This window comes from Chamaea fasciata, unplaced genomic scaffold (genome assembly GCF_029207755.1).
Source record: "Chamaea fasciata isolate MVZ Bird 193981 ecotype frontalis unplaced genomic scaffold, bChaFas1.0.hap1 SCAF_6, whole genome shotgun sequence".
Taxonomy (NCBI): Eukaryota; Metazoa; Chordata; class Aves; order Passeriformes; family Sylviidae; genus Chamaea; species Chamaea fasciata.
Genome location: NW_027094091.1, coordinates 40,686,572 through 40,741,224, shown reverse-complemented (window position 1 = coordinate 40,741,224; position 54,653 = coordinate 40,686,572). Strand labels below are relative to the sequence as shown.

General features: G+C 39.8%; 1 protein-coding gene across 2 annotated transcripts; it reads left to right on the top strand.

The window, feature by feature from the left end:
- The first annotated feature begins 2,930 nt into the window (after window positions 1–2,930).
- Window positions 2,931–53,501, top strand: FNIP2 (folliculin interacting protein 2). Of its 2 annotated transcripts, none has more exons than XM_066186058.1 (18): window positions 2,931–3,051; window positions 25,522–25,648; window positions 27,625–27,759; window positions 28,825–28,925; window positions 29,008–29,079; window positions 29,677–29,777; window positions 29,937–30,026; window positions 31,133–31,204; window positions 31,816–31,945; window positions 35,328–35,529; window positions 36,097–36,185; window positions 37,024–37,170; window positions 37,307–37,476; window positions 40,712–42,029; window positions 42,815–42,971; window positions 44,691–44,891; window positions 48,548–48,663; window positions 49,895–53,501. In XM_066186058.1, the coding sequence occupies exons 1-18, from the start codon at window positions 2,957–2,959 to the stop codon at window positions 49,971–49,973; spliced, it is 3,402 nt and encodes a 1,133-aa protein (XP_066042155.1). In that variant the 5' UTR covers window positions 2,931–2,956; the 3' UTR covers window positions 49,974–53,501. The 2 variants fall into 2 exon arrangements, with proteins under 2 accessions (XP_066042155.1, XP_066042154.1); XM_066186057.1 differs by lacking the exon at window positions 2,931–3,051 and adding an exon at window positions 20,142–20,455.
- The last annotated feature ends 1,152 nt before the right edge of the window (window positions 53,502–54,653 follow it).

Below are 54,653 nucleotides of genomic sequence, written 5' to 3'. Positions count from 1 at the left end.
TTTTTGGGGTGGGGGGTTTGTTTGTTGTTGTTGTTGTTTTTTCCCCCAGAAATAGCCTTCAGAACACTAGTGTCTTATTACTGTGTTGTTATCAATTTCAGCAGTGATGGTAACACATTAACAGAACACACTGAGAACTAATTTTGCACTGAGCATTGCATTCACATTGCTATTTGTGAAGAGAGTATCCCAGTTGTCTTCACTGACTTTGTGTTGCTTTGTATTTTGGAGTGGCATCCAGGCACACAAAGTGGATCATTTTCAGATGAAACTAAACCACATATTTTTTAGAAACACATTCAGTGTTCTTCAACCACTGACATGCATTCCGCTGACAGGACCGGACTGCAACCAGTCCAAAATAAATGGACTGGTAAAATGTTTGTGTAAAATGTAAAATGTTTGTGGTGTGGACACTGGGAGACAACTGGTTGTTAACCTCTGATTCTGTCCCCACAGGTCAGCACTCCTTGCTAACACTGATGGACCTCAGAGGGGCAGCCATGGTGTTTGCAACTTTTAAGTTTCTCAGGGCTGTTCCTGGAGAAATGCAGTCCAGTGATTATTTCTGGAGCTGGATGCCTAGATTCTCATTTGTGTTGATTACTGTGTCAACTATGATGTCTTTTATCTTGTCCAGCCACACCCTGCTATTCACCTTCTGTGTGCTGTCATCATTGTACCCTCTCTCTTCTGTCCTTCAGCTTTGTTCGAGTGAATTGATTCTAATGACTGGGGGCAGTAACAACATCCAGGCTGAAATATTTACATTGAGTATTCAGTCTCACAGAGGAAGTGGTTAAAGCCCTTCTGAGAACGGACCTCCATTGAGCATTACAAGATTCAGTCTGGTGTTGTCAAGGGTGCAGCTGATCAGATTATCAGGTCAGTAGGCAGTCACCTCTTATTTTAAAGAGAAATCAGCTTCTCCAGACAATGAAAGGCTGACTACGAAATATGTTCACCACCTCTTCTACCACTACTGGATGCTGAGTTTGCAGACAACTATTGTAATGATTCATTACAGCTATTATAATAACCACTATTCTCTGTGTCTCGTCTTCCAGTTTCCTAAAAAGAGCAGGAAGGTGTTGTGATTCTACTTTTCTTGGGGTTTTGGGGGGGATTTGTTTTTTTGTTCCACCATAGTTTGCAGTGACTTAGCTGGTTGAAAAGAAGCATTTGAAGTCATATTCTCTTGGTAGGTGCACTGGGGTGTCATCCTGCTGCTGGGCAAAACCACATAAACAATTCTTTCCCTCAAATTAAACAAACATAAAGCTCCAAATGATACATAAATACTGTAGCCTCATCTAATTATTTGTGAATAGAATAGTTCTGTGTGAAAATAGGAACCATTCCAGCAGACCTACCTTCCTGCAAAAATATTGCCTGGTCAAACACTAAAGGTTCAGATTCTCCAAGGGAATCGCAATACTTCTACAATCAGCTGCCAGGGATCTCTCCATTACGGATATTCTAGTCCTGACTAGGGAGAAAATCACATGAAAATTTTCCTGGACCAAACGACAGACTGGTGCATGGAGCAAAACAAGGGATCTGAGCTTACTGAAACCAAATGGATTTTTGTCAATCTGTGGGTTTGGCTGGTGCAAGAAGGGTGGGAGGGCACTTGGACACCACATTCTGCTGTCAGCCCAAGCAGGGAAACAGCCACTTCTGATGCAGGCAGTGCTTGGTTTGTTCTTGCTTCACGGCACAAGTATAGTGTTGTAAATCACAAACACATGATTTACATGTGTGTGCACACAGGGCACACATGCATATGCAAATACTGTTCTATCTGTAGAGAAATGTATTGTAAAAGACACATCCATGTGTGGATGTGGATGAAGAACTCAACATACACTGTCAATGTGTGCTTGCAGCTGAGAAAGCCAACCAAATCCTGGGCTACATCAAAAGCAGGGTGGCCAGCAGGTCGAGGGAGGTGATTTTCCTCCTCTGCTCTGCTCTGCTGAGGCCACACCTGGAGAACTGATTGCAGTTTGGTTATCCCCAACGTAAGGAATCGGCACCATTGGAGCAAGTCCAGAGGAGCCCCACAAGGTTAAGAGGACTGGAGCACCTCCCATACGGAGACAGATTGAGGGTGTTGTGGCTGTTCAGCCTGGAGAGGAGAAGCTTGTGTGGAGACCTCATTGCAACCTTCCGCTATCTGAAGGGGTCTACATGGAAGCTGGAGAGGGACTCTTTGTCAGGAACTGTAGTGACAGGACAAGAAATAATGGGTTCAAGCTGAAACAGGGGAACTTTAGGTTAGATATTAGAAGGAAATCCCTAACTGTGAGGGTGGTGAGGAGCTGGAACAGGTTGTTCAGGGAAATTGTGGATGCTCCGATCCTGGAGGTATTCAAAACCAGGTTGGATCAGTGCTCGAGCAATCTGGTCTAGCGGGAGATGTCCCTGCCCATGGGAGTGCAGTTTGTGACTGATGACCTTTGAGGCCCCTTCCAGCGGATTCTCGGGGTCAATGTTTCCGCGCACGCCGCGGGCGCGCACCCCAAACACGCGGCACAGCCCGGCCGGGCCCTGTCCCTTTAAGGCCGCCTCCGCGCCCTACCACGTGCTGGGGGCGGGGCGTGGGCGCCGCGCAGCCAATGGGGATCGCCCGAGGGGCGCGGCGCCAGCGCGGCCCCGTCCCCATCTCCGTCGGCCGGCGGCGCGGGGTGCGCTGCCCTGCTCTGCCCTACCCGGTGCGCAGCCGGCGTCGGCACCGGCGGCCGGGAGCGCTCGGCCCCTCGCTCGGGTGACGGGTGGCCGCCGGGAGCGGCGCGGCTGAGCGGGCCGGCGCTCCTTTCGCCTCTCCTCGCCTCCGCGGAATGCTGGGCGGCTCCGCAGCGGCTCCGGGGATGCTGCCGCGGCCGCCGCCGCTCGCCGCCCGTTGAGCCGCTGCGAGGGGCGCGGCGGGGCCGCCGCCGGGCGGGGCGGCGGCATGGCCCCCACCCTGCTCCAGAAGCTCTTCAACAAAAGGGGCGGCGGGGCGGCGGCCCCCCACGGCCGGGCTCCGGGGGAGGGGCCCGCCTTCAGGTGAGCCGGGGCGGGCGGTGGCGGGCCCTGGGGGCTACGCCCGCGGGGCGGGGGGCGGAGAGGCCGCCGTGGGGCCCAGGTGTGCCGCAGCCCCCGGGGGGTCCCCTGGCGCCGAGTTTCCGGGGGGAAGGGGGTGCGGCGGGAAGCACGGCCGCGCCGGAGTGGCTCTTCTCCCGCCTTTCCCTCTCGTTGGATCTCTCAGCCATTTTCTGCGCGAGTTGGCGGTGGCACGCCCGGGAGCCCGGGGCGCTCGCCCCTTGGCGGCGATGGGGGAGAGGCGCCGGGCCCCCTGTCTGGCGCCTGTGTGCGGCTGATGTGAAAACTCGTGCCCGGGTCTCATCCGCACAGGAAAATTAGGAAACGTATTTAATTAATAATTAAGAATTGTTGTGACCTAAATACACGTGCGCAGTCTGGTCACCCGCTAAGCATTAGGCACCTTTCACTGCCCCCTGCTTTTGATACCGCGCATACTGAAAGGTGAGGTTCAGTATCCATCGCTGCTTCAGGGTTTATGTGTATAACCTTTATATAATGTTGATCCTCCGTGTAATATTGAGCTGTTGGTGTTTTCTGAACCTTCGGGGACAGCATTTTGCTCAGGCTGGTGCTTTGGAGCTTTGTTCGTGTGACATCTGTGCTGCTCACAAGACCGAGCGGCCCGGTGAGCACAGTGACAATCACATGCGTGCCCGGTAACCTCTGTGCCTGTTTGTCTGTGTGGCATGAGTTGGCTGGTCTTGTGATCAGATGGTACACAGGGTTGAATTGGAATCTGGGCTTTCACCACTGGAACTGCTAAGGAAGGTGAGGAAGAGCAGTGGGCTATATATTCTGGTCCACAAAATGCCATAGTGCCAAGTATGAAGGATCACAGTCGTGGAACCATTGTAATTCAAAGATGGTCTTTGCGGGACATGGCCATTTGTGTGGCTAAAGTTGCAAGATCGTGGAGAGCAATGGTGTAAGATGAAAATTACAATCTATTTGGATTACAAGCTGATTCCTTTGAAAGTGATTGGACACAGTATTGGAGTGGCATTCATATTAGAGAACAAATCTGGTGAATTTTGTGGAGCTGCAGAGTGTATATGCTGTACTCATAACTGTAGGTTACTTTTGTGTAACAGCTACTTACTTCTTTTAGCACATATTCACCTTATGAGTTAAGTATTTCCTTTAATATGGAAGAAAACAGTTTTCCACATTGAAACTGCACTTCCAGACTAACTCTATTATTTTGCATTGTACTTGAAAATATTCTGTGTCAGAGACCAGTGCTGTTAATTCTGGATTATTGGATTGTTATTGGATTATCAAGTATCTCCATGAGGCCAGATTCCTTGCACAGTGTGTTTCCCCTTAAAACCAGTAAGACTATTCCATTTGGAGTATTTAGTGAAGTTAGGGATTGTACTTTTTCCTTCTTCCTGTTTTTTCAGTGAGATATTCCACACTTGGTTTTCAGTTTGGGTAACGTTTAAGTGATGTAACACTTCACATAAAAGCTAATGTAATGAAAATACTACTGTAGCTACCCTTCAGTCTTTTTATCCCCTGTTTTTCCTCATTCCCTTTCTGTCTGATTTTTTTTTTGACATACCTAAGGTTCATAAAATTATTTGAAGTATTTTACATGTGAATGGAGGGGGGTTTTTTGCTTGTTAATATTAAGCTTCTTCCTTACGACTTTTAAGTATGCTGTAGTGCTTTTTCTTTCTTTCCAGTGATCTGTTTATGATCTGCAAGAGCATGCTTGCAGGGTCTTAGAAGCTTTGCTTCAATGCTTTTAATAGACTTTCTGTTCAACAGTAATCTCAACAGTTTGAGTGGAGAGATGTGATCTGATCTAAGTAAAGTAGGAGATATAATCCTTTGGTAGCTTCTGTGTTAAGCGTATACTGCTGGTCAATGTTAGATGCAAAATGGCAGAATCATTTTCTAATGACATGACTGTGTTTTCAGGGATTTTTAGTTAACTTTTTTCCTTCCAGGTTTTGGTTAGTGAGGTCCCTCTACATTCAACCTGTCTTGCAGTGTTTAGCTCTGTTAAGGTGGCCTGCAAGACCAATAACAATCTGTATCCTTGGACTTTCTATTGTTGTGAAAGCCTTGAAAGCTTAAATGTATTCGCACACCCTCCTTACCCTGAACAACAGAGGAATCACCAAAAATCTGTTCAGTAGATAATGCCCCCTCAAATTAATATAATTTGACAACTTCTTTCAACTACGTTGTTGGGAAGCTTTGTGTTTTCTAGTTTTCCCAGGAATACCAGGAAAAGTTCTGTTGCAGAGGGGGATCAACCAAGCTTGCAGTTTGCCTGTAACAAGTACTACATGTGCTCATTCTGTTGCACTCTCTCCTTTAATGGGAACTAAATCTTGGCCAGAGGTTCATGCTGCTTTGTCTTTTTGGCTCTGAAGGAAACATCAAGCTTCAAGGCCCATGCTGCTTACCAGGATGAGCTGGCACAGCCTCAAAGAGCAAGAGACATGGTGCCTATAGTTGAATGTGGAGCTATAGGAAATGATTTCCTGGGTGCATGGATATTAGCATATTAATTTGGCTCAGGAGTGTTCTTTTAAAGAAAACCTCAAAATTGTCTCCACTAACTGCACTTTGGCTCACAGAGCCAAGTGACTTGAGTACATGAACTGGATTCCTGTTGGAATGAATGAAATTAGAAAGTGTGTTCAAACCACTAATGGGTATTCAGTCCCTGGAACCATACTACAGCTGGTCAAAAGTAAAACTCCAGAACACATATAGTGTGGGTGTCAGGTCTTTAGCACCAATTAGTGCACTCTGTGGAGCTAGTCTGGGCTGCACTTTGTGTTCATATGAGCCACAACCCTTACCTGCTGGGTAAGGAGAATGTAAACATGAGGTGTAGATGCTAATACAGAGCTATTGGGATAGTAGGACTTTCTACTGGCCCAGGTCTTCCTTCGAGATAATGGAAGTGTGGAGTGGTAGAAGGATAGTAGTTAGAATTATAGAATAGCTTAATTCTTTTTTCACAAAAAGAGATATTATTAACCAGCTGGAGAACAGATATGTATTAGTGAGATATTACATTTGTTTCAAGCAGTTTTGTATACGGACTTGAGCTTATCTTTTTTTACTGCTGCTTCTTGCTTCCCTCAACTGAAAATATATATATCTGTGTGTGTAATACATATGTAAAGACGTGTGTGTGTGTACACACACCCCTTTCAACAGAGGCACTTGAGTGGCTGTAATTGAATATATTTCTTTTTAGCCTCTGAGGCTCTGGGAAAATCCTAATTACTTTCTGTGCAAGCAATGTGTGTTTATGTGGAAAAATTCCCCTAAAACTTATTTCCTTATGAAATGTTACTTCCTTTACAAGATTGATTTAGCATAGTTTGTACCAATTTTTGGGGTGCTACTAGGATCATGTACTCAGCAGAATCATAGATCTGCTTGTGTTGGAAGAGACCCTAGAGATCCTCTAGTTCCAACCACCGCTGCCTTAGACAGGGACATATTCCACTAGACCAAGCTGATCAGAGCCCCATCCAACCTGGCCTTCAACATTTACCGGAATAGGACATCCACCGCTTTTCTGGGCAGACTCTTCCAGTGTCTCACTGCCCTCACAGTAAAGAATTTTTCTTAATATCTAATCTAAACCTATTCTTCTTGTTTGAAGCCATTCCTCCTTGTCCTGTCACTACATGCGTTTTAAAATAGTCTCTCTCCATATTTTTTGTAGGCTCCCTTAAGGTACTGGAAAGCAGCAATTAGGTCATCCCAAAGCTTTCTCTTTTCCAGACTGAACAGCCTCAATTCTCTCAGCCTTTCCTCATAGGAGAGATGCTGCATCCATCTAAGCATGTGTCTCTCCTCTGGGTTGCTCCAACAGGTTAATGTCCTTCCAATGCCGGGGGCCTCAGAGGTGCATGACCCCCCCACTGCAGGTGGGGTCTCACAAGGGCAGAGTAGAAGGGTAGAATAGTCTCTCCTCTCTGGCCCTGCTGGCTATGCTGTTTTTGATGTAGCCCAGGACATGTTTGGCTTCCTGGGCTGCAAGTGCACATTGATGGCTCGTGTCCAGCCTCTCACCCACCAACATCCCCAAATCCTTCTGGGCAGGGCTGCTCTGAATCTGTTCAACCCCAGCCTGTGCTGATACCAGAGGTTGCACTGACCCAGGTGTAGCACCTCGCACTTGGTCTTGTTAAACCTCGTGAGATTCCCATGGGCCTACTTCTTGACCTTGTCCAGGTCCTTTGGGCTGGCATCCCATCCTTAGGTGTGCAGACAAGCACAGCTTGGTGTCCTCTGCATATTTGCTGAGGGTGCATGCAATTCCATCATTGATACTCCCCAAGGGACACTACTTGTCACTGATGTCCATCAGGACTCTGAGCCATTGACCACTGCTCTCTGAATGTGGCCATCCAACCAATTCCTTACCTATTGAACAGTCCATTAAGTTTTAGGGATTACACAGAGTATATAAGCACATAGTATCTCAAGGCTAGAATGTCTCAAGTGCTAAGCATATATTTGAGTAAGGTATTGGGGGTGGCCTTAGGGAAATTGATACGGGTTGCAGATAATTTGATTTTACTTTAATTGAGAGCAGTTTTTCTGTAATTGTATTTACCTGATTCTAGAAGAAATTTTACCTCACTGCTTTTCTATACTTTTCAACATGAAGTCTGAGGTTATCCTTAAGCTGCAGGTTCAGACTTCACCGTAATTTCAGTCTCTGATAGTTTGATTTGGTTTGGGGTTTTTTTAATGAAAATAAATGTCTTGGAGTTTTTGGAAGACTGCTTTCACTGCTGAATGTATAATTTCTGCATTGCAACCTGTGATTAAGTTTCTTTGATATTGGTATGTGTAGTGAAGGACTGTTGTAAAGTAGAGAATAACTTCATTTATGTGGGGTAGGTTTTTTTTAAGATTGTATTATTTCAGCTGTGTCTGAAACTTGCATGCAGTCTATTTCTTCGGCTTTAAGTATCAGCTGCTCCTTCTGGTGTCTATAATGGAACGGATGTCATGTTGTAGCTGCAGGATATCTATCTGGTAACAGTTTGTTAGCTTTGGTATATGAGATCATTTGTTTGGCAGCTGGTACTAGTGATTCCGTTGGTCATAGTGCTGAAATGCTTGGTGAGATCCTACTTGCTAAGCATTATTTCACAGCGTTTATTACCAGCCTGGCAACGCTCCACCTTCTGAAAAAGGAAAGAAAGCAGTGGTGAGCTTGGAGTCTGCTTGTATGTCAGTTTGTGCAAATGAAACACTCCTCGGAATGTTCTTGTGACCTAATTGGGATTTATCTTGAGCTTCTTGCAGTTTTGTAGAGATCCACACAGCAATAACCCTACTGAGCACACATATACATCTTCATTCATGGAAATATCCATTAACATCTGGCTGTAAACACTTTGAAAAATATTTGAAAGAAAATTACTGTTTTATATGCTGTAAAAGGGAAGTCCAGCCCAGGGCCAGATCTGAGCATGGGGGCAGGAAAGGTTAAAGAGCAGATCTAAACCGTATACCATTTCATAGACAGCTGGAGGTGAGCCTTAGGCTGCAGTATTACACCTTTGCACCAGAGTTAGTCTTTCTTTCATCATTAAATTGAGCTAAAGAATAAGTTCTGCAGAAAGAGGTTTATTACAGGCTCACTCAAAAATACAGCTTAGAGAGGAAGTAATTGAAAGTGTGGTCTTTTGACTTGGAAACCACACTTCCAGCCTGGGGCTTTTTTTGAAGGTAAACAAGCCCTAAGTCCTCTGGTTTTTAACTTTGCGGGAACTAAGTCCATTCTTCTTCTTTAGTTGTTTGGATCTCCCCTCCCCTAAATGCTGTTGTCACTGAACAATCTCTTGGTTTCCCCTGGCTTTGCTCTGAGTCTAGTTCCATCCCTTAAAGTTGCAAGAAGACACCCTGGTTTTTGTTTTGTTTTTTGTTTTTTTTTTTTTTTTTTCCTTTGCCACAAATAACAAAAAAAAGTGTGGAAATGCACTAGCAACTGACATTCTGAGTGGGATGGATATACCTTGGTTATTTAATTCCATGAAAAGATGCATTATTGCCTGACAGTCAAATGGTTTTGCCTGTAAGTTATCTTATTTCTGATTTACAGGTAACTTATCCATGGAGTTCCATGCATTGATTCTTAAATTGGTGTGCAGTTGGATAGTAGGTGCTTGATTCCTTATTCTTAGGGCACTCTTGCTATTGACGTGTCCAAAACTGGGTGAGTAATATGCCATATAATTATGCTCAAAAGTGATATGGAAAGTGATTTGGGGAATAGTAGCAGCAGAAAGCCTTGGAGGTATCTTTCCTTGTTGATGGCACAACTTGAAGCAGGAAACACTGCAATTTAACACAGTGATGCTAATGCTGTAAGGGAATACCTGTTGGCATAAATGGCTTGATGTGAATGAGAAAATAAGGCTGCTTCGGGCTGAGAAACGTGGACAAGCATTCATAAAAGTTGAATTTGTAGGGAAACATTTTAAAAGCTGATGCAGTGCTTTGTTGCCAGTAGAGGCTGGCTTCATGTAAACTTACATAAACTTTGTAACTTTTGTTATGTAAACTAAGTTAAAGTTACAAAATAGCTTTATTAAATTTAGGGGAAAGGAAAGTGGAAGAGTTTTGACAAAAATGTTGCAGTCATTAGTCATCATGTCATCCCACTTTGACGTTGTGGGATGTAGGTGTTTCCAATGATGGTAAGTGGCCTTCAGCTGTTGCTTTGGTTTGAGCAGTGAATAACAGCAGACCAAATGCCCTGAGACAGTAGAAGTGATAAAGTAGCTGGGGTCGGGGGGCAGAAAATGGAGTAATTTTTCTCATATAGATAATTCCTTATTCTGACATTTCAGTATTATTGAAGTTGCTGAGGATTTCCTTTGCAAAGAAAATTCTTTGGATTAATGCTCACTATATGCGCTTCAAACCTTTGTGATGTACCCGTTCCCTAAAGAATTCCTTCTGACACTAACAATCGTGTACTTTCATCATGTACTTTGCACCTTAGTGATGGTCATGGATAGCTTCTGAAGAGTAAGTTCAGATTCGGAGTCATGTGTTTTGTTTTATATTTGTCAAGAGTTCTAAGTGCACCCTTGATGAGGAGCACGCTGTTGTCTTGTATGCAGTTTAGATGAAGCATTATGAGAAAAATGTTCTTAGGCTGTCCTAATTACCAGTATTTGCTGTGTGGAGGTTTCCATGGGTACACTTCTTAGGGAAAAGATGAGGAATGCAGTTCTGTAGGGTGGTGGTTAACAGGCTTGCTAGAGAGAATATGCGGGAAAAGGAGGACTTTGAATGGGATACTCATGTGAAGACAGCAAACATCTGTCTGCACTTTTTCCGTGTGCTTCCTGTGATAGTGTCAGGTTACTGCTGATCTGACCAACAGGCATGGACATGGCAGTCCACCTTTGCCTGTCATGAATCAGCTCCTCTGTGTGTGCTCTGCCTATGCTGCTTCTTAATCTTCGTGCTCAGGTTCTTCTCTGTTTGCTCTCTCCCCACCTTAACAGTGCCTTTCTCAAGTCACTCCATTTACCCTGTTTATCTGGGTTTGTCACTTGAATACCTTAGTAATGTAATGTTTTAATGTGCAAGGCTGAGGTCACAAAACAAGCTCCTGTGCAGGCTACAAGGCAAAATGTTCTGAGGCACTGGGAGGATGAGCTTAGGAGTTCTGGCAACAGTGAGTGCTTGTGCCTTCCCCACAGTGACTAGGGCGAGTGCAGGTGTCTTTACCTGACCAGCAGCTAAAATGTCTTTAGTCAGTCAGCACACTTCTGGATATTGGTGAGATTCTTAGAATTGTACTGATAAACCAGCATGAGGGCTTTACATCACACTTGCTACTGTTAAAACTGAGTCATGATTCTGCTTCCATGGTCTGTGCTGAAGTGAAACTTGAGCTGCGTGTGATGTAATTACTGAATCGGTATGGAGCTTTCTCTGCAGGATGCTCTCGCTTCACTGCAATACAGCTCAACTTTTCTCCTCCAAGGTGCTCAGTGAAATTTTAGATGTGCTAATGAAATCAGCTGTATTAAGTAAACAATTGACAATATTTATTTATTTTTCTAATGGAGGTGCTAGCAGTCTGAATTTGGTATTAGCACTTTCAAATTAGAACTCTGAACACAGTAATACTAAATTTTTTTATAATGGAATTGGGAAGCTTCTTACCATAACAACTCAGCTTTTGTTTCCGCTGAATTTACTGACTTCTATGAAAGCCAGAGGCTTGAATGAACTCAGTGCTCTGAATTTCTGTGCAGAGTATTTGTGCTAAATTCTGAATCTGGATGTTATCCAACACCTGAAATTGCTCAGCTCTTGGAGTTGGGTTTGTAAATGCGCAGCTCCAGGAGTACAGAAAATCTGAGCAGAATACATTAGATAAAGTTTTTGAAGGAAACCCCAGAGAGAAGGCTGTACAAACTGTTGAATACATAATTCTGAGCAAGTTATTCTTAAATTATTATTATTTCACTGAATGTGGATAATTTTACAGAATGTAATATAATGTTATAATGTTAAAACCCTCTGTGGTCTGGAAAAGACAGTTATTGGAACTTTTTGAAATCTGCAATTCACAGAAATTAGTTTACATTCAGACAAATTTTTATTGTATCCTCTGTTCTTCTATGGGGACGCATGAGTTGGCCCAACTATTGCTGAACCAGTTGAGTGCTTGTTTCTGTCACTTTTGCTTGCCTTTCCTTTCACATTTCCCCAAAATGACCTTTTAAAATCTTCACATTTAACAGTCTGCTCTCTAACTTGCACTCTAAAATGGGTTATACCTTTTAGGACAAAGTGTACTGTGGGAAAGGTCATGAGCCTTTTGTTTCTGAAGTGTCCTCTTGTTTAACAGCTTGGGTTGAACAAGGTGGGCAGAGACGTATGGAGGGCGCTGCAAAGCGAGGTATGGGCACAAGGAAGAAGAAATTTGGTGCAGAAATCATTTTGTTTGGCTGTGGAGCAGCAGGGTTAGTCCATGCACGTGAAGGTTTGGTTTTGGTGAATGGCTCCAATGTTACAAGATGCTGCTGCATTCTCCTGTTCTGTGCTGGAATTGGGTATTGGCTGGACATTTGTCACTTCCACAGCAGTGTTGATAGAACAGTGTTGAATTCCTTTCTGTTGTGTCTGTGTAAAGGTCAGTGATAGAACCAGCTCTTCTTGCATTGGTCTGTGTTAAGCTGTCACAACATGCAGGCATGGTTGTGGAGGGCTAATCCTCAGCTGTGTTGAGAAGGCTGGAATAAAGAACAGAGATTTGGTGGCCACTTCATTTCACTTAGCAGACAACCACAGTAACATGTATCTTAGCTCCTACTTGATCTTGGCTTTTGGCCTGGAGGAAGGTTGCTCTCCTGTGTTAGCCACTTGAAACAGCTTCGGGAGTGCAACCTCTGCCCTCCCAACTGTTAAAAGCATTTCTAGAACACATCAAGTTAAAGAGTTGGAAAAAGTAACCCTCTCTCCTTATAAAGGTATTTATGAGATTTGCCTGTGCATGCATATAAATCATGCTTACAAAGCACTAAAATTATTTCAGACACAATTCTAATTTAGGGAGTGGGAGAGTAATACCTAATGACTTTGGTATTTGGGGACTTGGGGATATATGCCTGTCACCTCCTGTGGACTAGATCACAGTACAGTTGACTTCAAAAAAGTTCACGTACTAAATTTCTTGTGTTCAGAAGTTCCTGTAAGCAGTCTTACATACAGGGATATATTTGGGAATGCTTTTGAATGCAACTGGGGAGATAACGTATGTTTGGAAAGAACTATTTCTGTCTGTCACTTTATGGTAGCACTTGGTGGAAATGCTGTAAAGTGCTTATGTATAACTGGACTGGATAATGGGTGCAGGGATAGGTGTGCAAAGAAGATGAAAATGCAAACAGAACAATGTATTTTGTAGTGAATGTGGGTTTTTTGAAACAATCAGTTGACTCAATGACCCCATGTGCACTTTGATAATGCATCTGCCCAATTTCTTTGTTTTTAGCTAAAACATGGCTGTGTGGAGTGCCAAAGATGACTTGAGCCTCTGAATGAAACTTTGTTTACTTAAGGAAATAATTCTGTATTTGTATTGAAATGTGTTAGCATGTGAACTAGAAATTTGATTCGATTTTGGCTTTTTGTTTGCGTTACTGAAGCACTAAAAGTTGACTTAGTCTTCATTAGAGTTGTATCCTTGGTCCCTATTTTAACAGAAAGTGAAAAGAAGGTTTTGTTTGTAATTAAATGAAGTTATCCTGAATCTGTAGTTGTTAGGATGTCTTCTAGCGAGTCTGCTCTGGTAGACTTCATCTCAGAAGTAAATCAGGTCTGTTATAAAGGACTTTCTTGTACGCTTGTTTTTCTGGGAGCTTGACCAATTTTTGCCTTCTCTTGAGGAGAAAGCTTTCTAATTTCGCCAAATAATTGCTACATGAGCTTGCTGACTGAAATTTGTTTGCGTCTATCAATGTACACATCATTCGTATTGCAGGACAAGGGTGCAACCGGATTTTCTGTGTGATTTTTATTTTTTTTCTCAAATATTTCAGGATTGATGGACTGATACTTGGCATTCAAATGTTAGCATGCTACTGGGTGTAGTCAGCCGTAATTATGTACAAACCTGACTGGATAAACTCCTGAGTCTACTATAATATCAGTGTTTTTGAGAAAATGTTTGGGATCCTATGTGAGTAGTTTAGAGTGGTTGGCCTGCTTTATGTACGGGAGACTGTTTCATAACTTAATGACTATTTATACATTCAAAGTCCTACGCAATTGGTGGTAAACAGAACGTAAGTCTTTAGCATAGTGGCTTGCAGCAAGGGTAGGTTTGCCCATGCCAGTCAGCTGCAGGACTGTGGTTTGTTTGGTTGGTTTTGTGTGTAGTCTTTTTCATTGAGAAGGTATATGGCATGAGTGATTTAATTACCATGATCTTATGCACATGGTCCCAACACATGATTCCTCCTTCCCTTTCCAGTGAAACTTGAAAACAAATCTGTCTAAGCCTTCAAAATTCAGTTCTAGTTACTAGAAAACTACTTTCTGTGCTGTCTACAAGAGAGAGTTAAGGAAAGTGTTTTGGATGGAACAGACAAATTATCATAACAACAAGAGGAGCAAAACATATTTTTGGCTATAACTAGTGAAAAATGCCGGAGCTGACGTTATATCCGTCCATGTTATCACTTCATTCAATCTAAGTCAGGATTTCCTGGCATTCATCTAGACCAAAGCAATGGACTTAGCTGTTCATGCTATAGCAACTTTTGGGTTATCAAGCGTGGCTCCTTGTGTATGTGTTCTTTCCCATATTCTTGCCAGTTGGGTAAATCAGTACTGTCTCATAAATATTCAGCTTAGTTTTTCTTTCTTCCCTTCCTGGTTATTACAGACTAACTTTTCAGTTGCAATCTCTGTTTTAGAAGGATCAAAACACATCTTGTTCTTACAACAGTTTAACATAACCATTTACAGAGATCTTACCACTATCGTGTTAGCTGGTCGAAAAAACTGGGCTGCTTCAGTTCTCAGCACTGTTAGAGAGCCAAATCTGATACCTTTTCATAGAATAGGAATTCATGAGGTAAATTTTAATTTCTTTTTAAGTCAAGTGATACTGCTGAGTTTGTGCTTTTGGGTTAGATGAAACTGACCCCTTCTGAAGCAGTTTTCCTTTGGAAGAGGAACATGTGTACTTGCCTCTAGCCCTCCTTGAGAGTGTTCTTTTGTACTGTGGGAGTGCGTGTTCAGAACAATGATGAGAAATGGGGATTTGCAATCTTTCTATGCCTCTGGAGGGAGTACCCTAAACTTCTGTCTGTAAGGCTTGAGAAAGTGCCATATTCTCTGCAGTTCACAAAGCCCTCTTGTGAATGTAGCCTTTTCATAGTAGAAGTGGAGGAAATTTGTGAAGAAATGGTTGCTGTTCACATGCGGGTGTTTTTAGCTACGTTGAGTGAAGGTGTTTGTGTGTGTTATAGCAGACAAAATATTTTTCATTTAGCTAGAAAAAAATGGGGACGGGGGGGGATGTTAAACACCAGGAATTGTTCACCTCTCTGTATCTATGTATTAACTTATGTCCAATAAATAACCTTTTTTTTCTTAGTAATTTTTTTCACATTCTAAAATTAATCCTTTGAACAGAGGTTTGAAAGCTGTATGCAAACTCTTTCTGAAATAAAAAGAATAAAATGTAGAATATAGGGCTTTATAGAGGAGGGAGAAGGAACAGGAAAGAGCAGGCAACCAAACCCATGCCTCAGGATACCAGCCCTAAGGTGTGGTGATGTCTGTCTTCGCCTGCTCCCTTATGTAGGAGATACTAAGGTCTGAGATCTGTCAGTACTTTTATACAGCATTGCAACGGAGTAAGAGCTTGTACGGTGTTATAAATACCAGATTCTGCCTTGCATTGTTGCTCAGAATTCTCCTTCAGATGTACAATGTGTAGTTCTTCCTTGTGTTCAGGAGAAGGTGGGGAAAGGCAGAGGCAGGATAAAAGATTTCTCTTAATCTCATTTTCTGGCAGAGGCAGTTCCCAGACGTGTCTTGGCAGTGTCTGTATTTAGTAGCTGTGTTCCTGGCTGCTGGCCCAGTCACATGGCGCCGCTGGAACAAGTGACACGGGAATGATGCATTAGCCGAGACCCAGCGCTGCGTGCCGGAGGAGGTGGGGTGGCCTGGCTGGCCCGGCCGCCTGGGCCCGGCCACGCAGCAGAGATGCCGGACCCAGCACTGCTTGCTCCCGGATGGCCACTGCCATTTGGCTCCGGCTGTTTGGCTGCAGTGAAAGCTGGAAGCTGCTTATTGCAGGTGCCTTGGAAAAATAAACAGGCAAAGAAGCAGAGTCAAATCCTCGAGAGTGTTAAATTACAAGCAAGTTCTTTGAAATGATGAAGATCATCACTATGAAACAGCTTCTGCAAAATACTTGACTTTGGGTCAGCTGAGCTCTCCTGACTGTTAGAAGCTATGGAGATGATGGCAGAAAGTGGGACGGAAAGGGGAAAGTTGTTTGAGACTAGGCATGGCTTTCTGTATGGAGGAAAGAACTAGATGGTGGACCTAGGGTGCTAACCTTACTGCAGACTTCACTTTCCTTTGTTTAAAGACCTAGCTTAACAAAAACCACACTTTTCTTAATGGTAAAGAACAATGAAATCCATGCCACTTTTCATGCGATTACAAGCCTTTAGCTCTTCTCTTTGCTAATGAGGAATTCCACTTCTGGAGGTAGCAACTGAGAGCACTGTGCTCTTTGTGGGCCTGCTTCAAACAATGTATTTGCTGGGTGTTTTCTTTGATTAGGGTTTTGTTTTATTGTGGGTTTTATTTTTTTTATTTCTACATTATTACTGAGATACTCTATGACACCTAGCTCCCAGACTTCAGACTTGCAGATAAGCAAGTGGACAGTGATTCCTGATAACTTAGAGAAGCTGAGTTGTGACGCACTGGTTTAATAGGCTGCTCTTTATGTTTGTGGAGGGCTGATGTGTGCACTTCATGGTGACTCCCAACTTGCGTAGATCTGTTTAACCTCTGTCAGCAGTGTGTGTGCGTGTCTTGTAATTTCTTTTACATGCCTGTGATGATGTTGCTTTGTAGCAACAAAGATGATGGGAAAAATGCTTCCAGCCTTACAAAAATCCAGTATATTGTCCTTTCCTAAGCAGGAAATCTGTGGATTTCTAGCTTTTCAATGAACAAATATATCCAATATGTTTTGGACTTCACAGAGGAACACAGAGCATTATCCTGAAAAAAAGGTTACCCTTCTATACAGTGTTTTGATACTTTTTCTCCACCTGAACTCTTTCTTCAGGAAAATCTGTCCTGAGAGAGGGAGCAGTGCTCCAAGTAATCCCTTCCTTCACTTGTTGCGTGACTAATCTGCAATGTATCCCGCCTAACTTGTGTGAAACTAGTAACTATGGATCATGCTTGAACAAGGTAGTTCATCTGAGGTTAATAGAGCTTTGCCATATTAGGACTACTTTAAGTCATTGTGGAAAAGGAATGTGGTGTGGCTTCAGCACAGTCCTTCCATATCTGAGGTTTTAGAAAGAGAAGAAACAATGCAGGGTAAATGATTCAAATTAGGAGGGAGGATGGGAACCTGTCTTCCACATAAGCTGTTCAATGGAATAAAAGAGGGAAAATCATCATTAAGCAATCCAAAAGAGATTCCACTTCATCTTTAAACATGCGTTTTGGCAGTAATCCTGAATGTCTGGGTCTAGGCATTTTTTGTGTATCAATTGTGCTAAAAGTATGTTCTGCAAAAACAAATGCTCACTGAAACAGCAGGTATGATTCAAACTTTTTTTCCTAAGCTTCTCTAGCCACTTCTAAAAGCTGTTTAGAAAATAAAACCTTGCAGAGGTCTCTGAAAATATTCTCTTAGATTTGAAAACAGTGCTTAAGTTTTAGTGGACATCTGTAACTGTAACAGTGCTTAAGTTTTAGTGGACAGCTTAAGTTTCAGTGGACAGCTGTAACAAGTGGATAGCTGTAACAGAAAATTATTCTTAACTACATCACATATGTTTATTTCCCCTTTCCCCCACCCTGAATTTTCTTGCTAAAGTGTTACCTTGAGTTCAAATCATTTAGGCAATTGTCTAAAAGTGAAGATGAAGGACAGGAAATGACCTACAAGCAGAGCAGGTGACATGCTGTCACATAGCCTAGAAAAAGAGTAATTAAACTCTGCTTCACAGAGGATTATGTCTGCAGAGCAGGACATTTTCTTCCCTTTTCTGTGTTGTCTACTTTATGGACTCTGTGTGTTTTCCATGTGTGGATTTATGTATTATTTTGTTGTTGTTTAGAGACTGTTCTGTGGAATTGCAATGTTAATTCCCCAGGTACTTTAGGATTTATATTATTTTACAGATGATTGCATTTACAGATGAGGTAGTGTTGTAAAGCGCATCTATTTAGTGAACTTACAGGAGTTCCTTGTCTTAATATCTGATGTGAATTTGATAGTTTGATGAATGTTCCAGAATTTTAGCTTGTTTGGGGAAAAGGTAGTACAGAAGTGAAGGCTATGATTTCCTTATCTTAGTTGAAGTGCAGTATTTCACTTGTTTCATTTGCACTTCAAAGATGTCTGGTGACAGTGGTGTTTAAAGTAGTCTTCCTCAATGAGGTGAGGGCTAAAGTTGTCCTCTCCTAGGTCATTTAAATCTTACGAGAACAGGCCAAAGATTTCACTTGTTCGCTGCACTTAGGAAGAGGAGTGATTGTGATCCGGAACTTGTCACTTCTCTGGGGATTGAAGTGGAGCTAGTTCTTATTGCTATAGGTTTCCCTCAGCAGCAGAGCAAGTTGTTCAGCCTAACCTTGCTCTAGTTTTTTTCCTTCACTTCTGTTCAGTTTTTAGAGGTTGAGATTGACTGTGATTACAAAACCATTTTAAGGGTGCTGTGCTTAGCAGGTAGCACGTAGCACTGGATTTTGAAATCTTGCTTCTAACTCTACTGCTGTTCTGGTTGACCATTAACAAAGTTATTTTCCCTTTTTAACCTGGAAGGGAAATTGCAGTAGGGCTGTTATCTTATAAAATGTCTAAAATTTTCCTGATGGGGAGAAAGCCCAAAATAATTCATGAGTGATGTGAATTATGAGCAGATATATCTGGGTAACTTTTTTTCAAGCAATGATGGGGAAGAGAGCTTTGTTCTGCAGTAGAATTACCAGAGCCTAAGAGAACATCCTGTGTGCAGCTTTGGTCAGTGCAATACTAGAAAGATACTTAAGCTATCAGAGAGTGCCCAAAGGAGGGCAACATGGAGGGTGAAGGGCCTTGGGGAGAAGCCATATGAGGAGTGGCTGAGGCCACTCAGTTTGTTGAGCCTGGAGAGGAGGAAACTGAGGGAAGACCTCATTGCAGTTACACCTTCCTCATGAGGGGAAGAGCAAGGGCAGGCACTGATCTCTTCTCTGTGGTGACCAGTGTCAGGACTTTTAAGGGAATGGCCTGAACCTGTGCCAAGGAGGTATAGGTTGCATATTAGAAAAAAGTTACTCACCTAGAGGGTGTTTGGGCACTAGAACAGGTTCCCCAGGGAAGTGGTCACAGCACCAGTCCTGACAGAGTTCAAGAAGCTTTTGGACAATGCTTTGGGGCATAAGTGTGACTTTTGGGGACACTCCTGTGCAGGCCCAGGAGTTTGACTTGGTATTCTGTCATCTGTGATCTGATTCCTTTGTTCTGTTCAAAATTTTATATGTATTTGGTCAGGAGTATTTTATTAGATACTTTTGTCATCAGTATTGCCATTGAATTGTTTTAAAAGGCACATGACTATAAATTCTCATCAAGCAACTCGAAGTCTGCAACAAGCCTTTTCTCATTGTTTTTCTTCATACTTTTTTTAAAAAGCTTTTCAAAGTACTAGTGTCAAGTTCTTGTCCAAGTATAAGTAGTATTTGTCCTTAGAAATAAAAGCATTACAGTGTAGAATATTTAGGATGTTTCTTGGTGTTTGTAGTTTGGTTTTTTAAACTGATCGCCATATGGCAATGATGACAGATTCTTACTTGCTCCTAAGCTATATGAGGTTGCTAGGGGTTGTCAGATGACACTTGCTCACATGAGAGCCATTAACAGGGTGTTGTAGCCAGTGTTAGAACAACCTTGCAACTAAGGGCGAGTCACTGCAAAAGCAACTATGCTTTTTTTTTTTAAGAGGCCATATGGTTCAGTCTTGTGACTACATAATTGCCAGGTACCTAAATCACATACCAGGAAACAAACATAGCTAAAGTCAATATTAGCTGTTGTATCTGCTACAGCTTTGCACCAGGCTTAGTAGGAGAACCTCTGACAGCAGCAAGAGCAAGTCCACCATGGCTTCTGAAACCTGAAAGTCATGTCTGTTCTGTCTGGAATAATTGCAGGAGTACATTAGCTACAGCTGTCTTTTTGTATTAATGGCTTATAGAATATATGAAGATTACTTTGCCTTTTTTCCTCCCAACTGGAAATTCAGCAGACTGTGTTCCTTTATAGGGAAGAAAGCTGATGGTAAATTACTGTTGTTAATGGTTGATCGATAGTGAAGAAACCTGCTTGAGGCTGTTTCTCTTGAGCAGGAATTTAGTTTCTTTGAGGGAGCCTTACAAGAGGATATCTAGCTAAGAAAATGTGTGGGGGTACACCAAAAGCTGCAAATGGCACTGGGGGACAAATAGAAAGAGCAAGAAACAACAATGTACCACTTGGAAACAATCTCTCTTGTACCAAATTGGATGAAAGAATTAGAATGTCTTTGAGAGATGAAAGTGTCAGCTGTGCGAACAAAGTGACTAGACTGCTGCAAAACAGGTATGCATGTAACTTCTTTGATGTACATGATTTTTTGACAGAGAAAGGCCATTTTTATGTAATGCTAGATTTATAATCATGTGCCTGAAAGGCTATTTTGTAAATAATTGAAAAAGTTCTGTTAGAAGCTTATTCTTGATGATGATGATGCTGACTGAAACTCCAGAAAGTCTTTCCTGTTTGAAACTGAATGGACATTCTTGACTCTGACGTGTAAGATTTATGTATATGCAAACTGAGGCAGAAAGGGTAATTGCCTTTCTTTTCAACTAAGGTTAAATAATCTTACCTTCTCCTTCTAGTTTCCTAATTAGTTTCCCTTATTTTACTTTTTTTGCCACCTCCTGTGTTAGTGGGTCAAGTACTAAAAGTGTGTGGAGCTGACAGGAGAGAGTGCTGGGAAGTGGGGGAAAGAACAGAGAGGGGACCCCTCTGCTTTACTTGTCAAGTTACCTCTAAATTCAATTTACTTGTTACCTCTAATTCAACAAGTAAATTCAATTTACTTGTTACCTCTAATTCAAGCATTACATCAGAGTAATCTGAAGTGGGAATAGTGTTTATTTAACTTTTGTGTTGTCCTTTTGAGACATGTGCCAGCATGTCTCCAATATCTGACTCTTTATAGCTATGTAGCTGTTGAAAATATGGTTCAGGGTGGCTTTTTCTAAGTTCCAGCACCCAAGGGTGTTAGAATTGGTATTCTACATTCAGGGTAGCTGGTTTAAGAATCCAAAAAATATAGATAAATATACAGGGATGTTTCAGCCTGTTTGGTTCTCTAGCCTGTATGTAGATGTTGCAGTGAAGGAGTGAGGAGTTGATCACTTTCAAAAACAGTTTAAGGTCAACTGAAGTAGTTTTTGAGTGTAGATGAATAGGCCACTCTTCAGTTATTGCATGCATGCTGATAATTATAAAGGTGAAACAAAAGCTTTCTTTTTAAACATTAGTTTTGAAATCTGTACTAACTGAAAGTATTTTTTCAGGGCAGAATGAGGCAATTTTTTTAAAAATTTTTTTTCCAGGATCAAACAAGTCTGCTTTCCCCTAAGTAAAAGAGGTCTTGCCTCCATGTCTCCTAACTGTAATTGAAGAAAAGTTGAACAAACCAAAGGAAAGTAGCTTATATGCACATGTAGGAGAAAATAAAGCAAGCTTAAGCTTCTCTGGGGACAACATTTTTCAGATATACTTTTCAGGATATCTGTAAGCTGTTCGAAACTTGTGGCTTTCTTTCAAAAAAAAAAAAAACCCATAGCGTTTTAGTATCTCTAGTAGACCTGGTTCTACTGTTGTATGAACAGAGACGGCTTGATTTGGTTTATTTATTTTGACTTGAAGATAATGTTTGTTAGTTCTAACATCTTCCACATACAGTAAAGATACAGTCTGAAGGTGAGGCTAGGTAAGCTGACCTGCTCAAACAGACTGATGGTGTTGACGGAGCCACTTCTTCCTTTGATTTTTGGCATCATGCTCTTGTCCTTTTCCCCTTGTTCTGGCCTTGGCCTTTCAAGTCCTTTTGAAACTGGCTCCTCTTAGGGAGTCAGCTCACTAAACAGACAGAGAACTGACTTGGGAGCAGGAAAACTCAACATCCCAACTAGCCTCTGTACTTACTAGGAATGTGTTGGGAGCATTTTCTTTGTGCCCTTTCCTAAAGGTATATAGTTCCATGGATGAAGTGAGTTAGTGTAAGTCATGCTGCCACCAAGAGGTGCAGGTTCCACTGCCTTCTACTTCTTTCTTTGTCCAGCCATGTTTCTGATCCACTTTCGTCTGCTTGGACAGAATTCTGTTGCTGCAGAGAATTCAGTTTATCTGTGGAAAGGTCCAACAATTACCTGAGCAGACACAAGCAACAGGAAAGGTCACATAGATACAAAAAGGGATAAAAGGATATGTGGGGCTCTTATTTTTGTGGTCAAATAAGAAAACATGTTCAGTCAGAACAGTCATATTTAACCTGAAATGGGAACATATACACAAGATCACATTAATTTATTTAATTTGGTTGATTTTTAAGAATATGCAGGACCTGGCATTGCTAAATTAGCAAGAAGCTGATACAGAGATAAGGAAGTAACATTTTGGGGTTTTGGTTTTAACACATGTGAAAACAGAGGTGACCAATGAGTCTGCGTACTGTTTATTCTTCAACACTCTGCTTTTAGGAGATGATTGAATACTCCCACTGTCCATGTTTTGGGGGATCTGTGTTACATAATCTCACTTAAACAATAAAGGGTGGAAGTACTGTAAGCAATCCTCATCAGCTTTTGTGATGAGCATAAACATCCCAGTCATCTGACTAGTCTTAGATCTGCTGCTGGATTCCGTGTGGAAGTAATGAGACTACATGGACTTGTATGCCTGTATAAATTGTCTATAGATATGCTTGATGTTATCAAAAGAGGACCTCTTTGTACTAGGTAGGTCTGCTGCAGGAACTGCATCTGTAAGCAACAGCATCATTAAAACATAAGTTTGCTATTTGGTTAGAACTATAAGAAGCAGTAGTTGAAATTACTTCCCTAGATTTGGGTTGCTAGTCACATAAAGCTCTGTATGATAGATTTTATGTAATTTCTTAGGTCATTGCTGTCTGGTACTAGAGAATCTGTTTGTAGTTCTGACAGATTGCAGGAATCTTTAGTTCTAGCATGTTGTATGGAAAAGGCTGTTAAATTGGCTTCTACTTTAACATAAAATCCAGTTCATGTCTTTTACAGGAGTCAGCACTGCATGAACAACATGAGGTTTGTTTTAGTGCATAATGAGGGAGTTCATTTTTTCGTAAGGAAACCTGAATGCATGCAACCCAGCCTGCATGCAGTCCTGCATCAAAGGGCAGATGCAGGACTAGACTGGCTCAATCTGTATCTGAACTGAATCTTCCTCAATTTAGACTTGCAAGCCTGTGGTCTGAAGTATGGATGCTGCTGTGCCAATCATGGAGATAAATAAGGCTTTGCTCTTGCATAGAATTTAAGCTAAAGCCATAGAGATGTAGCGTTTCTTTCCTGTTAAAAAGGAAGGAAAGACCTGCAGCCTTTTTGAGAAAACAGTGTAATTAGTTCAGGTTGTCTGTTGCAGCAAGTAAATAGTTAGCTGTGTAACTGAAGAGATATTGGATTATCTGATACTGAGGAGTATCAGATTCATGTGGCAGACTAGGATGAAGTGTATTGATGGCTCTGACTTCTCTTGCATTCAATGTAACTGGATTTTGTAATAGCATTGCACAGGCAGTAGGCTGAGAAACTAGTAACAGACTTCTTAAACAGATGGTGTAGTTGCAGCTCTCCGTGTAAGCAAGGTGTGTAGGATTTGTTGGGCAACTATCAACAATGGTATCAGGTCTGGTCTCATGCAGGTTAATGTAATGCTGTGACTGCCTTTGAAAGGGAAGGCTTGACAAGAAATCTGCCTGGCACTCTCGGCAGTTCTGGAGGCAACATTTTACGTTCACATCAAGAAGTTTCCTTACTGTGGATGGCAAAAAAGCCTTTAGCATCATTCCATGATGGGGAACCTTACATACTGTGTACATACAGTATACTTGTATCAGAGTACCTTACAGTGAAAATAGGTATCTGGCTTATTCTGTCCAAAGATGTTTAAAAATAGACCTTCAGATTGGGGTCTTTCGGGTTTGAAAAAGATGCCTATTTAGGCTTGTTTTTTGGCTATGTAGAAAGAGCACAAAGAAGAAATTAAGCTGGCTTTACTTAAAATTATTTTAAAATCACAAGTCTGCAAGTCTACTTCTAAAGCAGTTATCCTGACTCTGGCAGGATTTGATAGTGTTTACCTCACTATTGATTTATGGATGTTGACAGAGCAGCATGGAATAAAAGAAATAGCTTCATAAATTCAAGTCTTCCATCTGTATAGGGGTTTTATGCTCTTCCCTCAATTATCTACCTTCCATTTCTGTAAAGCACAGTTTGGGGAAATTCCTAAATGAAACCTTCTTTTGGGTGGAAGATCAGTGTGGCCTTGACTGAAGTCTGTTATGCAGTTTGTTAAACCAACAACTATTAATAACAGCTGTACTCTCACCCCCCAGGTGCAGTCCATCCAGGTCAGGGCTGGGGCAGTGTGGCTGAGCATCAGTGCTCTGTGGCACTGCTTTATGCAGTAGTAGGTTTTTTCCATTGATTTCAGCTTGTCATCTACATAACCTGAAGAGTGTTTTCTATAGCTGAAGCCAAGCAAATCTCCATGCTCTGATGTGCAGACTGACTCCTTTTGAAATTAGGAAATGAGGATTTTTATTATTGCCACAATGATCAGTTTGGCTCCTCAGCTCCTGTGGTAGTGCAATGAGGCAGGGTCATGTGCCATGTTGAGAAAATGGGCAGATTCTGGTTTGAGAGAATTATTTCACTTCAGGTTGAAGTTCAAGGATCTTGGTTTCATGTATTACGTGATTTTTATTGTAGCTGGAGATCAAGTCTCAGCAATCAGTGGCTGCTCTGTAATTGCTGAAATGTCTCAGAAAAGGGGGAAAAAGAATGGAACAACATAAACCTATTCTATTAGGTGCAAGACTTAAACTTTGGGAAAAAATCTTAACTTGCGTTGTCAGGAACGGTCGAAAGGAATTAGGCTTGTGTTGTTTAGAGAAGGGAGAGAGACAGTGTAAGCCTTGTGCTTTTGAAAGGCTGCAGTAGAGAGGATGGTAACCCATTGTGTTTTATTGCCCCGGGAAATACTGCATAAAATAGTATGCTTACCTTAAAATAAGGATGATCCGGGCTGTGTACAGAGAAGAGAATAATAAGAGTTAAGGCCAGGAGCAGATTGCTGAGACAGTTTTATGTTCTCTTTCTGGAAAATTTTGGAAAAAGATTAGATGAAAATTGGTCTGGCTTTGTCAGCAACACTGAGCTTAGACACTCCTTTTGAGTTCCTTTCTGCTTGGAACTATGTGATTTGCACCCTGGATTCTATAAATGCTAAGTAAAATATGTCTTTGCCTAATACCTGTTTCTTTACTTTAATGAAGCATGCAAAGTAAACTCACTATTTTAACGTCTTGTGTTTCTAATCCTTAGCTGGTCCTCTTCGGAGTTTGACTTGAATGAAATCCGCCTGATAGTTTACCAAGACTGTGAGAGGAGGGGCAGACAGGTCTTGTTTGATTCCAAAGCAGTCCGCAAAATTGATGAAGCTGTGGTTCAGGTATGAAATGTTAATTTTGCTGTTGTCCTACTGCTCTTTTGTTTTCCTTTTCAAAAGCAGTTATTTTAATAAGACAGTGTCAACTTCTTAATCTTTTGATCCTTCACTGTGATAGCTGCAACAAGCATGTGTTAGATTACAACAAGACTATGAACATATCTGATATTTGGTATTTATAATATAAATATGGTATTCAAACGTTACAATCCAGATTTGCTTTCAGGCAAAGAAATCTATTTCCCTTTAAACTGAATATTTCTCAGCCTTTCTAATGTTGACTGGATTTGCTTTTTGTTGTTAGCCCTGGCTGTGCAATCCATTTCAGTGATGTCCTCCATGTGTCTAAAGGTGCTTTTTTTCCTTTGGTGTTTGGAGTAGGAAAGCTGTTGTCTTTATTTGAATTAAAACAGCTTCACTGGCTAACCACGTTGTATTGTGTAAGCATGACACATGGCGATATATATGGCCATGTATGTTTTGGTGACACATAGAAGCAAGAGCAGATGCTGTCAAGATGCAAGTTCTTTTTGCTGCTCTCCACGCACACAAATTGTGGAGTAAAGCTTTCAGCAAACTTAGGTCATTTTAATTTCAGTAAACCAATAGTGCTTTCTGTTTTGTGGTAGTTTTGCTTGTTTTTTCTACTTACTGCCTTTATGTTTCTCTTCTACATTGAATTACTTCAAATTTTTGTTTGTTTTGAAGTTTTTTTTTAGAACCAGCAGCTTCAGCTTATTAGACTAGCATGGTTTATTGCAGAGCTATATGTATACCTGTATAAGCCATATAAGAACAGTCACAACTTGTAGAAGAAAGATGCCTAAAAAGCAACAATCTCTATTTCAGTCACACAGTAAATATGCTATTGTGCTGAATCAGTAAGACTGATGAGCATCATCAGCTGATGTCTGATCATCTACTTAAGAGCGTAAATGGGTCAGACTGGTTGTTAATCTTGCTTCCCCTCTTCCTCCACCCCCTCCCAAAATCAAGGTCATTACTTTGAATCTGAAGTTGTTCTAAAACAAACAGCGTCTTACCAAAAAATACATTTCTGGTTTCATTTAAATACTTAAGTTATTCCACTTGCTTGTATACTTTGGCTGAAAATTAACTACAAAATATACTATCAGAAACTCTCTATGCAACACTGACATGAAACAGATTATAACCTCCATCATAACACATGATACAGGCTATAATCTGTTTTCTAGCCAGACACTAATCTTAAAACAGCCAAAGTACTTTGAATGCCATGCAAACACATAGATGTTAAAAATGATTTTGAGAGTTTGGTTGTTCTCAAACTGCAAAACTAAATCTCGATTCATTTAAAATTATGGCAAAATTACTTTCAAACTCAGTCCTGTTTAATTTAAAGTCAAGGAAGCATATGTGTGTATACTGTGTGTTTTTCTGAAATACAATAAGGCTTATTCACATTGAATATTCAAATACGTTGTTTGTCTTTAACCTGTTAATTCTACCAAATGATGGATTATTCATCCCTTTTTTTCGCTGGCTGTTCTTCTGTTTTAGAAATCCGCTAATCATTTGGGGAGCAAAAGTTATATGCAATCTGAGTGATTAATTGTGCAAATGATTACAGGAATTTGTTTGTATGAAACCCAAAACCTGAGATTTTGCTTACATAAATTTTGGCAGATATTACAAAGAGTAATTCATAACAATTGGGAATGATCTTCCCGTGAAACAGACTAATTACTCTGATTATATTTCACTTCTATGAAAACCTATCTGACAATGTGAATGTGAGAGCAGTTCTCCCCTTGCTCTGATGCTGGCATTTAAAAAAATATTTTAAAACTGATACATATTTTTTGAACCAAGTAAGAGTGTTCTTTATTTCTGTTGCTTTCCTGTAGTTTTAAGAACATTCTTGCCATGATATGTTTACAGATGGGAGTTCTCTATTTACTTTAATAGTTTTTATCACATTGTTTGTTTTGACAAAGAAAATGGCCGATGAGGCTTCTGTAAAGACTTCTGCCAAGAACTGCCAAGCAAGCAATGGGAACAACGATGTTTCTTCCCATAGTCCCTCTATAAGCTGTATGCAGAGTATCAAAGAACAGATACCGAAGTATCAGGTAATGTTTGTTACTTCATTGCTTTTCCCCCCCATTTTACTGAAGAAATTAGTTTATTAAAGCCTTTACTTAGATGGATTGAATGACTTCAGCTACTATTACATTACAGCTTAATCTCAACCTTGAGATACCTACTCTATCCTTAAAGTGTTGTAGAGTAAAAACATGTGTGGGTGCATCTTAACCTTTTGGTCTATTATCTTCCAAGGAGTTGTGAAATATATCTAATAACATTTTGTCATAAGAACGTTGTAAGAAGCCATATACTGTTCTCTGTGAGTGTCTGCTTATGGTTCAGATCAGTTCTGAAGAAGCTGTTGAACATGATCTGTTAAGAGTCCCTTTAGTCTGTCTTACTATAGCATTAAATTTTAGGTACTCTGGCTCTTTCTTAGTAAAAGTGTTAGCATTTCACCTAGAAAAATGGAATTTGAAGCGTGTATAGGTTAAGGTGGAAAAAGAAAATAATTACATTTAACTGGAAGATGATTTTCTTCAGAATTAACAAACTTCTCTTTGTATTTGCTATTGATGATCAGTTTTTGAAACAAAATAGGCTACTGATCTGAAGACTGCATTTTTAAGTATAATCACAAATCTTTTTCCAATAAAAAACATTTCCATGAAGCTTTCTACAAGGGCAGGGAAGGTGAGTTTACTCATTTGAATAAGGAAGGCAGTTTATTTTTTGGGGATCCAGACCACAGAATCCATGTCCTGCTAACATTTACAGCTTTTACCCAACACTCTATTATATGGGAATGTTGCTGGACCCAGTTATTTCTTCGGAAATGGAGTAGATCTTTTTTTCTTTCTTGCCTTTGGAGGTCCCCCTGGGACAAGAGTAGCACTGCCCATCTAGTGAGCAAAATGCAGGATTTCTCCCTGCTGTGCTTGCTAAACCCAGTGTAAAACGCACACTGCATGCCCACTGATCTTACTCCGCATGGAAAAGATGAACTTGGTGTTCTCCATTCCAAACACATCGCCATGGCACTATGTTAAGTTGAAATAGTATGCCAAGTTATTTTTGACTTTGCTGTTTCCATCTTCTTGTCTGTGTAGTACACCAGGCCAGCCTCCGATGTCAATATGCTGGGAGAAATGATGTTTGGCTCAGTGGCAATGAGTTACAAAGGCTCCACCTTGAAAATTCACTACATACGGTGAGTGTCCTTTTCTGTGATACACTCTCTTGTCAGGCACTTGGAATTGATGACTCACTGAAATGACTGTTTATCCTTTCAGCTCTCCCCCACAGCTGATGATAAGTAAAGTCTTCTCAGCCAGGGTAGGAAGCTTCAGTGGAAGCAACAATAAGTAAGAACATCTTTTTTTGTATATAATTTCTTTTCCTTTCCCAGCCAGTGCAGTTGTCGGTCTTTCTCCTTTTGTAGTTCTGGTAGAAAATCGGGAAGGCAGTTGTGGAGCAGAATTCTCTGAATAGATCCTAGTTAGGCCAGCCAAGTTTTTAATTAAAAAAATCTCCAAGTTTCTATTTCTTAATTTGTCCAAGACATGCAATAAAGTTCAGAGGTCAGGTGCTTTGGACAATCAAAACCTTCATCCCTTCCTGCTGTCAGAAGGGTGAGGAAGGGATCTGTTGAGACTGCTTTTTCCCTGTATCCCACTTTTGTTTCCTTCAACAAATATGCTGTTCTGTTGAACTTCCTCCCCAAAATGGGCAAATACAAATAAACTGAATCCCAAATGTCATATAAAGAAGCTTTCAATGATTCAAATATAAAAGATGAATGCCTGTTTGCTTCCAGTTTCAGAAACCTACTTGTCCTTCAATTTGGCTGTAAAGTTAATGTTCATCCTTCTTTTTTTTTATAAGATGAACCTTACCTTAAGCTAATATTAATGCCTATTGATCACATTCTCAAGAAACACTGGCTTTCCCCCCTATTTTAGCTTGCAAGATAGCTTTGAATACATCAACCAAGATCCCAGCCTGGGGAAGCTGAGCTCCAATCAGAATGGTTTGGGAACCTGTCGCAGTGGAAGTAATTTAGGTAAATATTTCCAGGTTCTATGTCTTTCTGACGACACGAGGCCATCTGTTCATTCAGTTTTGGCTTTTTTTCCCAGTACATCACCTCCTTGGGTTTTTTACTTTTTTTTCCCCCCCCCTCATTTTTTTCCATTTTCTCTACATTGCTTTTGTTTCCTAGGTGTGTTACAGCTGTGTAGCAGCAAACTGCTGCAGGGTGTGTCTGAAGGAGGTCCCCTCCGGCTCATCCGCAGTGCTTCTTTCTTTGCAGGTTTGTGTGGAATGCCAGCCACAGTGTAACCCATCCATATGCACACACAAATCCAGCTCCTTCTGATTCTTTGCAGGACATGCATAATTAGTCTCTAGAAACAGAGGGTTAAAATAGTGACAACAGGTGTATCTGGCGTATTCTTAAAAATATGTCTTCTGAAAAAATGGCTAAATTACTGTGTTTAATTGAAAAGATATTTTTATGCAGTGTTTTTTTTAAAATGAATTAGCCCTTATGTTTCTTAGAGAACTTATGTTTCCTGGCTTATTGCTGGTTTCTTGCTAACATGCAGGTGTCTTGGTGGTGTATAGCTTTTTCTTTTATCTCTTGCTATTTTTTAATTCGATGGCAGACATTCAAAATTCTTGAGCTAAGTCTGGGAGGCTTTAAGGGTTTTTTCCTTAAGCAATATAAATTTCTTTAATTCTCAAAACTTTAAGCTACATAAAGTCTCCTTTTACAGGCAGAATGATGATCCATGCAGGTGAGTAGATCTCAGGCCTAATTACTTCTGTTAATTGCAGAAATGTGAATTGAAATACCAATGCAGTTTCTTCACAGCCTTTGCAAATCTTGCATGCTCTACAATTTGAGTAACTCTGCACTACTAACACTTTGTAATGTGACGTAGGTTGAATATTTTTCACTGTGAGGCTTTGTGGACAGTAAATCTCAGCTCGGCAAGTGAAACAGAAGCTTTTAATGGACCTTGTGCTAGCCTATTTTATTATGATCTTTACCTATGTTAAAGGACAATCTTGCACACTCAGAGTTTATCAAGAGTGACAGATGAGAGTACCACCAGCCCTCATTTTCAAAGTATATCTGATTTCTGATAATGCAAACTGTATCCATATTCTTAAGCTCCTTAGAGATGTTCTTACATTTAGATTGGGGCAAATAACCTTCTTCTAGTTACATGATGCTCAGCACAGGCTACTATTTGCTGTCACCGCTCTTCACACCATAGTGATTTTGAGAAACAGGACAGGATGTAATTTTTTTGGGGTATGACCTTTAAATTTAAACATTTTTTAAAAATGCTGACAAATAGTATGATGAATTATGTAATATTTTCTATTGATCTGCTCTGTTTGTTTTAGCACACAGCACACCTGTTGATATGCCTAGCAGAGGACAAAATGAGGACAGAGACAGTGGCATCGCTCGGTCAGGTATCTGCTGTCTATCTTGTTTGCCTGCTTTTTTAATTGTTACAATTCTTTGCTGCTGTGATTCACCTGAAATACAGACACCTCATGACCTGTAAATCCATAATTGTTTTTATCTGCTAGGTGGTTTGCCTTCTGCCTTTGCCCCAGGCCTTCATGCAAAAATATTTGTAATTATATTCTTTGTTTACAGCCACCATGTTTTAGGTTCTTAAACAATTTATAATTTGGAGGAAGAACTGGTTGGAGCCTTTACTAGTGCAAATGAAGAGGAATTGGTTTTTTACACTGAATAGAGAAATGAAGACCAGAAGTTGTCCTGTCTGTTGTAACGGGAGTGCAACAACTCTTGGGAGAGAACACTTTTTTAATGAGAATAAGATATATTTTAGTATGTTTTAGTGGGGACAGTCTGCTACTTTATTACAAATGAGTGTCCTCAAGCAGCAAGATTTGTTTACAATAATTGTCTCTCCTGTGCATTTGAGTTGTGTGTAAAAGATCAGCAAGCAAGAGCAGTATTTGTGAGAAATTATTGTTGGAGTATGAAGAAAAATATTTAACCAGCACTCTTTGTGATTCATTATATGTGGGATTTCTTGCTTCCTTCATAGCATCTCTGAGCAGTCTTCTGGTTACTCCTTTTCCATCTCCAAGCTCTTCATCATCATCTTCTAGCAGCTACCAACGTCGTTGGCTCCGAAGTCAGACAACCAGTTTAGAAAATGGAATTATTCCAAGATGGTGAGTGTAGCACCTTTCTTCTTACAACAAGTGTTTGGCAGTAATATAAGCTAAACAGAGCTTAAGCTTTTCTCTTTAAAAGCACAAATCCTGTTATTAAATGTTCTTGACTCAGACTATCTTCATGTTATATACAATTTCCAATATAAAAAAAGATAAGTTTTGGTTGAATGTGAACTTCAAAGCCCAATTTGGAATATAATTATTGAATACATAGGCTGTGTATAGGCTCTGTATGAAGCCATATTCTGAAAAAGAAATTTAACTGTTTTGGAAGGAGCAGAGCATCCTGTTGAGGTGAAAGGGACTGTAACAGCACTGCTGCCATAATGACTTTATACTATGATGAAGTCTGACTAGTGAGCAGTTAGTGAAATTTTGGAGTAATAGCCCATGACGTCTCTCTTGGCTGGTACAGGATGTTCCTGATGTGACTTCTGCCAAAACAGGAAGGAAAAAAAGCTGTGATCAAAAAGCTTGGCTTCTGTTTTGGAATTTTATTAGCTTTTGTAGCTCAGTGGCATAACAAAGCATGGAATGCAGCAGACTTTTCATAGCTAATAAGCAAATTCTTCCCTTGTCATTTGCAAAATAGCAAATGGTTCTTGATTATCCTCTCTGTACTCATCTACCTGTACCCAGAGACAGAATGGATTTAGTGGAGACCTACAAGAAATTCATGCTATTTGGCCTGTCTCTTTTCATTTAAGAGAAGCATAAAAGCTGCCACTTAAAATATGTAATCAGTAAAAAATAAAAATTAAACCCCGTTTGAAGACTTCTTTCCCTAGTGTCAACCAACACTTGCAGCTTATTCTAGGTTTTCTTAGTGAATCACTTTTAACATTAAGAATTGTGCTGTGGTGCTAATGTTGCAGTCATCCTTTCTACATCACACTTGCAGTTGAGAGTAAGCTGATTGCTTTGGGTAAACTGAAGTACTTTTTAGTCTAGTTTCCTAAAGAAAGACGGCTGACAGCAGCTCATGTAAAAAAGGTTAAAACATCTAGGCTAAATAAGATCACTTCAGCCTAGCTTAAGAAGTAGCCAAATTTTCACAAATATAAATTTCTACAAAATGTTCTGAAAGTTACAAATTGTTTAGGGGGAAGTAGCCTCTTTGGGCTGCTTATTTGCTGTCGGAAGCAGGGTTAGGTTTTTCTCCCCCACACTGGAGAATCTGTGCTGGGGAAAGGTACTGGAAACAGCACATTGTTATTTTCACTGTCTAGAACTGTTCTTCAACTGGGACTCTTTCTAAGCCAAAAAGCCTCTTCAGATACTTGTTTTCTGGTTACTTGCTAGAGATGCAGTAGGCTTTTGGCTGAATACTTCAGTGCCACAGAGTTTGCACCCCAGGTTGTTACAGCCAAGATTCTACAGTCTGTGATATTTTAGGCCAATAGCTCAAAGAAGTTGAAATGTCTAGTTGGAACTCCACATAGTTGATTGGCAAGCAAGCTAGATTAGCAGCTTTGTTGAAAAGGCTTCTCTCTTAGGCCTAAATTCCTCAATTTCTGTTCCTGGGAAGCACCACAAAAGTTTGTGATGTCTTGGATGCTGACTGACCATCCTTTTCTGACTTCCTTGGGAATTTCTGTCTCTGTAAGCAAGTTCCTGAAGTTCAGATGAGGTTATGTTTTTGTCTTGAACTCTGTTTTCCCACAAGCTGTTTTTTGCTGGAGTTTAATTGTGTGTTTTATCCTGTGTTCATGGACTCATACCTCTGTGATGAGAATTTTTTGTATATTTAACTTTGTCAAACCAATTATACTATAAACCACTTATTTTTAGAATGGACTAAGAATGAATGCTTAGCCCTGAGCCTTTCCTTTTGTTAATTGCTTCATAGTGTTCTATAAATACTACAGACTCCATTTCAAGATAATTCTGATATGAAAAGACTTCAAACTTTTAATTACCACTCACTGGTATTGCAGTCCTAACTTAAGAGAAACTCTAAAACCAAGCTATTTCCAGATGAGCTGCTGCTCATAATGTCTCCATGGCTTTTTTGTCTTTTTTACCCTTTTCTCCTATAATTTCTCAGTAGATTAAAACCCTTATTCAGTTGAAGTTCCTTCCAACAGACATTTTATCCATACTGTTTTACTTGTGTGTGTATATATATATATATATATATATATATATATATAAAAAATATAAACACTGTGTTTTTTCATTGAAATTGATCAAGACTTTAAGCAAGAAAAATGAATAATTTTGTAAATCCAGCAGTATCAATATCTAGCACTGGAAGGCTGGTATTTATAGAAGAACAGGGTGAGGGAATTGCCACCCTGTTGTATAATCACAGTAAAACTTATGCTGAGCTTAGGCTTGTGGATATTATCCATCAGCTGCCTGTGCAAAGCAGTAGCTTGGAATTTACATCACGTGACTGTGGAACTTGACTTGTGATTGAGTCTTGAAAATCTCCAAGGATGAGATTCCACAGTCTCTCTGGACGCTGCTGTCCCCTTGACTGACTATTTTTCCCCCGTTTGACATTATCTGCAAACTCACTGAAGGTGTGTTGTGATTCACAGGCCAGGCTGATAACCAAAATATTAAGCAGTATTGATCCTAATAGCAACCCATGTGTAATATCTAGAAGAGACATAATTGTTGAAAGAAATGTGGCAGAACGATCAAGGATATAAACAGAACTTGGAGAAATAATAATGGTTGTAAGATAGCCACTGGATGGGTGGTTTGGGATTTTTTTCTGGTATTTTTACAGTTTTAAGCAGAAAACAAATCTTTCTAAACTGAAGTCCACGCAGTTTTGAGCTGGGCAAGCATGTATTGTAGGCATTAAGTTTGTGTTTTCACAGTGATTACTAAGTGGTGACATTTTGTCTTCAATTAAAATAGAAAGTTTTATTTTGTATGGTTAAGTGCAAACATCCATCTTAAGATGCCAGAATAATGTAGGTAGTATAGGTTATGTTTTCCAGCTTCACTCATGAGCAACAGTCCAGATTCAAGAGCATCATAAATATGTTCCTGAGCACCTAGAGAGGAGTTCTAGTGCTGGATGCAGTTCATGGCTCCAAAGTTACCTTTAACCTTTTTTGGTTATGATTTTGTATGATGTATTTCTGTTCCCTTTACTTCATCTCCCTAAAAGATAAATCCAGGAGGAAAGTGTTCACACCAGGCCTCTCTGGGAATTGTCTTCTTCCTATTTGAACAAGCGCAGGACTTATTCATCAAAATGTCAGGTATCCTCTGTTCAGAAACATGTGACAGCAAAGCCTTATGTAGTCAGTCAAAGGAGTCCTACAAATAATTACTTTGCACTGTATAGAGAACTATGGAAATAAGCTGAATTATCTCTCAGTACACAGGTAACTGTCCTAACAAATCTGTCTTACAGGTCTACTGAAGAAATGTTTAGTATGGCTGATGAAAGCTGCAGCTCCAATCCTGCAATGGTTCGGAGGAAAAAAATTGCAATCAGCATAATCTTTTCTCTGCCTGAAAAAGAAGAAGCACAGAGAAACTTCCAGGATTTCTTTTTCTCTCACTTTCCTCTTTTTGAGTCTCACATGAACAAGCTGAAATATGCAATAGAAAAGGTACAGAATACTAATTTGGCATAATGTGGAAAAATGTCAATCAGAGTGAAGTATTCTAGAATCTGATAGATGAAGAGTGGGAGAAGGTGCGTGGTTTCAAGCTTGCCTCCCTCCTTACACATGCAGTCTTGAGCTTGAGCCCAGTGTAGGAACTCAGCATTTGCTGAAAGAGATGCAGTTTCTTTTCTAGACAGAATTAGAATGGAGAGTCTTATGCTATGGGTGGTTTTTCTTTCCTTCTTGCTGTATTTCACTTTGAGGTTTTCTTGACTCCCTGGAGACTTTGGAAATGATGGTACTCTGTCCTTTAATGCAGTGTCTAAAAGAGAGGCACAAAATACTTGTTGCTGTCTTCTTACTCTCGAAAATGTTCTCTTCTGTCCCCTTGTCCAGCATTTTAGGGCTCGGTCTCCTATGAGGTGGAGGGAGGTTGGCATTTGTTGCTGTCCAGAGTGGCTGTATAGGACTGGGGCTAGATCTTAGTTATTTTGACATGATAATGAAGTTTAAAGAGATGAAGAATGTGAATCCTTTAAGCAGCTGTTTTGTCTTTAACTCTTAATCAAGGCCATGATCTCATGTAGAAAAATAGCAGAATCCAGCCAGAGAGTGCAGGTTTATATCAGCCGTGTCATGGATGCCCTGGGAGAATTCAGGTGAGTTGATGGAATTCTGAATTACAAGGAGAGTGCTTTTCATGCCCCATGAAAGATATTTGTCACTTTCAGTTATAAGCAATTGAATGTAAGGTCTTGTATTTTAGACAGTCTTGAAGTTAACGTGAATGCATCTTCTGCATTGGGTAGATGTTTTCAGAAAACTAGCAAAACCAGCTCAGCCGTTTTCCAAATGAGAGTGAAAGTAGTTCTGTTGCACTCACATGTTCCTGGGATTGTCAGTTAAAGTCTAAACAGCTCATCAAGAGCTGGCTTCTGCTGGTGCCTGTACAGTCAGGTGGATTGATGTACTCAGGCAGATAGATGTGTCTACTCCTAGCCATAGATGCTGAACAATGTAATTGTCAAGAATGTTGCAGTCAAAAGCTCTCTTTTCCCTGCTTGAGGAAGGATGGGATGGTCAAAGACTAAGGAAGTCAGCCCAGGAGAGAGATGGCTTTAATGGAATGGAGTTTGTGTAATATCTGGAATGTAGAATCAAATCCGTGCAGTGAATAGAATGGGTTCTTCTTCCCCTCAGACTTATTTCTGAATGATCTCTCTGAATGAAATTCACATGGGAATGCAAAAAAGGGAAGCCAAATATGTAACTCATGAAGACACTGGGTTACTGATAGTATGAATTGAACAGACTAGTGTTCTGGACACTAGTAATTACTTGAAGAGTAAAAACTCTTCCAGTTTAGTCTCCTGCATCTTACCAAAAAAACCCAAATTCAAGTCTGGACAACAGAAGAGGAAAGGGGCTACTTATATTTATTTGCAGAATTTAAATGTGCATGTTAACACTTACTTTTTGGGAATTTTCTTTGGGCAGAGTTACCATCTGGAACCTATATTCTGTTCCAAGGATTGCAGAGCCTGTGTGGCTTAATATGATGTCCAGCACCCTGGAAAAGAATCAGCTATGCCAGCGTTTTCTTAAAGAATTTACATTTCTGATAGAACAGATCAACAAAAATCAGTAAGCTTCCCCCACTCCCTTTTTCTTAAGAAAAAGCTTGTGTGCTTCCCAGTGCATGTGAATATGTTAAAGCACTTAATGGGGTGGTCTTTTGCTCGTGTTACTTAGGACATGCTGTTTTTACTTTTTCTCCTAGGTTCTTTGCTGCTTTGTTGACTGCAGTGCTGACATATCACCTGGCATGGGTGCCAACAGTGATGCCAGTTGACCACCCTCCCATCAAGGCCTTCTCTGAGAAGCGCACATCCCAGTCTGTGAACATGCTGGCAAAATCCCACCCATATAACCCTCTCTGGGCACAGCTGGGTCAGTATGATTTGGAAACCTTCAGATTTTTCTATAACAAGCACCTCTGTGCATCCACTCCTTTTAGATAAGGGCTGCTTGTGATCCAGGTCACATTTCCTGTTACCAATAGGTGTCTTTTGCCTCATTAATCAGAGCATGTGGAGGCCTCTTTGCACATCCTGCTTTTTATTCTTGTTAGTCGTTGACATCCTCTGTTACACTGTCTGGTTAACTTGTTATAGAGGTATTAAGATGGTGCAAATGCTGTGAATGGTCTGAGCAGTTTGGGAAAGAACAAGACGAAATAGACTGGATTGAGACCAGTTACTTGGGCCTTGGAGGCCCTTTGTAGTTGAAATTGGCCACCTCCCTTTGTCTCTTTCTCACATAGGATAGAGAGCTGGGTGATAGATTAGAATTCTGGCAACTGGCAGTACCTCCATTCACTTACTGTTACATGAATGGGCTTGGGGCAAGATCTTCTTTCTGTGCTCTGTGCATCAGGCTGGTCTCTGACAAATATTTTATAGCTTGTAACTTATTTTGATACGACGGACTAGATAACTGATGTCAAATGAGTAGGTGAATGAAAGCTGAGAAAGTAATCCTGTCAGTGGTAAATATTTGAAGATTCCTCCTCTTCTTGGCAGCAGATGAAAATCTGACATCAGACCACCCATCACTTTAGCTGATATACTATATTGCCATGTAAAATAACACACGTGCACACTGAGGCGATGATGGGATTTACTCTGTGATGCTGGTTGATGTTTCTTCCTAATTGTCTCAGGCTTCTTATTCTCAGTAACCTCTATGAAAGATTTGCTAGTTTACCAATGTAGTTGAATTGTTTCCTGGTTTAAGATGTCTTTTAAACATTGTGCAGAGGTTAGACTGAAGGGGAAATTAGAAGTGTGTTTGTGGTGTTGAGGACGAAGCCAGGCCTGGAGTTACAAAAACCAGCTGGACTGGAGGCGTAAGCTCAGTAGTAGCTCTTGTGGTCGCTCCCAGAAGTCACCACTGGTGACTAATCAAGAGTCTGTTTCTCTTTTTGTCTTGCCAAGTTCTCAGTGCCTGAACTCAAAATGCTCTCTGATTTTGTTTCATTCTTATGAAGCCCAAAAATCTGTTACTGTTGTGGTTGCAAAAACTGATTGTGAAAGTGAGATGTTGCCCTCTGCTGGCCCTTTTCTTTAGGAAGAGGGAGAAAAACCAAAAAAATCCAGTCTTTGTGCTTAAAAATGGAAATTATAGGATTTTGATGTACTTGTCTTTCCACCTTTAGACCTGTATTTTCATTACATACTGCATATCAATTGTAATTACATACTAATAAAATTGTAAGTCCCTCTGTCATGAGAACATACTGTCTCTTAAACATCAGCTTCAATCTAATGGTACTAATACGTATTAGTATGTTTTGAAGATCATGATTTTGACTTGTTGTACTGTCTTATTAGTATTTATATAAAAGCTGGTTGTGTAAATGAACATGAAGCCTGAATCTGATTTCCATAGCAGCTGTGCTCAACTCAAAAGTAAAACAGTATATTCCAATTTCATTTCCAAATTGCTTCTCCTCGTGGCCTACCAGCCTTTGAGATTAACTGAGGAATCTGAAGCCCACTTTTGGCTCCTGAGGAATGAATTTGTTTGTTTGTTAGGCTCTGGGATTGGTTGCAAGGGTGTCCCTAACTGAAGGAAGATGGCATCACTGATGCCACCACCCAGGAGCCTCTCCAGTGCATCACTGGCATTATGGGAAGTGGCAGATCTTAGCAAGGGAGACAGTAAGAGAGCCATGGAATTACTGTCTCATAGATTCTTGTTTTGTAGGAATGGAGTTGGGAGCCTTATTCCTTTTATGTTCTGTATACTGAGAAGGAGGGTGGACATAAATGTGCTCTTTGGGTTTTTTTTTTTCCTGCATTAGTGTCGAAACCAGAAGCTCCCTTGTCCTCAGAAGAAAACTTTCTGAAGCCCTGTTTGTAACTATTAATATAGTGTTGCTTCTTGAGGTTTAATACAAAATTCTGATGGCAAGCTCTGTCCAGAACAGAATTTGAGCAGCCCAGAGGAAGGATTTAGCACCTGAAAGCAGTCTGGTAGATTAGCAGGTAGCTGATAAAGTCTCAAGGTAGAGAAGCCTGTTTCCACACTTCAGGTAGCTGAAGAATATTGAGCTTTTGCTGGCTGTCTCCCATGTGCTAGTGAGATCAGCCACAGTTTGGTTAAGCAAAGACAATTTAGTGAGTGTTCTCTCGGGTGTCATGTGAAGACAATGGATTAACTCATCCTAGGAGTAGATACTTCTTGAGTTAGCTGATCTTTGACCAATAGGGCATGTGAACATTTCCTTACTTATGTTTCCCTTCCCTTATGTTTACTTCTCCTAGAACACCAGAGTAGGAATCATTTAGCTGATAGATGGTTATAAGCAACTGGATGATAATTTCCCTGTCCCAAAGAAATATTTTGAAAGTAGGATACATACAACCTTAGTTCTCTTAAAAAAGCAGTTCTTCAGGATAAATAGCAAATAAGTCATTCTTGGGGGACTCAGATGATGTTGTAGTAGTGCCTACATTTCATATTGCAGTTGTATTTTGATTTTCTGCTTCTCTACTGCCCCCTGCCAAAGTTAAATGCTCATGTGTGCGAGGTTGGCTCCCACATACGTAGCACGTGCCTTACTCAATGGGATAGTCACATGCCTCTTTTTTCTGAACCTCATTTATTAAGCTAATATTTATTCCTTTTTTTCTTTTTTGATACCTTAGTCTTGAAAAATGTATTTAAGATTTTTGTCTCTGTAAAAATGCCTGTGTATAACAGGTCACTGCATTAAAACAAACTTTGACATGAAAGAAAATTAGTAGAAAAATAGTATAGCTGGCTTCAGAGTTTTGCTGGATCTACATTCTCCTTTGCCCCCTCTTGTGTCAGTTTCTAGGTGATAATGCCTTGTAAACAAGCATTGTGTAAATTAAGTCTTAGTGGCTCTTAACAGAAAAAATGAGTAATAGCAGCTGATTCCTCATAAAAATGCTTCTGGGCAAAAGCCAGGTGTAAGAAGCATTCAGGGACTTCCTTTGTTTTTCTTTGTTTAAGACTTTTATGAATTTACTGTGAAAGAAATTAACTGTCCAATTGTGTCCATAGTAAATACTGTTTCAAAATGTGTTAAATTTGAACAGTGTAGGTTGTATTACCATTTTGCATAAACCTGTGAAATTTTTGCCTTCCTGCACAGGTGATCTCTATGGTGCCATAGGCTCTCCAGTTAGATTGACTCGCACGGTTATTGTTGGAAAGCGCAAGGAGTTGGTGCAGCGCTTGCTCTATGTTCTAACTTACTTCATCCGGTGCTCTGAGCTGCAGGAGAATCAGCTGACGTGGAGTGAGAAGGCTGGGGAAGGAGAGCAGGTGCTAAATGGAAGCAAGATCACAACTGCACTAGAAAAGGGAGAGGTAGAGGAATCTGATTATGTGGTTGTCACTGTTAAAAATGAACCTGCTCTTGTGCCTCCAATCCTACCTCCAAAGAATGATGGAAGTAAGAACAACACTACTGCAGAGTGGGTGCATGAACCAGAAAGCACTCAGGTTGTCCCAGTCTCTTCAAAAGAAAAGAGGGAAGCAATAGGAAAGGCCAGTCAGACCTCTGAAACATCTGTTGACTGTTTAAGTAGCAGTTTTTGTAAAGGAGCAGCTGATGGTAGGAAAAGAACTGTCACTGATACAGGAATTGTATCCTACCACTCTGAAGAATCATCTAAATTAGAGGAGATAATGGATGTGAAGAAGAACAAGAACCAGAACGAGAGAAAAGTGGAAAAGCAGTTTTCTAGTAGGTCATCTGCCCTACCTTGTCCTGAAAGGTCTGGCCACAGGAGTTCACACTTAGAAAAGGTTACTTTTCAGATTGGAAGTTCAGCATCACCAGAGTCAGACTTAGAAACTCATAGAAGAGAAATGGAAGAAAATCTGAAGGCATTAATTAAAAATCCAGAGGTGATCCATTGTGCCTCAAGTTCCACAAATCTGACTGTGGATGCTTCTCAGAATCAAGAAGACAGTTGTGAAGCTGCCTTTATACCCATCGGTAAACATAATGTTTGTTATGCACAAATCCCGCTGTGTGAGGAAAAGGAAAGTATACTTAACCAACATATGGAAAGTAAAGGAACTGAAGTGAATTTAATTAACTCAATATCTAGTGAACTGCTTTTGCCCACGGATAACATAGAAACTGTAAAATTGCCAAACATGAAAGAAAACAGAACTTTATGCTCTGGCAATCTGGAGAATTGTTCTTCTGACTGCGTAGAAGCAGATTCTGCTGTCAAACAGGATTCCCCTAAAGCAGGTGCTAAAGGTGTCCCCTATGGGGATTCTGGAAGGAAAACCTCCTTCAGAGTTGAAGGAGACATTCCAAGGAATGAGAGTTCAGACAGTGCTCTTGGAGCTAGTGATGAAGAAGGTGATTGTTGTATCCCTGATGAAGTGCATCGTGATAACATCAGCAAACGACTTGAAGAATTTGCGGAAGTGGAACTTCCATTGCCAAGGTATAGAAGTCTGATTAATTTAGAACTAAATGGAGTCAAAAGCTGTAGCTACTTTGGAGTTACCTAAAGTTTAAAGTCTGAAATCTGGGATCTTGACTAAGTTCCTTGCAAACAAGTCTGTAGCAGACAGTGATGTCATTAGAATCCTTGTAAGCAGATTTGGCAGAAAGAAAACAGAGCAGGTTTAATAAAGTTTTATGACAAAGGTATACTTCAAATGCCTAACAAAAGGTGATCAAACTTTTTATGTGAACTGACTGAAACATTTAATGTAGACATGTAGATAGAATGTCGGAGGACTAGCAAAACTTTGCTTAAAAAGCTAACTGTTTAGATTTGACATAATTGTTAAGTCAAATACAGATTTGGAATAAACATGGGCATGGTATTTGAAAATTTTTGAGCATTACAGGTGCACATGGAGTTTGATGGTGCTTAAAGGTCAGTGTCTAGATTTACCTTAAACATGAGAATTGAAGAAAACTCAAATTTAGCAAAATTGCGATCTGCAGAACATGAAGCTCATACATCCCACAAACTCCAGTGCATATAATTTTTTTATGTACAAGCTTGAAGAAATCAATGCATTGTTAAATTTCAGCTTTTAAAATTCTTATTTCGAAGAGCACCAGTACATGTTTACTGGTGTGAACATTTATGTACACTAGGAGTACAATTGTTAATTAATATTTGCAGTAGAAGCAGGCATGACTTCGCATTCATGCAAAATCTGAAGGCAATTTGTCAAGCCAGAGTCTTACCTTCTTCGTATTTTTGTATTTCAGGTCAAACACCATCAGCAGTCAATGTGTGAAAAACTTTGGAAGATCACTTCTGGGTGGTTACTGTCATACATATATACCTGATCTAGTGCTGCATGGAATAAATAATGATGAAAAACTCAAGCAGTGTCTACTAGCAGATCTACTTCATGCAATGCATGTGAGTTAAATACTGAGTCAGAGTAGGAGTTGTGATATTACTGAAATCTACAGAAGCAGGTTATATCAGTAGGTTAATTTTTTTACTTACCTGTTCTGTCTGAACAGCCACACCTGCCATGTCTTTTTTGAAAGATCTAAGCCTGTAATTCACTATATGCAAAGCCTATTCATGCAAGAATCATGTGCTTTCCTTTATTACTTTTAAGGCTTTTCTTCAAAGATTACACAAGGAAGATTGCTTCCAACTTCAAGTTACAAACAAGGAAGAAAACCCTTGAGCTGCTTCTTTTTTACATCACAATAGCAGACAAAATTACCTGTATTTCAGAAAAATTACATGCAAGTCAAAACATCTTATTTTGCCGCTTAGTGGCATGTGTTGCTGGTGAGGTAAAGTCTTGTTGAAGCCTGTATGATACTAGTCTGTAGCAGAAATGACTGACTACAGAAGGTAATTGTATATAGATAAGAACTTTGCTCTGTTCTTTCTCTACTGTAAGTACTCCTAAATTATAAAATTTATAACTAACCTTTCACTGGAATAACTGTGTGACCTCAGTATGCAATTTAAAATGCTTATCTAGTAGTTGTCAGCAGTTTCTCTCTGTAGCAATTAAAAATCATCCTCTTGGTATGACTGCATGTACTACCCATAACAGTGATGTGTGTGTCTGTATATTTAAGCAACATCAGATTGGTCTAGTGTGATGCTGGCTCTTCTTTGGTGGATGACAAGTGTACCATGGCAACTCTTGCTGCCAGGAGAGCCAGTGCTCTCCTGGGGTGCATAGCAAGAGCATTCCAGCAGGTCAGGGGGGTGAACCTGCCCCTCTACCCAGCCCTAGTGAGGCCACATCTGGAGTGCTGTGTCCAGTCCTGGGCTCCACAGGTCAAGAAGGATGAGGAGCTACTGAAGAGAGTCCAGTGGAGAGCCTCAAAGATCATTGGGGATCTGGAACATCTTGCTTCTCTGAGGAGACTAGACTGAGAGGGGATCTCATTGATGCATATAAATATCCTGAAGGCAGGTATCATGACAGTGGTGTGTAGCAACAGAACAATGGCCATGAACTAAAACAAAAGAAGTTCCACCTCAACTTCTGAAGAAGAATTTCTTTATGTTGAGGGTGGCAGAGCACTGGAGCCAGCTGCCTGGGGAGGTTGTGGAGTCTCCCTCTCTAGTGACATTCAAAACCTGCCTGGACTTGTTCCTGTGTCACCTGCTCTAGGGGACACTGCCTTGGCAAAGGGTTGGATTAGAGGATCTCCAGAGGTCCCCTCCAACCATAGTTATTCTGTTATACCCTGCTTGATTGTGCATAGTAAAATCCCTCTCATATCTCTGAAGCACTGAATGTACTTTCACCATTACTGGATCACTGTAATTATTACACTCTTCATTCTGAAAGAAACGAATCTCTTCAGTGTAGGGGGAATACATGAAGAAAAGTAAAATGGAATAGTGACTTTCAGGCACTAATGAAAATCAAATGTCTCGATCAAATTGGCAGATCCAGTGCTGCTGAATGTAAATCTTGTCACTGAAGTTGGTGTTCCTTGTCATTTTCTGAGATGCCTTTTGTTCCCTAATGGACAAAAACATGTGTTGAATCTCTTTCTTACTTGCTACATCAGTGTGAATAAAAGTAGAACCTCAAACTGAACTGTGGAAATGTATATGAAGGTATCACGTAATTGTATTTTGTGTCTGTTGCAGCATCCAGTGCTGGATGAGCCCATAGCAGAAGCTGTCTGCATTATTGCAGACACAGATAAATGGAATGTACAAGTAGCTACAAGCCAGAGGAAGATGATGGACAGTGTGAAGTTAGGCAAGGATGTTCTGGTTTCGAGTCAAGTATCCAGTCTGTTGCAGTCTATTTTACAACTTTACAAACTCAACGTCCCAGCTGACTTTGTAAGTATTTCTTTACTGAAAGCCAAAGCTAATGGAAATTGTTTAGCTCAGATAGCAAACACAGAGTTCTGTACCCTGTGTTGCAATATCAATGAACTAATGCCTGATTTAATGCAGAACTGTTTCAACATTGTAAGGAATCCATGCTACAGTCCGGTAATGGATACTGGTTTGCCTGTAATTTACATTAAACAGGTCAGATTAAAGTTAACAACTCCAAGATACATGTGCCAGAACTTAAGTTGTTTAGGCAATTTTAGCATGGTCCTCACGTGTTTATGTTTAGGACTTTTACATTTGTTTTTTATATTTTTTGAACAAGTTCCATACTTCTCTACTCTGAAAGCTGTTCAAGTGTCTATCTACCAAATCCTGGTTCTGGCAAACAACTTTCTCTTCTTGGGGTTTCTATTCAACCCCATGCAGAGGATGCCTCTTCTCTCTCCCCTCCAACTAACCGTGCCTCTGTTTGTTTACTTGATCTTTCCATTGTATGCATATTTTAGCAAGTGCTGTCTTGGGTAGCTTGGCTAATGGCTCCATGGGCTTGATGGGATGAGACACCTAGGAATGGGAGGGTTGCAGCAGGGAATGTTACTTTGTCATGTTGCATATTCCCTATCCCACAGCATCCTTCCCTGTCCTCATTTGTAGTGGAGTTCATCAGAACAAATCAGTAATGCTGGTTTTGCTGATTACAGCAAAATTACCCACAAGTCTGACTGCAATAACTGTAATTCAATTTTTAGCGTGTGATTGTTGGTGAGGGGAGATGGAGTGTTTTTTCAGTAGTCACCCCTTTTCTAATTAACAGAATTGGTTTGTCTTGAGTAGATAGCCTTGAGAAATTCTGTAGGAATCCCATGCAATGACTGTGCCAGCAGATGAAGTGGAAGATTGAGCTAAACACTAACAGCTCTAAATAGTATTGGCTGGCATTGTTTTGGGTTAAATTGGTGGTATTGTTTACACTAAGTTCTTCAAGTCAAGTGTTAGGCAAAATATTAGTACATTTTTGAGTGTTTTCTCTGGATTCTTCTGGGCGTTGAAAAATATGCAACTGTAGTTGAAATTGTATCCTAACACTAGCACAGTCACACCTTAAATCCTGCCATTTTTAAACTGAGTAGTTGGGTTTGCAACTGAAGTGTTCTTTCCAGTGTTACCTTAGGATTTGTATATGCAGTTTCTATATGGTTTGTGTGGTTTGGGAGGTGTCTGGAGGCAGGATGATTTTCAGGGGTTTTTATTTCCTTTTTCTTACAAAAAGAAACTGTGAAGTGACGGTGCTAGTAGTTTGTAAGTTTTTCATAATTGGCGTTTGATCCTTCTGTCAGGGAATTTTACAATTTGCTAAGCCAACATAAGTGCATGGAAAAGTTAAGTGTTCCTAAACTCCAGAAGTGTTACGTTTTCATAGTAGTATTTCTATTGATTTAAATTTGGATAGAAACATAAGTATTGATGTACTCCTATCAATCAGAGATGACCACAATGCAGTATGTTTGAAGTTTCCTTTAGGAGTGCATATCTCTTTACAGGCAGTTACTGTTCAGATGAATTAAATATTTTGGGGTTTTGTGGTACCAACAAAAACAACCCAATTTGAGAACAGATGAAAGGCAGGTGGTGATATCTTTGTTGTACCACTTCAGACTGATAGTTGTGCTGCAGAGAGCTTTGCAGTATGCCCTGGTGAAAGGAAAGTGCTGATTGCAGCTACTGCATTTCAGCAGTATGTCAAAAATTTTACCTGCGCTTTTAAATGCAGTTCAAGCTACTCTTCTATTTTTAGAAGTTACTTGACTTTTTTCCATTTGGTCAATGAGAAAAACTGCAGAGGAAGCTAATACAAGAAAAATAAAAACTTGTGGACACTGAACAAGTTGGGTTAATATACCAAGCTTGTGGGGAGAAATGTCTTTTGATTCTTTGCTAGTATTCAGAAGGAATAGATCACATGATATAAACAACCCTTCTTTTAAAATAATGTGGGATTCTTCCTTGCTTGTTCCCTCATAACTCTAAAAAAAAAAAATCCATAATCCTTAACATAAATACTGGAATTGAGGCAGACTGAACTGCTACTTTGTGATTCAGCTGCATGCCCCCCCTAAATGTGCCACTGAGAAAGTGCTCGTGGGCTTTTTGCATGAGGGTTACCTGTCATGGAAAAGATAAGAGTGCTGGCTTCCCTTTTGGCCAGAATCAGAAGTGTTATGATTATAATGACTTGAGTGAAAATTTGCTTGAAGCAAATTGATCAAACTGTTAAAAACCTTCTGCCTTTCTTTAGTTGGTGGCAGTGATTTTACTGTATTACCATGTAGCACGTTTTTTAAAATGCCTCTTTATTTTCCATTATTAAGACTCGATATTAGCTCATTGAAAGAATAATTAAACATCTTCATCTTGCTCCAGATGATCAGAAAAATATGTATTAGGCTACCTACAAGCCTGAGTCCTCTTTTTCTCATTAGATTTTTAATTAACGAAACTGGTCTCACCAGGTCTCACTTGTAATACTTAGGGTTTTCATTCAATTCCAGTACGTGGGATGATGGCCTGAAGCTATTTGCTGCTACTGTTTCTAATTGCTGTCTGTGCCTGCTGGATGATTATATGTTTGATAATGTGAGGTTCTGCATGTGCTTCCTGTTTTCATCTCCTGATTTCAGAGAGCTGAACTAATTTAACTTTTTTGAAGTGGTCATCCCTGTGAAAAGAAGGAATATATCAAGTTTGAATGTACCTTTGCCCTAGAACAAAATACCTGATAAGACTTCCTACCTACTCAGCTTGTGACGACATGCTGCCTGCTGACCTTGTCTTGCCAGAATAACTAACCCCTCTCTCTCCTTAAAGCCAAGGTTCATCTCCTCTCTTGTAGTTGGTATAGAGAAATTGCCATGAATCACATGACTGTATTTAAAAGTAATATGCATTTCTAGCATTCCACTGCTGGAAGAAAAGTGGAATGATTAAACTGATGTTTGAACTTGAACTATTACCTTTTGGCAATCAGCATCAAATGTTTAAGCAATTTTAAACTAGAAGTACTTAGGAAGCATGAAAACAAATGCCTAAAATGGATTTGTAACTTAGTTGCTGCAGAAAAGCAGTCAGCAAGAGGGCTGTAGTTCTGTGATGAATAAGGTAGTGGTGTCTTCGCTTCTTCGGTCTTAGTTTCTTGAATGGAACTGGAGCCTTAAAGCTAGAATGATAATTTTAGAAACTGTTGTCTAAACCAAGTCTTTCAGAAAAATAGTACTGACTTAAAACAAAGACGTCTTGATCCAAGAATTCTGCCTTAATGCTTAGTAAGATACATTGAGTGGTTTTGAACCTCATTAGAACTGTTCCAGTCACCAGGAATACAGCGACTTGAGTGGAAATAGAGGTGTAGTTTGTGCAACAAACTTGCTGCCCAAGGCAGCTGGAATGCCCCACTTCTATGAGGGGTTTCCTCTTTGTGGGGTAGTGTAACTTTTTAATGTTTATAGCACAATTGTAATAAATCCAATTCCTCTTCTAGATTTTGGAGTTGAGGCTTAGTTTATCTTCTAAGATAGAAGGTAAAGCGATGTGCTTACATTTCTGTAATATTTGCATGTGATTGCAAAAGCTGTTCTGAGGTTTTTGGTCTGTGTTTACAGTGCATAATGCATCTCGAGGATAGACTGCAAGAGATGTATCTCAAAAGCAAAATGCTTTCAGAATATCTGCGAGGACATACGAGAGTGCATGTAAAAGAACTAGGAATTGTATTGGGGTGAGTATTGCAGGTATCAGTCTTAAGCAGTGGCAAAAGCTGGGCCAGTTATTTTTCCTTTTCATCTGAATGTTGACAGCCTGTTCTCAGGAGGATTTGCTTCATATTTAACACTGCTCTTTCATGTGCCTAATGAGTTGCAAAAATGGGTTCTACTGAGCTATCCTGAAATCAGGAAAATATGTTTGTAGGGCAACAACAAAATACTTGTCATTTTTAAATCGTTAGAATTAAGAGAGTTTGGATTTCGGTCATTAGGAAGTTATCCATACATTCATACACACTCTCTTCTGTTGTGATCTCCTTAATGGAAACTTAATCCCAACAAATACTTTGGGTATTTTGGAATGAAAAGGGTGCATTTCTATCTTGAGGGATGAGAGGGTCTCAAAAATAAACAGGTGTCCTGTTCAGCAGCTGTCTTCTAATAATAGTACTTGATGGCATATAACCTTTAGGGATCTGCCTGCTGACAGCAGAAAAATGGGGAAGAAGTAAAAACACTTTCTCAAGATGTTTTTTAGCACTTTTGATTAAATCTAATTTATCTTTTTCCAGACTGTTTAATATTTCATGCTCAGAAATGTAGCTGTAAAAAGTGAAACCCTAAAACAAGCACTTTTCTTTGTGTGTGTGTACATGCTAAATATATATAAATATGTACATACATCCTGGCCTCTGAGCAGCTTCACATTTGGAAACAGTTGGCAACTGACCATTGCACTTGAGAGATGTTCCTTGAGCTGTTATTGCATAATAATTAATAATTTCAGCTTTTGGTCATTTTTGGTAAGAAAGTGCTTCTTTGTAGTGGACTGAGTTATATTCAAAACTTGAAATGCATAATCTTCCGTAAACTGATTCTTAGTACTTTGCTAAACTGGGCTTATTGGTGCCTACTGGTAAGACTACAAGTTAAGGCTTATGGTTTAGCAAATAAATAAAACATCTTTTATTTAAACCGGAGGAGATTATATAGCACAGAATGTAATGCTGCTATCTTTTGATTTAAGTGCTAGAATACTTCTTGGTTTTCAGCATTATTTACCTACCTTTACTGGTATTATATAATTATTGACAGCAAATTATAATTAAACAATGAACTTAGTAATAGCAAGACACTTCCAGTTTCTTTAAAGTGGATGAAAAGTATCTTGTATTTCTCTTCCCAAAGTGACTGTATATTATTTTAAAGTCTGTCTCTTTTTTTTTTTTTTTTTTTAATTTCTAGGATTGAATCCAATGACTTGCCTTTGTTGGCTGCTATAGCAAGTACTCATTCCCCATATGTTGCTCAAATACTCTTATAAATTAAATTCTCAGGATAGTCATTCCCTTGAAGTCCAATTGTGAAAATGGGAATGTTGAATGAAGAACAGAGGTGCCAAACACTGGTAAAGGGGAGCACCAATGAAAGCAGGTGATGACTGTACATTCTACCATCTTCCGATTCTGATTTCAACCGGAAGTTTTATTGGAGGACTTCAGTTTACATAACACAAAAGGCATTCAGGTCTTTCTTACAATCTCACTTCTGACTTAAATCAAGAGACTGCATCCTTGCATTTTATTTTTATTCAAAGGACAAAAGTTAACACTATGTGGCAGACTGGGTGCTGCCATCTAAAACGCTGCTCAAAACCATGAAGTACCAGTTAAAAGAACAAGTGGGTTAGAATGGATTTTGTGATACTATGCTTGTGAGTGTGATGTGGTGTATGTTTCTTTGCTGGGGAGGAAGAGCTGTAAACTCTGTATATAGCATTCCTGTACAAAAGTGTATTAGGTGGGACATGATTTTCTTGCAGAGCATACGTGTGGTTTTGTACAGTAGAAATGATGGGCTCAGAACAAGGAACCTGGATTCAGCAGCCAAATGTCATGTGGGAATGGAGGTGTGCGTGAGGTTTGATGTGACTTTTTCCTTTAAGGGCAAGAGGTTGAGAGCTGTGGCTGCTTCTGTTTTAATGAGGAGGCATTGAAATGGGCCCATGGCTACAAGTGGAATGGAATGGACTTCCAAGAGAGGGATTTTGTGGGAAAGCCTTATGGAACTTCTGCTACAAGTTTACATTTGTTGCTGATGCAACTTCAGTAACTGTTGGTTTGCTGTATGACTGTGGTCCTGGGAACTAAATTTATCTTGGTGTCATCAAATATTGCTATCTCCAAGGAGTATGAATTTGAAAAACTTCTGAATGGTGCCAGTGCTGTGAGCATGTGTCCGTGTGCACATACACCAAACAATTGGCACAAACTGAAGACAATCACATTGGCGAAATACAAGACAACAAACAACCCCCACCAAACCTTTAGTCAAAAGTATTACTTTTTTTCCAGCTACAAGTTGTCACTCTGAGTAGGAATAAAAGAGGAACGTTGTTTGAAGTAAAATGAAATGTAGGGGGCAAACCCTAATATTTGATATTACTCTGAATGTTTGCAATTACCCTTTTTGATTCTACAGAAATCTTGAACTATCATCCAGGTGCCTTTCCTTACTAGGTTAACTACTCTGACACCAGAAACTACTTCTCCACTAGTTGATACTGGCCTTTGGTGTTTCTAGAAAGCAAAATAAAATTTTGTACTTCACTGTTTTCACGTGGTTGATTAAAATGAATGTAAAAAATACTTTTTTTGCATAAAGCACTGTTAAGCTGGATATGAAAATATGGACCAGACTGAGGAGAGAACAAAGGATCAAAACATTCTTAAATGGAAAACTCAATGTTGGACCGTTCTGTTGTGAGCCGCTGTGAATACGGTGTCTGTAATTGTCATCTCGCAAGCAAATTTCTGGCAACACAATTGCTTGAAAATAGTGAATTCTAATAAGAAGCTCCTGGTCACCAGTTGTGAGTTCTCCTTGTTGGTGGTTACAGATTTTTAACACTGAAGGGACGCACTTTTATTGGAAGTGTTTTTATTTCCTACTACCTTGATGTTTGGACTTTTCTACAGTAAACTTTCAATGATTTGAAATAATGAAATGTGCTTATTGTGAATTGTTTAAATGTGATGGGGGTCTTGATTAACCTTGTGTTGCTTTTTGAGGGAAATAGGTAGACTGGCCTACTGTGAAGAGAGGTTGTTTCCACGTGGAGGGATACTTAATATTCTGATACAATACTGCTAAAGCTGTTCCGTCTATGCTGGTTTTCTGACCTGACATTCCAAATGTTTCTTTTATTGCATTTTCATACTTCTCCCTAGTATTCTGCCTAAAAAGGCTAAAATCTTTCTATGGTTCAGGTTTTTTCCTCCTGCTTTATAGCTAAGCAAACTTTTCATACCTTTGGTCTGTGAATCCTATCTGCTGGAAAGTAAATTTACCTCTGCAAATGGCTTTTAGCAGATACCACTTTCTGTTTCACAAGGTTAAAACAAAGTAAGAACCATAGAGCAAGTCACTACTCCTAAACTACCCTCTTGATGGAGAATGTGTGTGTGCATGTGTAAGACTATGAAACTGCTTCTGAGTGTATATAGAAATCCACATGTACTTTCTCTATTTCATGTCACTCTTAAATAGTAGCTGAGATCATTAAAAGTCATTCCCGTTCTTTTAAAGTGGGGTCTTTATCTGAACAGACACTGACAGTTCTTCAAAGAAATATATGCTAACATAAAGATGTGCTTTTGCTATCACGGAGTTTACTAAAGAGGACAGAGATCTGCAGACATTCAGTGATTTCAAGATTAATACCATAATCAATAATAGATCTGATTTCACCACATCAACTGTTTAAAAAAAAAAAATCTGCCTTTGGGCAAGACATCAGTTAACTTTGTGGTGGCATGTGAGCTGATGGTCAAAAGCACTTGTATTTTCTTCAGCCCAGGCTAAAACTTTATAGTTCTTGCTGCTTTCTCTAACGTTTTGCTGCTCTTCAGAAATTACACGTTGAACTATTTTATTCTCACAGTTTTAGTTTTGGGGGAAAGAAAATTCAAAATGAAAGCTCTTTTTACCTTTAAAAGGCTTTAAACTAATGAAAGCTAATTGCATATTTCCCCCTCCACCAAATGTACTACCTCAGTTGACAGGATTCCACTTTCTAGGGCTTTTTATTGACTCGAAGTCTTTAACTTGTTTTTGGTAGCATCTTGATGTTTATGTAAATTGGTGTGGCATGACAGGGCAGTAAGTATTTACAGATGTGTTTTTTAGACATTTTTAGGGCATGTTTCTCATTTTATTTTAATAGGATGAAAAGTGATATGAATGTACAGCTGTGTTGAAAATTGATAATGTAGCTTACTTAATTTTCAAATATTCCAAAGTTGTTTTTATCAGTATTATGTAGGTTTTTGTAAACTTAAATACATACTTTCTTGGTTAGGTGGGAGTGCACAGTCTTTCCAAAATCCCACATAAATGCAGTTTACACACTGAAATTTAAAGAATGTATGCTTTTTTCAGGCATAGGGGAGGAATGAACTGCTAAATTGTAGAATTTAATTGAAATTAATTTGCCCCAAACAATACCAAGATTTAAACAATTTAAGTAGGTACTCTCTGAACTAATCTATACAACTTTCTTTTGCCCCCAAAAAAACTAATAGACACTGATCCTGTAATTCCCATTTCTGATGGCATCCTCCAGAATTATAGATGGATTTTCCCCAATTCATATTATAAGCATCTTTACTCTTAAAGTCAAAACCTCTTTTCAGATGCATGAAACACCTGTATATAACGTTTACCCAAAATAATCACTTACCCTTCAAGTATAACTTCTACTTCAGTTAAAAGGAAAAAGGACCCAAGTAAAAATCGAGACTGAACTACTGAATAGTCTAGACATTTTCCTTTTTTTTTTTTTTTTTTTTTTGGGGGGGGGGGGGAGGGGGGTTGAGGTCAAACAAGGTAATTTGACTTACATGGCAAGTTTTCCATAGTAGAAAAATGTGTGTTGCTATTGCATGTTTGGAGAACATAGGCTTTTTTAGGAATGACTGAATACCAATGTCAAACTACATGTTTTTTTCTTATAGTTGTTTATGTACGCTATCATTTTGGTCAATTTCTTTGCGGCATTTGGTGCAATAAACTTTCTGAAATCAAAGTGGCATTTGGTATCTTCCTTTCTAAAGCTTCTGAAATACCTGTTATTGCTGTAGCTGATGTCTAACAGCACGTGGAATATTAGATAACCCGTTAGCAAAGTAAGTAACTGTTACAAGAAGTGTCTAACAGGAAGGCTGCACAAAATTTGGAACTTGGTTGAACACTATTGTCATCCTGGGAACCTCTACTCCAGGTACATGTGAACAAGAGCTCTTGCAGTGTGAAAAATATGGGCACAAAATAGTGGAAAATGAAGACAGTGACTGTTGGAATAGGTGGTGCAGAGGTTCCACACACCTTGTGTGGCTGGTACTTGGTTCTTTTTCATAAGCATTTGAACTCCCTGAAAAACATGTTGCTATTAAATAATAAATCCAGTTTCTAAAATTGCTCAACTGAACAGGAGTGACCCATCATGTCTGCTAGATTATGAAACGGTTAGTGCATTTGATCTGATTTAGTTTTAAATAAAGAGGTTTTTGATTTCTCTCAGATTTTCCATGACCTGACTTTCTATTTAGTATTCTGAAGCTTACGGAAAATCTGTATTTAGAAATAAAAGCAGAAATGAGATGAGATGATCAACTGTATTTGTGCTTCTTTGAGCAGGGCTGAGTTAATCTGATTTGTAGGGTCTAAGCATTTCTTACTTATAGACTGAAATGTTTGCTTGTTGGTCAGGCTAAAAAGGGTTGGAAGTAAGACAAAAAGCCCAGGAACTTTGGCATCGAGGACTTGATCTTGAGGAGAAAACTCGATTACCTGTCTGTTCTTTCCTCCTATCATACCATCTGCAAGTTGCTTATTCTGTGCCTTGCTGTTGTGCATTGAGTCCCTTATAGCTAGGTGAAATGTGTTAGCAGAATAAAAAAAAAGTGCTGCTGCGTTAAGGTGTTTAATTTGGCTCAAAAGGGCA

Excerpts from the sequence above, each read along its gene's own strand:
- FNIP2 (XM_066186057.1), top strand. The coding sequence starts at position 20,274 with ATGTGTGGGGGTACACCAAAAGCTGCAAATGGCACTGGGGGACAAATA. Across the intron at positions 37,477-40,711 it reads CCCTCTCTGGGCACAGCTGG|GTGATCTCTATGGTGCCATA; the intron begins GTCAGTATGATT and ends CTTCCTGCACAG. Across the intron at positions 44,892-48,547 it reads TCAACGTCCCAGCTGACTTT|TGCATAATGCATCTCGAGGA; the intron begins GTAAGTATTTCT and ends CTGTGTTTACAG.